This window comes from Apium graveolens, chromosome 3 (assembly GCF_009905375.1).
Source record: "Apium graveolens cultivar Ventura chromosome 3, ASM990537v1, whole genome shotgun sequence".
Lineage (NCBI taxonomy): Eukaryota > Viridiplantae > Streptophyta > Magnoliopsida > Apiales > Apiaceae > Apium > Apium graveolens.
The window spans coordinates 267,922,610-267,994,698 of record NC_133649.1 but is presented as its reverse complement, the minus strand read 5'-3'; the positions used below and the strand labels follow the sequence as shown (position 1 = coordinate 267,994,698).

Below are 72,089 nucleotides of genomic sequence, written 5' to 3'. Positions count from 1 at the left end.
TAGGAGATAGCTTTTAAAAGGCTAGCAAACTAACAGTACAAGTACTTGAAAAGGATAGTAGAAAAGCAAACAAATAATTTAAAATAACATAATAAACCCCGAAGGGTAATAAGTTCTGAATACGACTAAGTCAATATATAGAAAGCCACGATAGGCCAAATAAGAAAAACAAACTGCTCAAAGATCCTTAAAAAAGTCATCATCAATGTTTCCTTCATCAGCAGCAGTGGAAGAAGGAACTGGCGTAGGATCAACATCTCGAGGAGAAACAGCTACGGCCTCAGCAGAAGTAGTAAAAGTAGGAGAAAGAGGAATATCATCAAGAAGAGGCTCTTTCCCAGGAATAACAGGGACTGGATAGGCGGTGAGAGTCACCTCCAGAATCTTCTTCCCAATCTCCTCCACTATCTGCTCCCAACAGCTAGAAAAGGTCTCCGGGAAGTTAGCATCGTACTCAGCATTTAGGACATCCTGAAAGTCCTGAGATGCCTTATACTCAGCTATCACCTCAGCCCGGGCCCTCTGAGCATCCAGCTCCAGCTTACGAACTTTCTCCTTCTCATCCTCTAGCTCCTTCTCTACCTCACGGAAACGAGTAAAGTTGGCCTCGGAAGCCTTGAGGTACCTGTCCCTATCTCTCTCAGCAATAGTTAGGCTATTCCTCACATCCTTCAAATTGTGAAGGGCAGCCTGGAGATATGTATTCATCTACACGAGCATATCCAAATACCGTAAGTAAGTATGAAAGAATTAAAAAACAGTTAAAAAAGGAGACAAGGAAGAGGCTTATAGAAGCCACGACCTGAGCACCCAGACGCTCAATCTGTAGGTCATCAGAAGACTCTACAATTTCAGCCCTGTCACGAGGCGTAATCACACTCTCAGACCAAACAGCGACAGCCTCGGAACTCCCTACCACTGTGTCCCTCCTCTGAAGGCCCCAAGTGACGGTGAAAGGAGAGGTATCCTCATCAAGGCTAAGAGGCCTCTGGGATAAAAAGGTAGGGACGGCCTCCTGAACTGTGACTGAAGGGCCGTCACCAATCCTAACCCGCTTGTCGCGGTGGGTCTCAATAGCAGAGCCCTTGGCAGCACGGGCCTCCCGCTTCTTGAATATCGTGTCTAAAGCTACCCTAGCTGCAGAAAGATACAGGCATGTAAGAAGAAGGACAAATAAGGAATTAAGAAAATGGAACAAAAAGGGGAAAGAAATACCCTCGGGACCAAGGTCACTTAGACCTAAACCTTGCAAATTACCCTCTGAAAGGATGAGAGCGCAATGATGCAAGTTATCAGCAGTGATGGCCTTGATGGCCGCATCCTCATCTATCCCCAATTTTAGGTCTCTTAAAGACCCGTCTATACTTTTTGAGAAGTTGGGCCTGAAAAAATGGTCCCAACCCTCCTCGGAATCCAGAAACACATAAAACCACTCGCTCTTCCATGTTGGATACGAGTCAGGGTTGGTGCCAGAAATAAAGCAGGAGCGGGCCAAGGATCTATGAACTATTTTGACCCATCCTTGGTCCTCAGAAGCATTTACAAATTTGAATAAATAACGAAAGACACAAACATTAGGCTCAAAACCGTGTTTACGATATTGGGCCATATAACAGTGAATAAAATGCCAAGAATTGGGTGTGAGTTGGGTCGGACAGACTCGGGCCTCAGCCAAAAGGCGAAAAACAAAAGGATGGGGAGGAAGACGAAAACCAGCATAGAAGGTTTCCTTATAGACCCGAATGGCCCCAGGCTTTGGGTAGTAGGCCCTATCATTTGGGCTTGGAGCCTCGGCCCTATAAGGGTGAGAAATGCCAAAAAGGCGGGCTATGGTACCTACTTGTTCTGGACCAAATCTAGAAGGATAATTATATGCATCTAAGTGTAACATGTTAGGAAAGGCTTGCCCGAATTCGGTTAAAAGATCCCTAAGAGAAATAACTGAGGAATGTACAAGAGATTTTTTACCTCGGCTAGCCCTAGATGGACGGACAACAGCTTGGGGAACATGGGAGTGAGATGAATCAGAATCCGCCATGGATGAAGACAGAAACCCAGGAAGCTCTTAAAGGTAAGTGAAGAAGATGAAGATTCAAACGGAATCTTCAAAATAAGCCCAGAAAGCGGTGGTGTAGAAAGCCGGAAATCGCTTTGAGGTGGCGATTCTTGAGAGAATAATTGCAGAGTAGAAGTGAAGAAATTTTGTGAAAGTGAAGTGTGAAAAATGAACTCACACTCCACCCCTTATATAGAAGAGCTTAAGGATGCGCAAACGTGTATGGGCCTAAAGAAATGGGCCTAAAAAAGGCGGGAAGCCCATAAAATTTGAATTTTAAAAAGATTTATAATCAAAAATCAAAGTTCATTGAAAGAATCAAGGCTCGAAAAGCCTCAACCACGCCCAGAGTGCATGATTCCTAGGCGTGGTACCAAACCTGTCTCCTAGGCGTGGGTGCACAACGCCTAGGATCTATGAACAAATCGGCCTTCACCAACGTCCAGGGTGCATTGTTCCTAGCCGTTGTTAGAAGTGTGGCTCCTAGCGTGGATCAACAACGCCAGGAAGCATCGGCCTTCAACAACGCCCAGGGTGCATTGTTCCTAGCCGTTGTTAGAAGTGTGGCTCCTAGGCGTGGATCAACAACGCCCAGGAAGCATCAGCCTTCAACAACGCCCAGGGTGCATTGTTCCTAGCCGTTGTTAGAAGTGTGGCTCCTAGGCGTGGATCAACAACGCCCAGGAAGCATCAGCCTTCAACAACGCCCAGGGTGCATTATTCCTAGCCGTTGTTAGAAGTGTGGCTCCTAGGCGTGGATCAACAACGCCCAGGAAGCATCAGCCTCCAACAACGCCCAGGACGCAAGTTTCCTAGACGTTGTTAGGAAACTGTCTCCAAGGCGTGGATCAACAACGCCCAAGAAACATCAGCCTCCAACAACGCCCAGGACGCAAGTTTCCTAGACGTTGTTAGGAAACTGTCTCCTAGGCGTGGATCAACAACGCCTAGGATGTATTGAACAACAAAAGTTCTATTTTTCTGATTATTTGATTAATTAGAAAAATGGGTTAAAATAGGGAAAATTGCTAAAAAATTCCCAATAAATAGGGAAAATAAGCAAAAAAAATCCCGAAAAATCAGGAAAATTAAAAAATAATTTCCAAAAATTATTTTTGTTAAAGATTCTTGAAAAAATTAAGGATAAATCCTAGAAATTAAGGGAAAATCCAGAAAATTAAGGATAAATCCCATAAATTAAGGGACAAATCCAAAAAATTAAGGATAAATCCCAGAAATTAAGGGAAAAATCCATAAATTAGGGAAAAATTCCTGAAAATTCCTGAATAAAAGGAATAGAAATAAATCGTTGTAAATGTGTAGGTCGCTCCACACTTTACGCAAAAACGGTACCCTGAAAGGGAATGAACGAACTTAACTTTTGCGAAATCTTATACGGTTTCCCAAAAGTTGGGGGGCAAATGATAGGGATAAATAAATCCTGATTATGTAATTAAATATTACAGTAATTATACATGATTTGGGCTGCTAGGCTCAATAAGAAGATGTATGACATTCAGACCAAAAAGGTCAACACATTGATCAGGCCTGATGGACCAGATCAGGCCTGATGGAACAAAGAAGGCCCAAAAGCCCTGATTATTTATTAATTTCATAATTAATAAATAAGGGAGGAAAACAGCTATTAAGATAAGTTCTAGTGGGAATATAAATCCTTGTAGATTGGCCTCCAAGGAACCTAATGGGATAAGGAATCAGCTTCCTACTTCCTAGGACTCCTAAGTCTATCCTAATTCAGAGACTTGACCACCAAGTCTCCTATACTAAGTCCAATTCAACGACTCCCCCATCTATATAAGGGGCCTCACCCCACAAACTAGAACTACGTTTTTTGGCTTGATTCTCTAATTCACAGAGATACGTAGGCATCTCGTAAAGGCAGAGTTAAGCTACGAAGCACGAGAGCAGCCATTAAAGGCCTTGAGCTCCCGAATCTTAGTAATAAATACAGCAAATAATAACCTTAGTTTTTTATCCATAACAACTAGTTTAAATTCAAATCTTAAATTTGCACATATAAAAATTTAAAATAATATAATTTCATGATAAATTTATTAATACTTGTATATATTCATAATTTTTTAATAAAAGATATTTAAAAAACATGATGATGCCCGCAAAGGTTGGTTCGGTTGGTTAAAGATGGATAATTGTGACACCACCAAATTCGGGGTCAGGATTGGGTGTCACTACACAACTTTAAATAATAATAAAAACCTGTATATTAAAATAAATATACAGATAACCCCTCATTATTCATGATCGCTTACAGGTTATAGTATGAAACAAGAATCTAACCTTCTAAAATTTACATGGTCTAAATAGAATTTCATTACCTCATTACTACTTTCCTTGTATTAATCACTTTGACATCTCCAAATTTCTTCAGCTGGAATCTCACCACTTTTGCTGTCTATTAAAAACTATTCACTTTGTCCTCATTTGATACTGAAAGAAATAAGAGTGAGCCAAAAATGCCCAGCAAGTATCATAAATGGTTTCCAGTTATCAGATCAGAAAAACTCCTGGAAACGATTGTTGAATGATCTTAAAAACGTCTTTACATATTTAAATAGTTGAGCGAACAAAACATCGGCCTTCATTGGCCTGTAATCATAAATCACATTTTTCTATAAAAGAACAGTGATCGTTTCAATATTTCATCCTTTTGAAATTTGTAATTATGAACTATTCGGGAAGGAATGCCGTTAATGGTGATCAACAATAAATTAGACTGGACACTAGAAACCAACATATGCACTATACCCTGCTGATCAGTCTGGAGATAGTGCGGATCTATACCCAACTGCATAGATCCAACCAACATATGGGGTACCCAGGAAACTATGGCCTAAGGGTCCGGTCCATCTCCGGCCCATAGGATCCAGCTCATCATTGGTCCTCATAATAATCGTCCACCCCGTAGAGTATTTTGATGTCAAATTATTTTGATTTCAAAACATCCCAAATCAGGGTTCGCAAATAACGCGAACGAATGGTTATTTTCTCAAGAGAGCAATCGATAATATAGGAATAATAATGAAAATAACTGACATAATAAGAGTAATTGCAGCGAAATATAAAACAGTTAACTATTCTGAACTTAGAATAGGAGCGAATAAATATTTGCAGTATTTTAGGAGAAATGTTAGGAATACTTGACTCAATTGATAATCCTCTGATCTTTAACTAGCTGTCATATCACTCAGTCCTGTTGCATCTGTTGCATCTGTATTCCTCTTAACAGGCTACTTGTCCTTTCTTATCATTTACTCCCTTAGGGTTATCTTTATTCTAAATCCACTTGTTTCATTACTACACGCTATCAGGCTTTACTTCTACAATTTCTGTATGGCTTTGAATGCCTCGAACTATGTGCATCTATCATAAAAAATACTATTCAATGAACTGACAATATATATAATTGTTTAGTCTTTACATTTATTCTTATTATCTACCCATCTTACGCAAATAATGTTTAAAAGACACGCTGACTCACTATCCACATAACACGTACACATAGGGCATGTAATCATATAACACATAATCACGTAATTCATGTAGCACATAAGTTGAATCGACAAAAGATAGGTCTCGATAAGTTTAGAATTGAAATTGGGTCAAAAAGAGCATTTTATCGATCAATAACCGACTCAGAATGATTCATAAAACAAACACCCTTTTGATACAAAAGAATTTAGATCTCGAAAATATTTTTAATAGAAGCAGTATATTTTTCTGAGTCTAGAGGCGTTCATTTCACATTAAACGGACGAACGGTTGATTTATTATAAATTTTTAAACATTTTTCGGAATTAAAAATGGGTATCCGAATCATTTTATAATTAAATAATAGGGTTCGAATACCTAAATATAACTTTAAAATAATTTTATAATAATTATCGAGCCTTAAAAATAATTTTAAAATAATATTTTAAAGTTCAAAATTATTTTTCAGGATTTTAAAATCAATTTTAGATAATTAAATGTAATTATTGAATCAATTAAAATTCATTAATAACTAATTAAATTAATTAATCAATTAATATTTAGATTAATTGACTAATCAAATAATTAATTGCCAACTAAAATTAATTAATTAAATAATTTAGATTTAGTTTGGAATTACAAATAATAATTTTCAGAAATTAGATAATGAATTATTTTTGAATTTTAAAATAATAAAAATCAATTTTTGAAAATATTATAAAAAGAAAATGCCATTTCTGCAAATATCTAAACTCAATTCTGATTTTTGATATTTTTATAAACAGAAATCTAAATTTTATAAAGTTTGGAAACTACAGGGACTAAAACAGAAATCTCGCAAAAGTTCAGGGACTTTTTTGTAATCATGCCGTCATCCCCGACCTACGCCGGCGGTCGCCATTGCCGGCGACCCCGAGCTCGCCGGGAAACCTTATCTGAACCCAATAACGCACCAAACTGTGCAGAATCATAGAGCGTAATACCAGGGACTTATATCATAATTTAGAATCAACAAACAACGCATAGATTGATCAGAAAATCCGTCTGAAACTTCGATGGCGACGATCTCAAACCTTTTCCGGCGAAGTCGATTAAACTGTTATAGGAATCGTCTGTAAATTTCCAATATATCATTCGACTTGTTTTTCCTCGATCTACACAACCATGTAATCAATTTCATCTAATAACCCCTAACAAAAAAACGCCTAATTTTCAATTGAAATTATTCAAGAACATAAACCCTAATTTATAAATCCAGGAATCAAACATCATTTTCTACATGTTATTGAGCTCAGTTTTTGACATATAATATACCAAATTGACCAGAAAATTATTATCTACACGATGGAATCATCAAATCATATCAACAACATCAAGAACAAAAATTCATAATTTAATCTATAATTTATTCGAATTAAAATAATTAAATCAGAAAAATACCTTGATTTCTGGGTAAAAACTGATGATTGATTATGATTCTATATTTCGAGAGCTTCGTTTTGATATATCGCACGCTTGAATCGGAGTTCGGTAACGCCTTCGTTCGTGCGTTTGATTCTCAGGAACATATCGGTTTCTAGGGTTTTTCTCTGTAATTACTATATTTTTACTGGTTGTAAATGAATATACGAATAAAATGAAATAAGAAATATGTTATTTATATTTACGGAATATTGGTTTGTTCTGGATCGTTTTGGATCGTTAAATTAGTTGCTTAGCCGCTAAGTAACGGCAATAATGATCCGATTTGATATCAGTTTTCGATAATTATCCCAACCGGGCATTTTATAAAACACTTTATACGGAAATAATGTAATAATATCCCGTCTTTCGAGAATACGGGTTTTGTTGATTCACCGAAATGATTATCGTATCAAAAATTTTACGCCGGGCCGCGCACGGGTCAAACCGTAATCCGGATCGAAAAAGTCAAAACACGGAAAATGTCCGGAATTACCAGATTAGGTTAGGAAGGAGTTTTCGGAAGAGTTTCGGGTTGTAAAATATAAAAACGGTTGAAGTCGGACGATTCTTGGCTTTATAAAATAATTTTATAATTATTCAGAAAATAATTAATAATTCATAAATCATTATAAAATCATATAACACTCCAAAATTTACCAGAAAAATATCTTAATTATCTATATTTTATTCTGGACATATTAAAATTAATATACTCACATTTTATTATATACAAACATCCAAATATTATTATCAATCATCAGATAATTCACCAAAAATTCATATAATATTCACATAATAATCATATATTGATACAAATAATTACACGATATTTCCCGGATGTTACAATAATTATCCTCTTGGTCACATGTTCGAATGCCACGGGAGAAGAATTTATAATTATGCCTCTTGAACCAGAGTATGTCGCTAAAGTGCGGTTTATCTTGGTTCACATGGTTTGCAAGCTATTGCGTGAGCCCGTGAGGTTTACCCATTGCGCATCCGAAGGATAGCGGTTGCGGTTTCCTACGATAAAAAAACATGATGATACTTTTTGAACGATATAATTTTATTGATATTTATACGTGTTTTTATAAAAACAAATATATTATATTCTAATTAAAAATTAAATATTAGTTTGGATCAATAATATATGTAATATGATTAGTCTTTTATTAAATTCATTTTATCCTGAATCAATAGTTTATATTATTGTGTTTTAATCCGAGACTAATTATACCAACAAAATTCAACTATTTATTTTTAGTTTGACTTTAATTTTTTAAGCCTGATTCAATATGATAATTTTGTTTTAAACCGGACAAATAGTATATATGATTTTATTTTAGCTATTCAAAATATACGATTGATTAACTTTTGATAGTATAGATATAAATGTCTATATTATTTATATAATAATTAAATTGTTAGTTATAGTAAAGATTTTATAGAAGTTAATTAATTAAAAAGTAAATTAGTAGAATAAGTTGACTTCGGTATCAATTAGAATAATATAGACATAAATATGAATTAAAATATAAATTTGTAAAAAAAATTGACTTTAATATCAAATATAATAATACAGAAATTAATACTAATTTGAATTTAAATTAGTAAAAAAGTTAACTTTAATATCAATTAAAATTAGGATGACCAATCGACCAACCAAAATTTTAATATTTCGTCTAATATAATATAGTAAGTATAGATAAGAATATAATTAATTATATTTTAATATTTAATTTTATATAAGTATAAATTTTTAAAACAGATTAAGATACTTCGGATAGTACAAAAACAAACATAATTAAAAAATCTAATGACATACATAAGTTAATTAAGCGATAATATTCGGACTTAATAAAAAATGGCTAGAAAATAGAGTTACGGGAGTGAGGTCAGATAAAAAACAGGGAGGTCAGAGAATTGGGGTGTCGTTGTGTCGTGGAGCTAGGTGAAAAATGCTCTATTAGGAAATAATTAAATTGCCGATATTTGATATTTCAGATGAAAAATGATTTTTATAAGGGTTAATAAAAATTTTAAATTAGGAAGGGTGGTTCGGTAAAATTATCGTGTACCAAAAAATAGGTACTGTACCAAACTTTTAGTATTTCGTCTTTTATATAATAGTAAAATATGTTCATTTTCTGAAGAAATAAAGATACTGAAAGAAAGAGTTTTGGTGAGACTACGTAGTTGTATGAACAGTATACGTGATCACTCAACACTAGATCAACACTACAACAAATCAGGTGAATAGTACTACATCTACAGAAGAAATCAGGAAGAAACAAAGACATGGAAAATACAAAGAATCAAAAGATTAGAAAAAAGCTTGAAGTTTGTTTATAGATCAGTGAAAGAAGTTCATTAATATGTTCATGCCTAAGTGAAGAATAAAGGTAAAAGACTTGCAGGATTTCAGAAGTGTTGAAGATTCAGTGTAAAAGTGTCATCGGATGATTTCAGTGTATCAATATTGATTGAAGATAGACAGTGATCGAAGCATAGGAATATGAAAAATTGAAGACAGGGTATAGACAGGGGTTAAAGAAGATAGCTGCAGTCTTGAAGTTATACTCACTGAAAGGAGTTCATTTATATGTTCAAGCGTCAGTGAAGAATAGTATTGTTAGGACGAAAACACGTGCTAAATTTACACGCAAGTATACGCGTTCGTATGTAATATAGAATTCTTTCTAGTTCATTCCCACAAAGACTGGTTTAGGTTAACTTCAATCTATGTACTTATGCAACAATGATATGGCTATCGTTCAATGCTAAGACAAATAACAAATTGGATTTTGATTAGCTAAGAGATTATACTAACTAAAATTAACTAAGAGAATTATGGTTGAATTACTTATATGAGACAAACATGAGATTCTAACTTCATTACTACTTCATTCAATAGCCTTTTGTTCTTAACCTTAGCATGCAATGATGATGACAACTAATCAGATAATACGAAACTAGTAAACGCCAACTTTCGTTGTATGAATACCCTACTACCAGACATCCACAAAAGAGATAGAAGCTGAATAGACACCAAATAAATTGAAACCCTATATGTCTATAGAATTTGACAACATAAAGATTTAATGCGCAAGTTATTTATCTTGATTATATAGGGCAAGTAAGATGGTTAAAATTACCTACGAATCATGCATAATAAATACATGAACCTATGCTAGTATGGAAAGTTCTAAACCCTATATTCACTTTCGCTTCAATAGAGGTTAACACGCTATCTTATAAATTCGCGACGCTCATAAGACGAATAAGAACAACCAATACTAGGATATCATACAATCACCACACACTAAGATATCGAAATAATTAATTATTGAAATCCATAAGTAAATTCGCTAGAATTCCACGATATTGATTAGTTCATAACCGAACTCATCATCACCGTCGCGGGCGCGTGCTAACACAGCGCGGGCGCGCTAAGCTTCTGAAAAACATTCTGAGTTCTATTTTATTGGCTGGTTTTTTATGGCGATCAACAAGCAATCATCCGAGGCACCTTCCTAACACCAATTTAGCACCAAAACAATGTTAAATCTCCTCCTTCCTTCATCTATGCCTTGAAATTCAAAACACTACAAAAACACATCAAATACACAAACAACTTGAGTACAAAAGATGAATTCGAGCCTTTATAAAGCGTTTTAAGTGGACATAAATGTCACTTAACACACCCCCAAACTTGAATCGATGTTTGTCCTCAAGTATAAACAGACTCAAAGAACTACAAAATAAAAATGCATGAACGCAACTAACATGAATGCAACGATCCCCTCAGATTAACTAAACCAACCAATGAGAAAAATCTCAACAAATGCAATTATTCACACAAAGATCAATCAAATCCCATAATTAAACTTACAAGCCAGAAATGTGCGTGTGTGCAATTGCTTAACAGATATACTCTCACAACTAGATCAATAACCATAACTCACTACTTATCAAGGCAATCACAAGGTTATAAACAGAATAAACGATAGACTCAAAATGACTGACAACACTTCAATTTTTATTGGAGTTATACAAGGATTCATGATTTTATTGATAACACATAAACAACACAAATATGTTTATTTGATCGTGCAAGGAGTGAGGTCCACAAAAGACTTATTATAATAACTCAAATTTTTGAGACCTTGTAAAATGTTTAAATGAATAGTAACCCTGACGGACGGGAAAAACTTTTGAGCCCACACTATGTAGTGCATAAGAAAATGAGTTTCAGATTTGATATTACGACTATACGTACCAAATGAGTGTATGTAAACACTATTAGTTTTCGAAGAAAACAAATTTTGAAAAACGACTATATTTATGACTTATCGAGGATTACGGGAATCACAATATAATTACGAGATTAAAATCCTACGGATTTATATTCAAGTAGGATAAATAAAAATATAAGAAATAAATACGAAAGGAATTACTTCACAAACTAATTACTAGTAAGTATTACGGAGAACGTTTAAGTAACCGAGCGAACGCATAAATGATTAAATAAACGTAACGCACTAACTAAACCATGGTAAGGAAGTAACCATGGTTACTTCATCAAATAGTGAGCTAACCATAGGATGATCAAGCTAGCTAGAAAAATAGTGTGCTAAGGAAGCTAACCTTGTAGTTTAGCTTGTAACCTAGTAATCTATTAGGATTTGTCCCTAAGATATGCAACCAAGAATCAACCTAGAATGCTATACTAGGAGAATAAAATCAATTTAAAAGATATCACCTCATCTTCCTAGAAGCAACCTAGCAAAGCATCCAAGAGAAGCAACCAAGAGTAGTATAAATACCCCCCTTGGAAGCTCCATTCAGCCCTAACTGAAAAAAGGGGAGAAATCAAATTCAAATCTCCAAGTTCTAGCTCTTGTAAAATCACCCAATTAATTCTCAAGCCTCCTAGCAATTAAACTAAGGTAAGAAAATTATTTCATCTTTTTTTATCAAGTTTGATGGGTGAAATAAATTCAAGAAACTCACTAGTGAATAGTGTGAATAATAACCTCTCTTTGGTTTCTTGATTTCAATGGTGGTTTTAGGTTCCAAAAATTATACCAAGCACTTCCAAGCCTCCACCATCCTCAAGAACACATCTCAAGCTTTCAAGAAAGGTAAAAATATTTGGCCCAACTTTATTTAAGATTTATTTTTAAGATCCATTTAGTATGTGGTAGTAAACCTAGTATAATGAGTGTTATTGGTGAAATCTTGATGATTAAGTTAAATAAATTTAAGGTTGGTTGTTGTTGCCTCAATAACATGATGTTCTTGAGAGGAGTTTATGTGTTGATTATGATATGATGATTGTTGGTGGTTGTGTAAAGAGTTAGGGTGTAAACGAAACCCCGATCGTAAACGTAACTTCATTAAAACCAACAAATCGTAACTTTAAGTTTCTGCAGAAAGTTTCGAAATTTTAAACTGTATATTCTTGAAAAAATAACCTTTTTTTAGGATATACAATTTTATAAGGATCATTTAGGCGCTTGAATCACTTGATTCCGATTTACGGATCAAAAGTTATGGTCGTTTTACTAAAAGTAGTTTACGCGACAAAAACTGCTACGAATTATGAAATTTGAAAATATAAAGGATAGATTTAAAAGTATTCATAAATCATGAAATTTTTACAAAGAGTAACATGTTGAGTTTCCTAACTTCCATAAAAATTTCAAGTGAAAATAATAATTTCCCAATTTTATAAAAATATCGGAGCCGAGACCGCGCGAGTAGAAACCGTAAGAATCCATAAGCGAAGCCGACGGCGATAATAAGAATGAACCTAAGATACTTAGGAAAATGAAGCGACCATAATGTGAATATTACTTAAAGGAATAATAAGGGTAGTATAAGTTGAGAGGATGCATAACAAGTAGCGCATGTGTGCGAGTTGCCGTAAATTAGAACGGGACCTAACGAAATGAATTGTGTTATGGTTATAGATTTCCAAGCGGAACCTAGAACATCCTCCACCTCGAGATACCCAGGCAAGTTTACGAACCCAACTCCATTTTAACTGTTGTGTTGTGAAAGGATTGTTTTACTATCATTGCATAAATACCATGCTTGCCATGATACATAGTTGTTGAATTTCATATAATATAGCGATGTTGTACGATAAAGTATATATCGTGAAATGTTATTTCACTTTAAGCGTGACGTATTATATAAGAACGAGAATTGGTCGGGATTTAAGATAAAACCCGGGAATCATTCTGGTGATATTATAAGATGGTTATAAGTCCATAGTAGTACGTTTTAAAGGGACTCAACGTCCACTTACGAAACATTAAAACACCTCGAACTTGTATTAAAACGATTTCCCAATGATCATATTCCCTCAACTATATTTTATTGTTCGAATAATAAATATTATATACTTATTCCTTTATTATGGGAGTAGTATACTCCAACATTTATTTATTTCAAACTCGATTAATCATTATAGATTATTAATTATGGGGACACAAACTAGTTGAGGAATATTATTTTAAATATTCTTTTAGAGAGTAAACTCATTCTAGGTTTAATTATTTATCGATTATCATTTAATTAATTATTATTCTTAAAGGGTTTATTATTGATTTAAAAATCATAGATCCTGATTTCAGAATATCATTCGAATAATTTCAGATCGTCGGTGAATATTATCCCGACTTATTTAATATGTTGAATATAGTTTCAAGGAGAAACTTTTTCCCCTTATTAATTATCTGTTGACAACGGTCAACTCACATCCTTAGTACTTCCTCCGAAATTTTTGGAAGTACGTATATACATATATATACACTTATATCTTAGAGAGATAAGCTATTTCTATCAACAAGCAAAACGCTTGGGGAACTTCGATGTGGTTCGAGTTCTCGAGATTGATAGAATTCTTTTAAAGGACAAGGGAGGGGTAGACTCTGGTACTATGTGTGCTAGATGGACTGCCAAAGGTACCGCAGGCGAAGGTACTCAGTGTACTCAGGAACTTGTGAAGTATGTGTATACCCGAAAATGGGACACATAGCCCGAATGCGGCAAGGGTGATAACCTGGATATGAAGGTGTCGTCCTTCTACTAGTAGAAAAGGTTACTATTATCGTATTACGACTGATCATCGTATACGGTGGCTCTAACGAGTGTCCTAATTCTTCCAATTGGAATTGAGATGCAATAGCGTAACCCAAGCCTAGGTGCTGGGATTACTACTAAGGTATTCACAGGATATTAAAATCCCTTAAATAAATGTTTTCATAAGAAGGTGTGTATCACCAAGGAAAACTATTTTCGAATAAAACATAATTATCATATATGATGTTATCATACAGTCATTTTCATACTGTACATTATTATGCTGGGCATTATAGCTCACACTTGTTTTCTTAAATTGACACAACACAACAGTGAATCAAGATGCCTGCCATGAGAATCACAGCCAGGAAACGGGTAGGAAATGGCTAGTTGTTTCGTAGATTGTTTGGTGATGTACAACAGGTAGTCAGAATAAGCTGGATTAGTTTTCAGTTGTTTATAGTTCAGCTTATTTATAAGTATGATTTATGTAAGGTAAGAAACAAGAAACGTATATTTGGCCGGCGGACTAGCCTTACCTAAAGGTCACTCCCCGGTAAGATTAATTACTTTTGGGTTGTAATAAATATCACTTGATGGTTAACAATCACTCTAGTTATGATGGTTCATTTCCAAGACAATAACCTGTAAGTGTGTGTGTGTGTGTGTGTGTGTGATAAGTGTGGGGTCGTGAAGCGTGAGTATTTATATATTGTAGTGTGAGTTTAGATGGCGTGGCTTCCGAGACTCCTGAACCCGGGTTTTGGGGCGCCACACTTATGCAATAATACTCATGTAGCGAACGTTAGGTTAGCGGATCCCATACTATAAAAGCCTTAGGTCACTAGGCACAAAGTCCCTAAGAACTTAATAACTCGAGTATTAAAGAGCCCACTCGTGATCAATTATGCATCACACATATTATTTTTTCTTTTTTTTTCTTTTCCATTTTTTCCTCTTTTTTTTTCTTTTCAGCAATTTCTGAACGAGTGCGTTTCGCTCCATCTCGCTGAACCCTAGACTACTCATGTAAAATGAGCCGACTACTAGCCATTTGACACCTAGCCACAAAAACTAGCAATGGAGTCCAATTTTTTCTCCAATTTTAAAAATCCATGTTATTTTACCATTAAGAGAATATCATACATTCTAGACATAAACAAGTGATTAAACCTCAACAAACAACAAGACATGATCATGTCTAGCATACAAGCAACCTATAAGACTTACTGAAAAATTTTATTGTTTCTAGCATGCAAATCAACTCGTTAGGACTTAACATCCCTTTAAACGACATCACTACACTCGCATCAACATCACAAATTAATTGTAAAAGCAAACTTAACGGATCATGATAAAATGCATGCAACTATATGCAACATACTAACATGATAACAAATAACAAAATAAAAAAAACTATATGCAACATACTAACATGATAAATATGCAACTATATGAACTAATTAGCATGAATATGCAACTAAATGGACACACACAAACATATTCCTTAACTACCACCCCCAAACTTAAAATTTTCACTGTCCTCAGTGAAGGTAATAGTAAGGAATAAAGGCATACCTACTCGGAATCAGGATGGTCATCACCCTCTGCGAGTGGAGTGTCAGGAGGCGGGTAAACAGAATCCTCACCAAAAACTGGCCACTGAATATCAATTCATGTGGCTCTGAAAGCTGTACCCAACGCCTGGGTAAGGTCCTGTGCAAACCTACTATAGATGTCATCCATTGCATCCATCCGCCTCATCAAGCGCCTATACTGCACTGAACCCAAACCAGCATTGTCCTCTACATCCTGCTGCTGCTGCTGTGAAGAACCGGCCTCCCCCATCTGATGTCCCCATGCTGCTCTACGCACCTGGGAAGAACCACCGGCATATGTCTGATCGGCTGGATGGCCACCCGACAAGTGATCATAGGAGTAACCGAGCCCCTTCTCATCAGCTTCCCCATCGTACCACTCCTGCATCACTCCGATTGTCGAACTGTCAATAGGGGCACTAGGCAACTGCAGCTGCTCGTGTGCGGGCCAATGAACTCCAACCGCCACACACAGCTTTGTCACAATCGACGCATACGGAATAGAACCCGTAGTGCTCCCACGCAGAAACATCAAAATACCCTGATAAATAATGGAGCCAAGATCCACATAATCGCCCTGCAATATCCCCCACAATAACTTGGCACGATCCACAGTAACATCGTACACATGTGAAGAAGGCATGATGTTTGTACAAAATAAAAGAATTTCATACACGAGCGAACATGTTCGTGCAGGAGGCGGGAAAAGTGGCATACTCATTCGAGCCCTTCTAGAACTTCCAGTGAGTGTTTGGGACATACAACGTAGCAACAATCATGTCCAAGTCAAAATCCTCCCCGGTCTTAGTCACCCAATCCTCTTAATCCTGCTGTCTCTCGGGCTGGTGAATCACCTGATGAATAACATCCACAGTATAGTCCACCGTCAACCCCCGAACCATTGAGTACCCGCTCTTATCCGCCTTCGCGTAAAACTCGCGAACTACACTCATGGGCACAACAGTGGGTGCCTCACAAAAAGAGACCCAACCCATCTCCAGAATCATCTCCAAAAGCTTACCATCCCTTCCCGATGGTAGAAAACCCCTCTCCTTCTCTATGGGCTTCGATAGCAGCCTCGTATACTCCGCTTCAGCCTCCGGAGTAGCAAACCTAGGCCTCACACCCCCAACACTTGAAGAATCGGTGGTGCTGTTGCTAACTTGAGTCATTTGTCTCTTTGATGCCATTGGATTTGAATAAGTTAAGAAAAGAGAAGTGTTTAAGAGAGATTTAGGTTTGAGAATTGAAAATTATTGTGGAGAGGATTGTTTATAAGTGTATGTATATATAGAGATTGAGAATTAGTTTTGGAATAGAAGTGGGAATTGAATATGGAATTAGTAGGAGTAATGGGGTGATTGGAGAGTAAAATTCGGGTATAAAGGGAAAGATGGAAACTTGTGCTGAAATCTTTTTACGTTTTGAAATTTATGTCTTTTTTTCGGGTCCAGGGGGTCAGCGCGGCCGCCCCGCCTGGTAGCGCGGGCGCGCCGTATTTCTAGAATTCCAGCGCGGCCGCCCCGTATCCCAACGCGGGCGCGCGTAGTTACTGGAGTGTTCAGCGCGGCCGCCCCGCTTCCCAGCGCGGGGAAGTATATATGAATATATACTTCCCCGAATATCTTGTGTTCATTAATTTATCGTCCTAAATATTGTTCAACTCAAAAACATGGAACTACTAACCGAACACTAAATTATATATCCACTAAAGTTTTGAAAGAATTTTTTAATTTAGTGAGTATCGTATTCAACCCCCACTCCTTCTACGATACTTCAAGACCTAACAATTGGTATCGGAGCCTACTGATTGATGCAGAAGCTGTTTGAACTCCAATTAACAAGAGACCTTGTTAAATATATTTATTTTATTAATTTTAATAAAATAATATGAGAAATAAATTATTGTTATTATTATTATTAGTAGTAGTAGTAGTAGTAGTATAGTATAGTATATTTGAATTTTGATGAAATTTATTAAATGAAATAATAATATGTAAAATATTCTAAGTTACCCGAATCACACATCTTCTTTTCAATAAATTTAATAATATCTAATAAATAATAAAAGTATTAATTAAAATAGTTATTTAATTTTTAATAAAACTATATCAAACCAATCGTGAAAATTTTAATTATTATAATTTTGAAACTTTTTCAACTTAAATAAGATTAAAATTGCCCAACTTATAAATTTGTTATTTAAATAACATTTGAATAAAGTTACATTTAAAAATTCGTACCAAAATTTAGCAAAAAAAGTCGTAACAAAATATTATGTTATCAATTTCTTATTTCTGTGTCAAATTGATTGTACCGTATATTTAAATAATTAATTAAAAACATACAATATCTTTTAATGTAAAACACGTTGTACATATATTTTTTAAACCTAAATAACTTTTCCGGGGTAGCATTGTTTTACCTAAGTTTTTTTTAGATTATAAAATTATCTATTCAAAATTAAAATTAAATAAAATTATAATAAATTTTATTTCTCATTAATCTCATGCATGAAATTATAAATTTGTTATTGATTATATTTCTTATATAAGAAAAGCTAATAAATAAATATAATTTTTTTAAAAAAATAATTATAATTTATTCAAGAAATTTTAGTATTAATTCATCAAAAGATTTAACAAACATTTACTTCCACATCAAAATTATCCCATTAATATGGAGTTACTCAATGAAAAAAAAATCAATAAAATAAGCATACAAAATTCTTTTCATAAATATTATACTCACACCTTAGTAGCTACCAACACAAATAATAAAAACATCTCTTTTGTTATTTGAACTTTTTTGCCAAATTCAACAGATTTGGTGCAATGTTTCTTCAAATAGTTGGGCTAATTAACAAACTATGACTTGGTCTTAATGGTACCAACAACCGCATTTACATATTTGGGCATCATATTCTTTGGGCACCATATTATCTCAGTACACAGAAAGCAAGCCATATACTTTCTAGTAATAGTTGATCACACTTAATCATAGAAGAGGGCTCAATGCAATGTTGGATCATGATAGGCCTTGTGGGCGGAGATTACAAGGGTACAAAATGAAAACATGAAGTAAATCATTGAGTATAGTAGCAGATTAGTCTGGAACTCAGTCACAACAACATTTAACGCTCCATCAAACCTTAAGCAATTAAAGAGGAAATTATCTATGAAACCAATCAACTAAAGTTGGTAAAGAGGTCACTCAATATCAAGGGAATGCTTGCAAATATCATATACGGTATCGTTATCCAGCATCACAGAAACATTGGTGTGCTCCAAAAAGTGAGTGGGTCGAAAGAACGCTGTTATAAAACATGTTGCTTAGATAAGTAAACTGGTTTCACATAAACAAAGGGTGATACTTAGTAGAGCGATGGTGCCATGGAAATAACTGCATGTGACTAAAATATTAGCCTGAAGTAGTTACCGATATGATATAAAGACCATTAGCTTCGAATGATAGAACTACGCGTGCCAAATTTTGCGGATTCCATCACGGATACACTTGTCAATCTTACATTAAACCAACTCCCTATCGTTGTTTATCACATGCTATTCCCAACAACTTTTCATTACAAAAAAATAATTCAAATTAATACCAAAATGAGAAGACTAGCTAATAAAAGAGTAGTAATATTTGAAGTTTTAGAGTAGCAGTGAAGCTAGATATGTAAATAGGACCTTTAATAAATGAGAACCATTTATAAATGAAAGTCTCAAAAAATTACAGTGCTCTGGTGTTCAAGTATGCAAAAACCGGAACTTGATGGTGCTTATTTTCTATGTAGATTTTTTTTTATTAGTTTTCCATTTTTGCCGACCTGTTCAAACCAAACTATAAACAGATAAAATTCAGTGAGTCAACATTCGTCAAATTCATAGACCATAAATACTCACGCCTGTGTACTGAACTAAAGTCAACATTCGTTGCATCACGGTCTCTGCTTCTTCTTTCAACCATTTTTAGGTGTAAATTTTGAAGCCTGACCTATAGTTCACATAAATAAAGCACTTCTTTATATTTCCACGGTGTGAAATCAAGTGAATGATAAAAATATAAATAATTTACTATAAGCAAAATCAACCCATTAAGTTAACACTCACACCTTAAGATATTCAGTCCAGTTCAAATTCAACGTATAGTGCCTAGAAACAACATAAACATGAAATCTATTAATTAGTTTCTAAAAATAAATACAAAATGATCATCATAAATTGAGTTTAGAAAATCACGATAACGATCCACGACTTTCTTTGTGGCCTAAAAGAACTTGTTTTGTGGCCTAAAAGAACTTACCATACATGTTGTTAACATAAATAACACTAATTATATATATCTCCACATATGGTATGCTGCTAGCATCTCCTTGATCATATATATTTATGAGTTTATTGAGACATATTGGCGAACAAAAAAGGTGTTAAAATGATTTTCTACACAGATCAACATAACAATATAAAAAAGTGAAAAAATGAAAGAAGGAACATTAACATTGAAATATGTTCGATTTATACGAATCTGAGCAACTATGCACCTGCGATTTTAATTCTAATGAGTGGTTAAAATTCTGAAAGTACATTATGCGTCTACGTCATTTGCATTATCATCTGAACAGAAAACAAAAGACGTGATTTTAATTTTACTGGTAACTACAAAGTAAAAAATGATAAAAATTTAACCAAATTTTGTCTTAAATTGGATTTTACCAGAAATATATTGCTCTTACTCTGGAATGTGTTCAAGTGGTACCTCAGCAGCGTCGTTGAATGCTACAAATTCTTTTTATCAGATGTTGATAAATCGTCTTTCTTTGGGGTCCTTAGTGAATCATTGTTATCTGCAACTATTATTAGAGAATGTTCAATTTGGTTAAATTAGAGACATGTATTAATCAATTGATATTCACTAAGGTGGGGACATACCTTCTGCAGCTGGAAACCAAACTGAGTATCTATGAAAGAAAACATCACTATAAGGTTATAATACATGGAAAATATTGTGTGAATAAAGTTATAAAGTATGTTGGAGTGCGTGGCCTTTTGACAACAATTTTCTCGGGTTTTGGCATAGTAATCGTTACACGTCTCTTAACTTCATTTTGTTGGTTTGTGAAGGACTTTCCAACATCTGAGGATAAACTTGAGTTTTACTTCTGTTGAAATTAGATTTCTGATGAACTTGTAACCCCGTACCTGTGAACATATTCAAATGTCTTATTATCTCCCTGGAATAATCTGAATAAAAGTTTTTTGTCAATTTTATCAGATATTTGGGTTAAAAAATAATGGATGTCTTATTATTCTACTTGTTCTTCTTCTAAATACTACAAAATATTAAAAAATTAATATTCAGATGCTGGGATTTATTACACATTATTGACATACCGTTCAATGTGGATTAAGGAGATAATGGATTCTTTTGCATTTCTTTACGATCTTGTAATATAAAACATTAAAACATCACATCTATAATGCAAAACATAAGAGATTGAACTAATGTTCCGACCTTATACATCAAACATGTCTCTATCGAGTCAGAAAAAAATGGGCATATACACATGAAGTACAATTAAACAAAATCACTGACAATGACTTACCGAATTTGTCCATCAACCCGTTATATCAAGTCAAAAAACCCTTTTGTCTGAGTAAAAAAAAAGAGAAAATGCACGTCAGAGAGCAAAATGTTGCATAGAAGTAAAAAAAAAATGGGAAAAATAACTATTCCTGCGCACAACAGTTTAGTAAGAGACGATGACTTACCGGATTACTCCATGGACAACAGTTTCGAAGAGATAATTACTATTGCTGATCCGAACGCTGAAGTGCAAATCAGAGGCCAGGGATCAGAATAATGAGATGATCATGTTGATTTAGGAAAAAAATGTGATTTTGAAATTTAACTTTACGTGTCTGTGAGGAAGAACATGTTTCAGATTTGTCCAACTTGATTTACTTATCATAGTTGGATAGGGACCCTATCCAACCAACAAATCAGGACCATTGAAGTAAAAAACGAATGGCTAGGATCCGCTATTGCTGCTATGTTTCATTGCGAGGGCGCAATGAAACATTGCGGGAGTGGCCCACATACTCCATTCCCCTTTTTACCCTTTTCCTATGTTAATTCATTTATCAATGCTTTTTTAACTACATAAATATTAATTTAATAAGATATTATTCTTAATATTTCTGATTAAAAATATAATATTTAAAAATATTATAAAATATTTTATAATAATATTAAATATTATATTTAATATTTAATATTCAATATTTTAAAAGTATTGAAACATTAAAATGAAATTAATATATTTAAATATTTAATAATATATATTAAAATAATAAAGGAAAATATTTTTGATATTTAAATATTTTAATTATTCAATATTTTTAATAATAAATGAAAATATTTGAATATTTGAAAATATTAATAATGTTAAACATTAATAATGTCAAATAAACACAAATATTATACCTCCGCAATATTTCATTGCGTCCCCGCAATGTTTCATTGCGGTAGTCGTTTTACCTTACACACAGACACAGAAACTCAGGCACAGATACTCGCATATACACGCAGAAACTCAAAAACAGACACTCAAACACGACCATCAGCGACATTGAAGCGATTTGAGACAATTTCAATCACAACCACTTCACTGATCTTCTTGTTCATCAGGTATACAAACGATTTATAGCTATGCACACACTTATACACAGGATTACACCAACACACACACGATTATACAATGAGTTTGAGTTTGAGTGCGATTTTATTCGATTACTATTCGATTTTTTATGTGAATGTGATATTTGTTCGAAATTATGTTGATTATGTGATAATTAGGGTTCGAATTAGGGGTAAATTAGTTAATAATTAGGTTAAATTAGGTTTCGAATTAGGGGTAATTTAGATGGGTTTTGTGTGTATTTTGTAGTTTTTTTGATTTTAAGCTAATTTTTTATTAATGCCAATGAAGTGTTTGATGAAAGTCCTCTGAGAATTAGTTTGTTTTTTACATTAGTAAGTAGCTGAAGAGTATCATTCTTAAGCTTGAGATTTTTTACATCAGTTGTCTAAACTGTTAAAGTGTGAAGTACAATATTTTAAGATCATTGCTTGAATTCAAGTACAATTTATCTAACAGTAAACTTTGTTTTTTGTTGCATTCTGGATAGAGTTTTTATGTCCACAAATTGTGATAATGCAACTCTACAAGATGGCATTCCACTCATTAGAATGTCATTTATTTATAAGAACATAGTAAGAATTCTTAAACTTGTCATTACCTATATCTTCTGCAGTTGTTGAGACATCAGATTGATACAAAAATATTGTGAATATCTTATTCTAGTATTCTTTGCCATTCCTCACTAATTTCTTTCTTCATGTATATCTAATAAGAGAATCTTTAAAACAAATGTATAACCAGTATTTTAACCAAGAATTGTGGAATCATGCTACATTATCTAATCTTATATCTACTACTCAAGTCATAAGAGTCCATATAAATAATATTATCATTCAGAAGGTGTGGGATTGGTGTTGTTAGTGACAGCATTGAAATTTCTACTCAAGATTCTCAATGCTGGTTCCATGGCTAAAGAAAGAGCCACAGTTTTAGTCCAACTAAAATCAGAATTTTGACATATCGAAAACTGGAGTTTCAAAACACAGAAGTAGCTGAAGAGTATCATTCTTAAGCTGAAAGAATGTTTGTTTTCTTTTTCGTAATTACTGTTTGTTTGGAGTTGTACTGATGTGCTTTTTGGTTTAAAATATTGCATATACTATGGACATGGAGTGTGGACCTCTTGATCGATCCTTGCTGACTATGCAGGACCGCCATATTAGCAGTCTGATCTGGGAGGGTGGGGACAGGAATACCGTAGATGTTAGACAGCTAACAGCGAGGATGGGTGAGTGGCATATACTTCCAAATCAGCAGGCTCTGTTGGATGCATATGGTTTTGGGGCGTTCGGCAACCCCCGAGTGGTTCGGCAGAATGACATCAGACTCATTACGGCCTTGATTGAGAGGTGGAGGCCAGAGACTAACACATTCCATCTGCCGTGTGGGGAGATGACTATTACTTTGGAGGATGTTTATATGATTCTGGGATGACCGGTCACTGGCCGTCCTCTCACCCAGGGCGAGCTTGAGCACCCGAAGGCGTGGTTCATGAAGAACTGTGAGGATCCGTCTATGTCAGAGCAGGAGCGCAGGGAGTTCTATAAGGATGGGCTGCATTTTAACCAGCTGAGGAACCGGTACGGGGCGAGAGCTGATACCAGAGATATGGATGCTGCTCAGATTGAGGTGCAGTGCAGAGTGCATACACGAGCCTATATGTTATTTATTATTGGAGGCGTGCTTTTCCCTACATCTTCGCGGGACGTGGTGCATCCCCGGTATATGCAGCTGCTGATGGAGGAGTCGGAGATTCGTGATTATGCATGGGGTGCAGCTGTTTTGGCACACTTGTACAGATCACTGACTTTGTCGGCTGATAGGTCTGTTCGCACCTTTAACGGGTATAGTCTGCTATTGATGTTATGGGCTTACGAGAGATTGGCACCCGGGAGGCCGGAGATTGCGCCTTAGCAGGAGATTCGGTGGTCGAGGACGTGCGCGTGGGCCGAGCCAGTGAAGGTTAGTAGAGTAAACCCCACCACCATACACATAACTACCGGGGTGATTTGGACAGTTTACAGCTACACTAGGTGACATGGCAGCCGTATGCCAGACTTTACGAGAGAGAGGCTGATCCTGATGATGTTGATGCTACTCATTTCCCGGTGTGCCGTCATATGGCTCTTGGTCGTATCCCGCTGGTAGCATTTGAGATCATTGAGTACCAGTATTCTGATAGGGTACTGAGACAGTTTGGGATGTGCCAGCATATATCGGATGATCCGTTTGACCACGCTGTTCTGAGGTTGGAGAGACAGTCTTCTTTTCAGGGGCCTCACCGTCTTGCTATGCATCAGCAGTATGTTGCCGAGTGGGAGAGTTATGTGGCTACGGGTGGGCCGGAGATTGTTGAGGGCGGGTTTGTATCTTTCGCCGAGTATATGCAGTGGTATAGACGGGTAAGTAAGATGAGGATCGCTCGTTGTGTACCCCCTGAGGGCGATATCATACAGCCCCGTGACTGGTACCCTCAGCAGATGATGGGTGATGCGGTATGGTATTCTTCACTTGTTTCTAATTGTAGTCTTTACCTATTTTCCTACAACTATTTAGGTTATTTTCCCGTGAATTATCGTTAATTCCCTACAACTACTTGTAAAATGGATTAAAAATGAAAATAAGGACTTATATAGGTTAATTTCCCGTGACTTATCGTTAATTCCCTACAACTACTTGTAAAATGGATTAAAAATGAAAATAAGGACTTATTTAGGTTATTTTCCGGTGAATTATCATTAATTCCCTACAACTACTTGTAAAATGGATTAAAAATGAAAATAAGGACTTATTTAGGTTATTTTCCCGTGAATTATCGTTAATTCCCTACAACTACTTGTAAAATGGATTAAAAATGAAAATAAGAACTTATTTAGGTTAATTTCCCGTGAATTATCGTTAATTCCCTACAACTACTTGTAAAATGGATTAAAAATGAAAATAAGGACTTATTTAGGTTATTTTCTCGTGAATTATCGTTAATTCCCTACAACTACTTGTAAAATGGATTAAAAATGAAAATAAGGACTTATTTAGGTTATTTTCCTGTGAATTATCATTAATTCCCTACAACTACTTGTAAAATGGATTAAAAATGAAAATAAGGACTTATTTAGGTTATTTTCCCGTGAATTATCGTTAATTCCCTACAACTACTTGTAAAATGGATTAAAAATGAAAATAAGGACTTATTTAGGTTAATTTCCCGTGAATTATCGTTAATTCCCTACAACTACTTGTAAAATGGATTAAAAATGAAAATAAGGACTTATTTAGGTTATTTTCCCGTGAATTATCGTTAATTCCCTACAACTACTTGTAAAATGGATTAAAAATGAAAATAAGGACTTATTTAGGTTATTTTCCTGTGAATTATCATTAATTCCCTACAACTACTTGTAAAATGGATTATCATTATTTATTTGTAGTTAGAGAGTGCTATGAAGATGACATACATAATCCACATGCGCGGCCCTCCTAGCTGGTTCTATGATGTCATTCCCGATTTTCTCGCACATTATGATCGGGTAATGACTGAGTGGAAGGGTCTTGGATACAGTAGGCCCGCTTTCATCAGACCGAAAGATATTCAGCAGCCTCTTGTTGAGCGTCAACCTCCTGCTGGAGATGCACGTGAGGTAGACATTCATGATACAGCTCCTAGTAGCTCGCAACAGACAGCGCCCCCTATCTCTTAGAAGCGTCCTCGTGAGGTACTAATAACTATCATTCACGAACTTGTGATCTTTTTAATTTCGTCTATTGAATATGTAAATGACCTGTGTGTCTTTAATTTACATTAATGGCAGGATGAGACTGGTGGTCCTGAGGAGGATACCGCAGTACTTGTCCCCCCTAAACGTCCACGTGAGGTATAAATTTCTAACAAAAGCTTTCATTTCATGCATCGTAGAACTTCGATTAATATGTCTGTGTCGGCTGTAATTGCAGGAGGTTCAGTCTACTGGTGATATTCCAGCCACCCATGCTCCTACACATGTATCTATTCCCCCTTAGGTACAAATATTTTATAAATATTGTCCTCCTGTGCACTTACATATTTACAGCTTCCTGTGTTGAATAATGTTTATGTATTGGCTTGTAATTGCTGGTTGAGGTTCAGTCTACTGGTGATGTTCCACCCGCCACTGCTCCTACACCTGTATCCATTGCCTCTCAGGTACAAATCTTTGACAAATATTGTCCTCCTATGCACTTACACATTTTTAGCTTCGAGTGTTGAATATGTTTATGTATCGGCTTCAAATTGCAGGTTGAGGTTCAATCTCCTGCTGATGTTCCACCCACCACTGCTCCGACACCTGTATCCATTCCCCCTCAGGTACAAATATTTAACAAATATTGTCATTCTATGCACCTAAAATATTTTAGCTTCGTGTGTTGAATATGTTTATGTATCGGCTTCCAATTGTAGGTTGATTATACTACTTCAAAACCATTCCACAGATCTATGACATTTCAACCTATTCCACTAAAGATATTATTTGTTCCCTACTATGTCAACTAAATGGGATTAAAATGGATTAATTCCCTACAACTAGTTATAAATGGATTAAACTAAGTGTTAAATGTGTACTTAATTTATGGATTGCAGATGCCTATTACTCCAGAATCTTTAGAGGCCTCTTCCTCCCTTGTCACTCCATATGTACATTTGGGCATAGGCGAGTCTTCTGTTCCTAGTGAGCTACGGGACATGTTTGATGTAATAACTCTTAACTCTTTTTTAAAGTAAATGGCCTTAGATTAACTAGTTCCAAATATGCTAATTGTGTTTTTATTTATTTTGTAGATGGACTCAATTGAAGATTTGGCGGAGGATGCGGCGAAACGAGGTGGTCCTGAGCGGCGTGGTGATATGACAAGGCCACTAAAAAATCGGAAAGTGAGGTGGTTGTATCAGCATTTCTGGAGTTTAGAGGTTGATTACATTTGGCGTGATCATAGTGAGCGGGGCATTACTTATCCTCTTACACATAGCGAAGTAACAACTTTGCGACCAGAGTTTTGGGTGGAGGATGATGTTCTCAATGCCTATGGTGAGCTCTTGAGACTTAGAGAGGATAAACTCTGGGAAAAATGGGAAAAAATTCCCAGAACTGAAAGTTTCAAGCCCAGGCGGTATTTCATTGCTCCTAGCTTTTTCATGGCGATGGCACTTGAGTTTTGTCCTAACTTGAAGGTACTCTATTAAACAAATAGCAATGCTCCAACCTGCTTTTCTATAAACAGATATCAATTATGCTGTATAAATGTTAACCTATTTTTTGACTTGTAATTGTAGGCTTCTCCGAGTACCCTAAAAGGTGATGCCAAGAAGTCAATGGAGAGGTTCTTTAGAGATTATGCTAACAAGGGGGGTAGCTTGCCTCTTCAGTTTTGTGACTTTGCATTTTTCCCCACGTGTGATAGCTCTCATTGGTTCTTGTTTGTTGTTAATCTCAACAAAATGAGAGTGTTAAACATTGATCCTCTTAGGGACGACAAAGACACAACAGGGAACATCGCTCACCCCTTCCAGTATTACATTATGGTAAATATATCATTCTTTAATTCCCTACCAGTAGTTTTATATAGATTAATAATTAAATAATGACTTGTTAGGTTCATTTCCCGTGAAATATCATTATGGTAACTATATCATTCTTTAATTCCCTACCAGTAGTTTTAAATAGATTAATAATTAAATAATGACTTGTTAGGTTCATTTCCCGTGAAATATCATTCTTTAATTCCCTACCAGTAGTTTTAAATAGATTAATAATTAAATAATGACTTGTTAGGTTCATTTCCCGTGAAATATCATTCTTTAATTCCCTACCAGTAGTTTTAAATAGATTAATAATTAAATAATGACTTGTTAGGTTCATTTCCCGTGAAATATCATTCTTTAATTCCCTACCAGTAGTTTTAAATAGATTAATAATTAAATAATGACTTGTTAGGTTCATTTCCTGTGAAATATCATTCTTTAATTCCCTACCAGTAGTTTTAAATAGATTAATAATTAAATAATGACTTGTTAGGTTCATTTCCCGTTATTTGCAGGAAAAGTTGATCCCATATATGCTCAATTATTTGCATCCATCTCGATTTCCATTGAAATATACCCGGGTTCATGGTCTTGATGCTCGACCCAAGCAAGATGGTGGCAATGATTGTGGTGTGTATGTATCCAAGTACATGGACGCTATGCTCAACGGGATCTCCTTGCCATCAGCTGTGTGGAACCCTAAAGTTGATGTACAGACTTTTCGCTATCGGATGGCGTACGAGTTATCAAAAGGGGTTGCTAGACACATTTCTGAGTGGGGCATTCGACAAAGAGAGGCGGGACACTAGTTTGTTATTTGATTAGTGACTTGTAGTTACTTTAGTTAGTTGTACATATTTTGCCCGGTTGTATTTTATTTAGATTGGTTGTATTTATTTTGGTTGGTTAGATGTATTTATTTTAGTTGATTTGTTTGTAGTTGGCATATCAAAGCCATTTTTTTTTAAGTTTGTTTTGGTTTGGTTTGGTTTGGTTTGTTTATAGTTGGCATGTCAAGGCCATTCATTTTTAAGTTTAGTTTGGTTTGGTTTATTTTTTTTATAGTTGGCATGTCAAGGCCATTCATTTTTAAGTTTAGTTTGGTTTGGTTTGTTTGTAGTTGGCATGTCAAGGCCATTCATTTTTAAGTTTAGTTTGGTTTGGTTTGAAATTTTACAGGTTTTTGGCTGACTTAAAAATAAATAGGTCATGCCGGTTTTTTTATTTTACAGGTAAAGTTTAACTTAAAAACAAAGAGGTCATGCCGAATTTGTTATTATGTACTTTGAAATATTAATGAATTTTAATTAAATATTTTTAATGTTGTTAATGTTAGTACTTGTTGCCATTATTAATAATCCCAAAAAAAGAAGTGACTCCAAAAAAAAATTTTTAAAAAAAGTTATTTTTGAAGATTTTTTTTTCCAAAATTGGGCAGAAAGTTTTCTGTAAACAGAAAAAGTTTTATATAAAAAATAAATCATTTGCAAGTGCAGTGACCAATATGCAAAATTCGGCAAAGCCCAGTTTAGGCCCGCAATGTTTCATTGCGGATGCCGCAATGTTTCATTGCGGATGCAGCATTGTTTCATTGCGGGGGATAATCTGGGTTTTGCATAAATTTGCAGATTGGTCATTGCACTTGCAAATGATTTATTTTTTATATAATACTTATTCTGTTTTACAGAAAACTTTCTGCCCAATTTTGGAAAAAAAAATCTTCAAAAATAACTTTTTTTCAAAAAATTTTTTGGAGTCACTTCTTTTTTTGGGATTATTAATAATGGTAACAAGTACTAACATTAACAACATTGAAAATATTTAATTAAAATTCATTAATATTTTAAAGTACATGATAAGAAATTACAATCAATTTTTTCCTTTTTTTCCTAATAATCTCGAGGGACAATTTCTTCTATCATGGCCTTCTTCCCTCGCCCCACAAAAACTGCACTTTCGAAATTGTTTATTTGAACTTGACGTCTCGATACCACTTTTGAATCTACCCGCTTTTGGACGTCCTTTTGTTTGTGACCTTGGGGGATCTAATAACGGATCATCTTCTTCATCACTTTCATAGTCCTCATTTATTTTTTTCTCTCTCTTTTCTCCCGGAAAAGACTTAATCACATACTCCTTTTCTCTCTTGATCACGCTCATCAAGTAATTGTACCGCGGAATGGAGCAACTACCAACAACGGACAAACCTTGGAAAGCTTTACACAATCCACTATATCTTGCCGTTTGAGATTCTACAACATTACCAAGCATCCGAGGCGTACACGGTAGAGGTCCCACAACTTTGTTTCCGTTGATTGTCCACCTCATTGTTACAAGATCTGGTGGTATCATCGTCTTTTGTTTCTTGTTAAGGTAACGGATCATGTGTCTACAAATCATCCTAGAATGTTCAAATTTTTTACATGTACAAGAATAACTCCCGTCGATGGAAACCTTCAAGAAAAAATTCCTTCTATTAATCTCCGGCAAGGTGGACTTTTCTACCAAATACATCTTTGAAAGATAATCTCCACAACCTTTCATGCTTTTCACAACAAAAGATTGACTTTTTTGAAGCTCTTTTTGAAATCGCTTAAACATCTGTTTTGTGTATATCTTGGAGGCATGTATCTCCATTGACGAGTTAGAGAATAGTCTCATTTCCTTGTACTCGGTGTCAAAATCGGCTTGAACCTCCCGTAAATATTGTGAGTCCAAAGCTTTTTGTGAATTCTCAATGAATTCTTTCAAACCGGTCGACGCTTTCATATACTCATCAAAAAATTAATTCATAGACTCGCTCCTTGAGGTGGTAGTCATACCGGCGGCAAAATGTTGTTTCGTGAAAGCAAAAACCCATTGCCGTCTAATTGCATACATATCATTTAGCCAATTGTGATTTTCAAGATCATATTTCTCTTTCAAGTCCTCCCACCTACCTTCAAATTCCGTTGGTGACAATGACTTGTAGATACATGCATTAAAATCCGTCTTGAACTCCGAGTATTGAGTATACAAAGTAGATAGTTTATCGGGAAACTTGCTACTAATATGCCACGTACAATATGTATGGTTGGTGTTAGGCATAACCTCAGAAATGACATTACTTAAAGCGATGTCTTGATCCGTAATAATGGTAATAGGTGGCTTGTTATCGACCGCTTCCAACCAAGTCTTCAAAACCCATCTATAAGTAGTCTCTTTCTCGTCCCTTATAAGTGCAAATCCAAACAAAATATTTTGGTAGTGGTGATTCACTCCCGTAATTGGAATAAAAGGCATGTCATACCTATTAGTCCGATATGTCGAGTCGAAAGTCACCACATCTCCAAAATTCTTGTACGCGTTAAGCGAACGAGGATCAACCCACACCAAACCCCTAACCCAATTCTCCTCATCCACATCCACTCGGTAGAAAAAATTGCCATCACTTTGTTTTTGCAAGTCTCGTAACAAAACCAATCCACACTCCGCATCACCGGAATCAAAAATCCGTCTTCGAATGTCACGTATTATATTTCGTACGTCTTGAGCGGAAAAACCAATTTTTCCAATACCACCACACGTCTCACTAAGTAAATTCATCACTTTCGGGGTCTCGATACCCGATTTGTTGAATAACTCAATCAAAGATCGGGTAAACGGATCTATGTTGCGTGATCTTTGCATGAAATTTACCTTATCCGATGTAACCATAGCATGATTGTGCTCTAGGTTGACCTTGGTTACTTCCCATTTGTTTGAGCTTACTTTGTGAGCAACACACATATGAGCACGACAACAAGTTCGAGGAATAACATCTCGAGGTCGTTTCCCTTTAGCCCTATCTTCAACTTCCAAGGGTTTTGGGCCCAATCTTCCACCCTTTCGACATATATACAAACGTGACGATATACCACCATTTCTTGAATGCTTATGACTACTTCGAATAATTATCTCGAACCCTATACTTCGATCATAACCTCGATAAAAACTTTCCGCTTCATCCAACGAATCAAACATCATACCAACACAAGGAACTACATCATTCATATTTCCAATAAAAATTTCATCATTAATTTTATCATCATCATCGCCATTAAAAGAATCATTACTATCATCGGAATCACCGTGAACATCGTGATTCTTCCAACCGAAACCAACATCATCATCACTATGCGTTTTTCGCTTCCCCGGATCATTAACTTTATCTTCAATACTATCAACATCTATTACTTCATCATCATTAAAGATTTTACGATAAACCCTCTTTTTTGTGTGGGGGTTAACATAATTAAAATTGTTATGATCACTAGATGAACTTGAATAATCAAATAAATAAGAAGCCATGGATATTGAATGCTAACCTTTTTTTTCAGAAGAATAAATTTGAGCAGAATGTTAAGAAGCAGTAAAAACAGCAATGTTTCAAAAATACAGACATTTTAAGGTAGGTGTGTGCATTAAATGCACGGCCGCAATGTTTCATTGCGATGGCCGCAATGAAACATTGCGGCACTGTACAAACCCCCAAGCCAACAACTGTAAATATTTGCAGTTTAAAAAAAACTTTACAACGTACCCCAGCAATGTTTCATTGCGGGGGGAAGTGTCCGCCGCAATGAAACATTGCGGTTGGGTTGTTTATTTTTGTTATTTTCTTTAAAATTAGAAAATTAATCAAAAATAATTATAAAAAATAGTTTCTAGACTTATTATATTTCATTTAATATGTTAAATGTTATTTTGAAAATATAAATATTTATAAGAGTAACTTAATAATAATATCAACGTCGGATCAATTATCTCATGCAATTATCTAAACAAAGAATTAGATATTGAGAGATTATTAGTGGACATGAGAAATTAGAAGCATGCGTGTCCTTTTCTATTTCGAAAGAATCCAGGTAAAGTGTCCATTTTTATATTTTTTATAGATAATGAAAATTCGATAAATTTTCATTTTTTTAGTTTTTCACATTTTCAAATTTTAGCATTATATTTGTTTATTAAAATTTAAACTTGATAAAATAAATTGGACAAGTACAAGAAAAATAAAACATTAAATAATTTATTTCATTCAAACATAAATGGAGTACATTCAAATATTTTTTCAAAAAAAATACATAATAACATTTTATGTCGACGAGAATGATCAAACTTTAACGGTGTTGGAAGAACCGCCTTTATCACCCTTATCGTCGTCTTTCTTTTTCTTCGACTTTTCCGCCTTCGCTTTAGCTTCATTTTCTTTTTTTTCTTGCGCTCAAGCGCCATTTGAATACGGCGGAGAGCTATTGCCATGTCTTCGTCTCCTTCGGGCTCATCATAAGCCACACCATCGATAATTACCTTATTATTGTCATAATCACAGTAGAAAACCATTTTTCGGAAATTAGAGAAGATAATGTTGAAGAGAAAATGTAGAATAAAAATAGAGAAGAGAATGTTGAAAAAAAATGAGACGAGGCAGGACTATTTATAGGTGAAAATCTGAATTTTAAAATTCACAAGCTTCTGCCGCAATGAAACATTGCGGCGTGTCGGTCAAGCTTTTACTCTATTGACCAGTCAATTCAACTGCCGCAATGTTTCATTGCGGCAATTTCAATAGTCAAATGAAATGTTTTCAGCAAATTTTTTTTGTGCCAAATTTAATTTTGTGAATTTTAAAATTCTTATTAATATTGGCACAAAAATAAGTTTTGCACAAAAAATAAGTTTGACTGTTGATAAATTTTTTAAACTAAAATAACTCAATTCACTAAAAAGTATAAAATTAATAATATTATTTTTTAAACTAAAATTATTCATACGATAATTTAAAGAAAATGTACCGAAAAAATTAAATTGATAAATTTATTATTAAAATTGATAATATTTTAATATATTACTACTACTTATATTTAGTGTTAACATATTTTAAAAAATTAATTACTGTTGAACATTAATATTATTTTTATACTTATATAAATAAGTTAAATATTAGAATAAGTTAAAGAGAGGGGCAGTTTGGACAAAAATGAAATATTGCGGCCCAACAATGAAACATTGCAGAATGCGCAATGTTTCCTGTGCATGGAAACATCCCGCAATATTTCATTACGGAAGGCAAGACCCGCATTGAAACATTATTTTTCCCGCAATGTTTCATTGCTGTGGGTTGGCTGGCTGTCCCCCAACCCACGTTGACTCCTGATTATTTCCCCTATGTTAAAGTATTAAACTACTGCAAAAATATGATATCAAAAATAAACATCAAAGTCTATTAGAACATAAAACAAATAATTAGAGCGCAACTAACTAACTTGATGTAATCATGTAGCAACAGCAGCAACATATAAGAAAAATAAAAAATTTGAAAAATAATCAATCGGGGATAAGGGCATGATTGCAGTGATTTCGATGTTTGTGTGTTATTTGAAATTCAAAATCGGGTGATGCAATGTGAAAATTAGGTAGTTATTGAGAGAAAATTTCCTAAATTGATTTGGTATAATAAAAAATCTATCTTAATAATATGTTTGATTTTTTTAATAATAATAATTAATTTTTTAATAATTTTAAATATCATTTAAGATGTGAATAGTCCATGGATCTATTCAAATTTGTATAGGAATTAGTATGTTTAGAAATATGGGTTGACTCACTCGTTAAATTTGAAAAATATGAATCACAATATTTACAAAAACTAGTTTATAGCCCGTGCTTTGCACACGGGTATTTCAAAAATTATTTAATAAAATAAATAAATAAATTTATAATTAAAATTGAAGAATATAATTCTGAAAGATTAAGCTATTTATATAATAAGTGTATTGCATGTACATATTATGATAAATTTATTTAAGAACTAATTTCGTTACATAAGTTATTTTTATATTATATATTTTATGAGATTATTTCTATAAATAGATCTTTAAAATTTAAAGTTTACTTCAATTTTGTATTTAAAACTTACCATAATTAACACAATTCATATTTATAATTGTATTGCAAAATTTCTATAATTAAAACGGGTCATAATAAATATATGGATCTTTTATAAACTTAATATGGATAACAAACCTAAAAATGGATAGTTCATTAGGTCAAATTAAAGTTAAAATTTATATCTTAGGAAAGGGTTATCCAACAATTTATAATATATAGATATAGATATCATCATTAGTACAAATTTTTGTGAACGTATAATAGATGCATTAAAATCAAATCATGGTTCAAATACCGTCGGCCTAATATAAACGGGAATAAGAATGTGACATTAGGGTTGACAACTCTTTAGCAGGAGTATTGCTTGCCATTTTGTTAATCACAATTCACAAGTCACACGAACACACACATATCCTGCACTGCACTCTTTGTAACCGCAATGCACATGAGACGATTGTGGTCAACCACCGCATTGGAGCCATCAATAAACGAGACAATAACAAAGCTAAAGCATTTGTTTAATGAAAAATTGAACCACCAGGCTCTCATATTTTACAGAGACCAACTCCATGGAAACACCACTGTCTCACCATCCTTCATTCTCCCTTCTGTCATCAAAGCATGTTCTCTGTCTCACACCACCCACCACATATTTGGGTTTCAGCTTCAGTGTTATGTTTTCAAATCAGGCTTCGATTCAGACCCTGTTGTAACTAACTCCCTCATTTCAATGCATGCTAAGTTCTTGGACACTAAATGTGCAGCTACATTGTTCGATCATATGCCTTATAAAGATTCTGTCTCGTGGAACGCCATGATTAATTGTTTTATTCAGAATGGTTGTGGTTTGCAGGCTCTTGATATGTTTGCCAAAATGTATGCACTTGGTTTTGTGCCGAAATCAGAGCTCATTGCTAGTCTTCTTTCGGTGTGTGTTCGAATTGGATGTGTTGACATTGGACGACTGATTCATGCTATTGTTGTTCTTGATGAAAGGATTGAAGAGACTGTTTTTTTGTCTACAGCTTTGGTGGACTTGTATTGGAGGTGTCGAAAACCTATGATGGCCTTTTACATTTTTGATATGATGGAAGTGAGAAATGAGGTTTCTTGGACTGCCATGATCTCGGGATGTGCTACCCATCACAATTATGAGACAGCACTTAATTGCTTTATTTCCATGCAGGATGAAGGAGTGAAGCCAAACAGAGTTACTTTGATTGCAATTTTACCAGCTTCTACTACCACTGGTGGGAAACAGATTCACGGTTATGCTTTTCGTCATGGGTATAACTCGGATATCCATTTCTTGTCAGCTCTTATACACATGTACTGTAAGAGTGGCGAAACACTGGATGATGCTAAACTAACATTTGAGTTATCAAATAATAAGGATGTTGTGTTGTGGAGTTCGATTATTGCAGGGTGTTCACAAAATGAAGATAGTGCACAAGATTCGATAAGATATTTCAATCGAATGCAGAAAGAGGAAATTGCTGCCAACTATGTAACTATGTTAGGCTTGATATCTGCTTGTACCAACCTATCATCAATTAGTCATGGACGAGTAATTCATGGGTATGTGCTGAAATGTGGTCTGGTTTCTGAGTTATCCATTGGAAACTGCCTTGTAAACATGTACTCAAAATGTGGCAGTCTCACAGATTCACACCAGAGCTTTAAAGAATTATCTACAAGAGATTGTATCTCATGGGGTGCAATCATCAACGCCTACGCTCTTCATGGGTGTGGCAAAGAAGCTCTGAATCTCTTATATGAGATGCAAATGAGTGGCATCGAAGCTGATTCTATCACCTACCTTGCTGTTTTATCTGCTTGCAACCACGCTGGTCTTGTAGAAGAGGGACACACAGTCTTCAATAAAGCAGTAAAAGTTGATAACCAATCACTTAGTGCAAAACATTATGCTTGCCATATTGATCTTCTTGGAAGGGCAGGGAAGCTTGAAGATGCTTGTGATGTGATAAAGGCAATGCCGATGAAACCGAGTATAAGAATTTGGAGCTCTTTGGTGTCAGCTTGCAAGCTTCACGGAAAACTGGGGGTTGCTGAAGTGTTGGCTCATCAACTCTTGTTGGAGGAACCTAAAAATGCTGCTCTGCATACGTTGTTGAGTATGGTTTGTGCTGAATCAGGTAACTGGCCTGCTGTAGAAGAAGTAAGGAATAATATGAGAGTGAGAGGATTAAGAAAGAGTTGCGGATTCAGTAGAATTGAGGTGGAGAATGAGCTAATATACTCTGATTTGTTAAGATAGTAAGAAACTACAAGTACTTTGCAGATACTCTTACAAAATGTTATGGATGCTGTATAAAGTTTCCCTTCTCTTATAAAATGATTACAGCAAGATTATAGGCAAGCGGGAATCAAATGCCATAGACTTTTTGATATACATCTCTAAATATTTATAACATTATGGTGCATTAATTTTAAAATATATATGTATATTATTTCATGCGTGTATGATAAATTGTTGTAATGATTTATTTAATATTGATCATTTTTCTGGTACAGATATGTATTATATCTCGAATAATTATGATTTTGACATTGTATATCTATTTACTAATATGACTTAGTATGAAAAATTAATAAATATATTAAAAGAGGACGGTTAGATAGTTTAAGAAGTCCTTTTTTGACTGAAACACCCCATGTTATACCTTCTTTAGTTAAGAATTTATTATTTATGGTCTAAATTCTCTATCGTCCCGGGTTCTCGATTAGAAAAAAAAATTTAGAACATATTTATCAGAAAAAAAATAATGAGTAAATTAAAATGTAATACAGTAGTATAAAGAATTATATAAAATAAATTAGTGTGGGTTGTGCTTACACCCGCCAGGTAAACTGCAGGGGATGACAACATCAACATATATATAGTATACAGTTACTACCACATTCTTTTATCTTACCTTTCTTTCTTTCTTTCAGATAAGGCAACCAAGGAGCCTTATACAATATATATACACATATACATACTACACACTACATATATACAAACAATCTTAGTTTGGTACTTCTTGACTGCATTACTTCCATTTCCGATTACCCAACACTAAGTTGTACCCACTTCACACACATAACCTATACATACACACATATATCTTCACTACCCAAGTTGTTGTATTTCTCTTTTTCACTCCCTTGTTACCTTACATATTTGCATTTGTTTTCATATTGATTGTTGTATACTAACACCTTAAAGTTAGGTCTTTTATTGAAAGAGGAAAGGCTTTTATTGTTGTTTCTAATGGTTTCTTATGTATCTTGATTACAATTCTTGCTTGCTTTACTAGTAGTTGTTTATGAGGGTGAAAAATGTGGGCTTCTTTAACTCATGTTCTTAATGACCACTTCACTAATCTTATGTCCTAAATTTATCTTTTTTAATCAAACTACTACCAACTTGCATTTGAGTACTAGTTGTAATACAAGGATTGTGTGTCAATGGGGTTGTAAAAGGAGGCGTCGAGGGCGGATTGGTGGTGGGTTCATTCCTAATGCAAAGAAAGGAGGAGGGAATTCTAGGAAGAAAAGTTGGTGGAAGAAATTCTTTTTTGATGATGATGGTAATTGGCTTGGCCTCAAAGACGAGGATATGATTGTTGAGGAAGAATATGTTGTTGATGATGATGATGAGTTGTCGGAAACTGAAAAATTTGAAGCTTGGAGAAGGCGAGCTGAGGCCATTGTAGAATTGAGGGAAGCTCAAGAAGATATGAGAAATGAAGAGAACAGGAAGTGGGAAGATTGGATTGTTGAAGACCCGCATAGTTCGACTTGGGTTCAAGAACCTAGGAGTGACGGAGTGGGGCAATCGAATGAAGATTTTGAGGAAGATCTAGCTGACTTGATTCCAGGAAAAGGGTTTACCAAATCTTTGAGCAATTTTGTTCTTGGGAAAGAAGATGATGACCTGCTCTACGAAGACCGTGTTTTCCAGTACGCCTCTACTAATTCCGTGAGTCCACCTGCCTTTACAAGTAGGAATGATTTGATTTAAATCTGTATGCAACAATTATTTTATTAGCATGCTTCCATTAACTGGTATTCTCTAATAAATTAGTTGTTTCCGTTTTAGGGTCATCTGCGTCTCTATATGTTGTGTTTGGTGGGGAGAATGGAATGAATATAATTAATGAGAAATAATAGAAGCTGGATGGATGATTTGAGAAGTAATGAGTGTGTGCACATTTGTCCTGATATAAATTATGAAGATAATGAGTAGGGCAAGGAATGGAGCATTATATCACAAAATGGGGTGTTTGAACTATAGTTTAGGGTGTTAGGAATGAAATGGAGGGAAGAATGAAAAATGTAAATACTCATACATATTATAGTTCAAATTTCATTCTATTCCCTCCATTTGCATTCACCCCAACCAAACACGACGTTCGTATTTGTGGCTTTATGTACTCTCGTGTACAACCATTTAAACATTAAGCGTCAAGTGTGTGAATTTATTCTCTTAAAATTGCAACTAATATCTGCTGCGCTATTTCATTCTTTCCTTTCAGTGTGTCACTATTTTCTTTATTAAAATAAAACAATCTGGGTCCTCCTTTGGAATCATACAGTAAATAATATGTGATATTATACCACGCTAGTATCTAAAAGACTTTCTCACAGCAATCATTTCCGGGCCTCTAAGTTTTCCTGGAAGTCCTTGGCATCATACATCGTAGACTACACCGAAACAAATGCATTACGCCAGAGAATTATCATGCAGCATGTTCTAAACAACTTTTTTGAGTTCTTCCTTTTGTATATGTTCCTTTTATACAGCACTCTGTTCTTATATCTACCATTTCAATATCTTCATAGATAATTTATTTATTTCCCTAAGAAACTATATTTTTATTTTGCAGGCAAGATTCTTGGCAGTTTTGATAATTGTACCAACAGCTATGGATATTTTGGTTCATGATTATGTTCTATTGCCTTTTTTGGATAGGTAACTTGTAGTGTAGAAAGAATGGTTTAGTTGAACAGATCCCTTACAACATGCATATACCAGAAGCAAGTAACTTTTATAAAACATATAGTTGTTTATAGTTTGAAACATATTTCTGACGAGGTTCTTTATTCATGTGAAGAATATTGTTTTAAAATAACTACTAATTATGCACAATCATGGTAGGAAGTAGTTCGACTGTAGAATGCAGAAAATATTGCAAAAGGGGAATAAAAAAAGAAACATGATCTGTGAACATGTTTCTCCGAGGATTTGTTTTTTAAAGTTTAGAACTTTCCAAGTGTTTAAGTCACAAAGATACACTATAATTGTTGTATGCTTATATTAGGAGCAACCATAGTAAATGAAGGTTATCACACACACTTTATATTTCTTTTTCTTTTTACTCCTTTTAAACTGAAAACCAACTAATCGGTGCCGAGAGTACTTCAAAATGCCACTAATATCTTTAAATAATTTATATCTTTGAATGTCAATAAAATTGTAATGCTTCAAATTTTAGAGCATTTATCTACAAAATTTAGCGATGCATAAGAAGATGTAAGAATATTTTCTAGACTTAATTTTGCTATTGTTTAAACCAATAAGTTCTGTAATAATCATTAGAAGTCTGATTAAAACGTCGATCCACTAACCTTTAGAACTTCAACAGGTATGTGAAGACTGTTCCACTTGCAGCTCAGATCCTCGATGTTAGGAAGCATCAGAAACTTGAAATGATAAAGGAATTAAAACTTGAGAAAGCAAAATTCAAATTAGAGGTAGAAATTGGTAAATCTCCACCTCTTTCTGATGATGAGATGTGGCTCGAGTTGCGGCATAAAGCGTAAGTGCTTGTTATAACTCCTTCGTTACATCTCTCATCTCTCTCTCTCTCTCTCACTCTCCTCTCTCGCCCCCCCCCCCCCTCTCTTCTCTCGCTCCTCTCCCTCTCCCTCCTCAAATGTATGTAACAGGGGAGCTGGGAAGAAGTCAGAGAAATGGGAATAGTGGAATGAAATAACTAAGATAAGGGGCTTGAAGATAAATTTGGAACATTCTAATTTTTTTACTGTCCATGTGATTATATTTCTACTTCAGTCCACCAACAAATCCTTGTCACAGCTTATCTCTGATCCCTGTATTAAATGTTTTAGGAATGTTTAGAATTAAACTTTGAGGCATGTACTAAATCATTCATAGACTGCCCTGATTCCTGATTATTTCCTTAAATGGTTTTGCCGTTTTTCCAATTGCAATTATTATACCAATTAGAAGGGTGAATTTAAAGCTATCTCACGATATGCTGGTGTCTATTTAGAAGTTTAAAATGTTTGTAGAAGTAAGCCATTTGAAAGAGTGAATAATTCGGGTGGACAATGGCTAACAAAGATAATTACAAATGTCAGTTTAGAGGGATTTACTTAATTTCTTACCGCAATGATATTCGTCTACATAAAACCGACAAGCTTACTCTCGATTATTGGTAGACTGTGGGGCCTGGGAGTTTTTTCTTAAAAAAAAATTCTGACTACTAGTTTCTTATTGATTTAAAAGCATCTTTATCCTGCTTATATAATTTTTCTTTTGAGTGCAATTTCTAATATATTGAGTCTCTTTAAAGTTTGGGTGTCAAGTAATAAGAAAGTATGTAGGTGCTGAAATGTGGCTTTAATCTTGATATCGAATGTGAGTTACAGGATGGTGTTTAAATAGTACATAGAATACAACTACTTCCTACTATCTAGAGAAATAGATAACTACATGCATAGTATTTGTTTGTTTGTTACAGTGTACATCCTAACTTAGATAAGATTTACTAACTACTGCATAAGATTTATCCTTATCATCCCCCCTCAAGATCGGCGTCATGTCAATGACTGAGAGCTTGTGGAAATGTCGTTGAAACGCAGCTTTTGAAAGAGGTTTCGTCAAAGTATCAGCAACTTGCTCAGATGATAAGATATAAGTGACAGTGACTAACTCTTTTTTGCACCTGATCTCTAACAAAGTGAAAATCAACAGCAATGTGCTTCATTCGACTATGAAACACAGGATTGTGACAAAGATAAGTTGCACTAAGGTTGTCGCAATATATCACAGGCTTTGAAACCAAAGAAATGCGTAGCTCGTGCAACAAATTAGAAATCCAGTTGGTTTCAGCTAAAGCACCAGCAACAGCACGATACTCCGCCTATGTAGAAGAGTGTGCCACAGTTCGTTGTTTTCTCGAGGACCAACTGATTGGGGTGACACCATAATACACCACAGAGCCAGAAGTAGAGGTACGATCCAAGACGTCTCCAGCCCAGTAAGCGTCAGAATAGACATGCAATTGAGAGATCGAGGACCTGAGGATTTGTAACCCGTACATGCTAGTAGCTTTGAGATAACGAAGCAAGCGCTTGACAGCTTGCCAATGAGAATGTTGTGGACAGTGCATAAACTGTGACACCTTGTTCACAACATAAGCCAAGTCTGGCCTTGTAAATGCAAGGTACCGTAACTTACCAATCAAACGTCGATAATCGGTGATATGCAGAGACGGTTCATTGGGATTAATTGTCAGCGTCAAAGAGTCGCTCATAGGAGTAATAGCATCGTTACATTCATGCATATTGGTTTCACGGAGCAAGTCATTGATGTATTTGGTTTGAGACAATACAAAATCATCTGGACGAGATAAAACTTCAACTCCAAGGAAATAATTAATAGGGCCCAGATCCTTCAGTGAAAACCTTGAGGATAGATCATGAATGCATTTCTGAATGACGGAAATATGACTCCCTATAATAATAATATCATCGACATAGACAAGGATATATAGCGTAACATTTCCTTTATGGATAATAAAGAGAGAAGAGTCAGACTGAGACATCCAAAATCCCAATTGTAGTCAATATGACTTGAATTCCGTGTACCGTGTTCGGGATGCCTGTCGAAGGCCATAAATAGCTTTCTGCAATTTGCAAACATGTGTTGGATATTTACTGTTTATAAAACCAGGTGGTTGCCGCATGAATACTTCGTCTTCAAAAGTACCTTGTAAAAATGCGTTGATAACATCTAACTGGTTCACAGCCCATCTATGCTCAACTGCAAGTGTCAGTACAAGTCTAACAGTGGTTGGCTTTATCACGGAACTAAAAGTAGATGTAAAATCGAGTCCTGGGCGTCGTGTAAATCCCTTGGCCACAAGTCTGGCTTTATACCGATCAATAGAGCCATCTGCCTTGTATTTGATTTTATAGATCCATTTACAATCCACAACATTTTGAGCAGCTTCCAGAGGTACCAAAGTCCAAGTATTATTCAGCATCAATGCGTCATATTCAACTTGCATAGCACTACGCCAACGAGGATCTTTTTGTGCTTGTTTATATGTAGATGGTGTGAAAGGGATGTGAAAGTCAGCAACAAAACCATAGAACTTATTTGGTTTGTAAATATGATTCTGGGACCCTGTAACCATTCTGGACGATTCTGGTGGATGCGATAAGTCCTGACTAGTTGATTCAGATTCCACATTAGAAGGTGATGTTGGAGGTTGATTTTCCCTCGTCGATTGTGTGGTACCTAAAATAGGATACTGTAAAGGTGATTGTGAGCTACCTGGAGAAGCAGAAGATGCAGTGGAAAGCAGCAGTGACTCGGTGGCCGGTATTGGAGGTAAGACTACTGGTATAGGAGGTGGAATATTTGATATAGCAGGATATGAAGGCAACGGTGGTGATGTGTATGACATGTCACTTACAGGAACCCAATCTATGTTTGTGGGAGGAGACTTGTATCAACTGAAGATGTTTGTGTACGGAAATGTGTTTTCATGAAAAAGAACATCCCGTGAGATGTATACTTTCGAGGTGGCCGGATGCCCGGATCAAAACATAGATGAGCATAATATTGTGTTGAAAAACCAAGATACACACATGGTGTTGAGCGAGGTTTTAATTTGGAATTGACATATGGTTTGAGCCACGGATAACACAAACACCCAAATATACGAATGTTGTTATAATTAGGTGGTGTTTGAAACAAAGATTGATACGGAGACATATTACCATTTGTTTGTGTTGGGCAACCTGTTAATGAGATATACAGCTTGGCGACAAGCAAATGACCAAAACACTGAAGGAAGATGGGCCTGATGTAATATAGTGCGAGTGGTTTCGATGATATGACGGTGTTTCCGTTCAGCAAAAGCGGCCCGTTGAGGTGTGTAAGGTGGAGATTTAAGATGTTCAATGCCTTGAGATGCTAAATATGATTTAAGGCTGTCAAACTCCCCCCCTCCATCGGTATACAAGGACTTAATTTTATGATTGAAGTATCTTTCCACTAATGCTTGAAATTCTGGAAAAAATGGATTTAACATCACTTTTGTTTTTTAAAGTATATAACCAAGAATATTTGGTGTAATTATCGACAAAAACAACATAATACCGATTCTTATCAAGGGAGAGTATTGGTGATGGCCCCCATACATCACTATAGAGGATATGTAATGGATGAGTACTTTGAAGTGATGTAGGAAAAAATGACAAACGGTGACTTTTATTGCTTGAAGAAGAATTACAAAAATCGAACTTTGTTGTGGAACAATATGGCAATGACAAATTATTAAGAACTAATTTGAAAGACCTAAAATTAGGATGACCTAATCGACGATGCCACATATGAAGAGAAGGTTGGCTAGTAATCATATTTTCCTGCATAGTAGAGATATGGGATGAAGAGGGCCACGCATAGAGTCCTGCTTTATTCCGGCCGCATACCAGAGGTGCTCCCGTAGCTAGATCCTTGACAAAGAATTTTTCAGGAAAAAATTCAATGAATGTTAGATTATCTTGACAAAACTTGGAGACTGAAATAAGATTATGTTTGATAGCAGGTGCACACAGAGTTTCAGATAATTGAAAATTGTAATTATGAGTCTGTAAATTAGTTGTACCAGTATGAGCAATAGGAATAGTTTTACCATCTCCCATGCTGATTTTTTCTAGACCATCATATTTTTTAACTTCAGAAAAGTTGTGTGCATCAGCAGTGACGTGATGCGAGGCACCTCAGTCGACAATCCATGGTGCAGTAGGTGGCTGTAGAGAGCTCACATAATTAGCTTTAGCTTCAATGTGATTGTGTGGCTTAGACCTGCAAACTTTGGCTGTATGACCAGGTTTATCGCATAGCTGACACCTTGTGCGATTGTTATAACGACCAGAGTCTGCATTGTGCTGGAAATTTGCACGCCATTGAGGAACAGAGTTGGATGCAGAGTTAGATGCAAATGATGCTTTCCATTGTTCAGAAGAGTAATTCTGGCGTTGTTGAGATTGATTAGGACTCCAGGGTCCGGGGTGATGCATATTTGGCTGAAATTCTTTGTGTGCAACCGCAGCTGTTATTGTGGCCTGGCAGGTCTGCTTGTTTTCATCATGTTTGAGCATTAATTCTTGATCAATAAGGTGATCAAACAGGTCTTAAAAAGTTATAGGAGTCTCTCGTGCACGTATGGCAGCATGAAATATTGTTGTAATCCTTACCGAGTCCACCCAATATTTTTACGACCAACTATGCATTAGAAACAGGTGAACCAGCCGTGGCAAGTTCATCTGCAACTGATCAGACTTCACGTAAGTATTCTGCAATTGACTTGTCATCTTTGGTAATACGCTTTAAATGGTCCCGAAGGGTAAAATTTCTAGTTTGAGACTTGTTGGCAAATGCCCAATGAAGAGAGTCCCAAGCGTGTTTGGAGGTTGGAGCTGTTGCAACCATGGAAGCAAGGGTTGGATCAACAGAGGCTAGAATAGCATTTTGAATCAATTTATCCTGACGAAACCAGATTTTATACTCTGGATTTGGAATAGTTTTGTTGTTCTCGGTAACTGTTTGTGAGGGAGTCTGAACCGAGCCATCTAAATAACTATATAAATCGTGTCCATGCAATAGCATCTTCAGCTGGGCCTTCCAAGTGGTGAATGTAGAGCTTCCTGTGAGTTTGAGAGGCAACTGTGATGTTGGATTGAACTGCACCAATGTTCCGGTGACTGTAATGGTGCTAGATTCAGGAGTTGTAACAATAGCCATGAGTTAAAATGAGGAAAGTAAGTGGAAAAAGGAAAATAAGTGACTTAGGAATGATGTAGGATCGTGATGGCTGATTAGAGCAATAAGAGCTCTGATACCATAAGAAAGTATGTAGGTGCTGAATTGTGGCTTTAATCTTGATATCGAATGTGAGTTACAGGATGGTGTTTAAATAGTACATAGAATACAACTACTTCCTACTATCTAGAGAAATAGATAACTACATGTATACTATCTGTTTGTTTGTTACAGTGTACATCCTAACTTAGATAAGATTTACTAACTAATGCATAAGATTTATCCTTATCAAGTAACAAACCAGATCTAACTATGCTTAATTTACTGAAGCTAATGTCAGATGCTTTCTTTGCTTGTCCAGCTTAGAACTGCAAGAGGATTGGAGGCTAGAGAACCGTAAAGCCTTTGCTAATATATGGTCAGATATGGTGTTCGGGGTCTCATTATTCATTCTATTATACTTGAATCAAAGTAAAGTAAGTTATCATATAATAGTTTTGTTTTTTACTTTTTTTATGTTTATCACATGGATCTTCTTATTAAAGTCTTCTTTTTTGTTTTAAATTTATTCACGGGAAACAAATATTTTTCCACCTGGCCAATGGATATCTATATTTCTAGTTGATGCCACTGATAGGAACTAAAATTGGCAGTTGCTTATATATGCCTGTTAGAATGATTGCATTCCATAAAACTTCCATGAACAGAAAGTCAATAAGATGCTTCAACCTTTGAAGTCCTTCTTTCATCCAGTCTTTAACTCTCTATTTTAATTATGCTTTTTTTTTCTTTAAATTTCTAATTGATCCATATCATGTTAAATTTACATCATGTAGTGGCATTGACCGAATGGTTGTTGATATCTTGCTTTATATTTACAAAAGATTCTTTTTTTCCTTTATAGATATATATGTAAATGCTATGAGTTTTCACAAGGAAGCATGTGGAACTTTTATTTTGCTATACTGAACTTGTTTTACCATCTCTTCTGTTATTTGCCACTGTTGCAGGTAGCTTTATTGAAATTCACAGGGTATAAGATAATAAACAATATTTCAGATACTGGCAAGGCATTTCTGATTATACTTGTTACTGATATATTTTTAGGGTAAACATTTCTCCCTGCCTCAAGATGTATTTACTTAAATTACATACCAAATTGAGTTCACTTTTAAGGTTTACGGGTTATAACGATGTACACATATGTAGACTTGGCTTCACATTGTTACAATGGCAGAAATATACCATCTTCATTATCATTGAATAAAAGTCAAATTGGTATAAAATTCCTCATTTCTGCCCTTTTCAAACATTAGTAGTGGAGTGCTTCCAGTTAGAAGATTAAAATTATGCTCTTGTCATCTTCCTGGTTAATGATTTACTCCCTCCGTCCCATCCATTTCTTTGCACTTTCCTTTTTTGGATGTCCTTCTCAATTCATTACATTTAAAAAGATTCCAAAACTAGTAAGATTTGATAATATTAAAATTAACTACATCCACTATACTCACTCTATACATTAATGTTGATTGGTCCCGCCACTTTACCCACTTTTCTTAATTTTCACCACTAATTTGCACTTTTCTTAACCTCCGTGCCCAACCCCAATATGAAGAATTGGGTGGGACGAAGGGAGTATAATATAGTGTATTAAACTTACAATGTAGCTTTAAAAATTAAAATCTGAAATTTGATGCTAATGCAAGATTGATGTAGGTGTAGATTTTTTTTAAAAAAATGTTTAAGAACTACATTGGGATTTCTCTCATTTCTCTAGGTTTCATAAAATGGGGGACATTAAGGAACTGGGGAATGGGAAAGGGTACAATAAGACGTAGATCTGGAGGGGTAGGCACCCAAAAACTTGATTAACAAAATGTAACGTACCTATTTCAATGTTTAATATCACCATAGGTAAGTGCTTTACTATCATATGTACATTCTATTTATTAAAGATATTTTGAGCTTTGTAAGTACCAGTGACTCGATAAATTGGCGTTCGGATCGGTGGCGGCCAAGGAAAAATGTTGAGGGGAAGCCAAAATGCATTTATAATTTTTAATCACATAGGGAAGCTAAGTTGTACTTGTAATTTGATAGAAAATATTATACTTGTAATATTGTACTTTGTAAGTACAATGCTTATGTTAATATTGATATATACATATAATTGATATTTCTGCATGTAGTTTTTTTTATACAACAAATTGAGGGTATGCCGCCTATGAACCTCAGTACTCCATAGGTCTGCCCCTGGTTCTCTAATCGTCTTCAGATTGAAAATAAGTCATGTAATGTGTTTCGGAGTGAGTGTTCTGGAACTGAAAACACAAGGTGTGAAGTGAATTCTGGTAAAATGGTGAAGGTCTTTATTAATGAGAGTTCAAATTAAGATGAAGCTAAGGTCTTACTTGCACAATTAATAATCTCAACCTTGTACAACTAAAAAAATAAGGAATATTTTTTTCAGATAATTAACAGGAGGCAATATGGTGTCATCTTAGAAATTTGATTATGTCAATCGTTTTCCAGCTATATCAAACTATATGTATATTCTCTAAGCATCTTGTGGAAACTATGCCAATATCAACTACTAATGGTAAAGTATAATGCTTGAAAACATGCAGGTATCATTCTGAATCGGGTTGGCAGACATTGTTAGAGATAATAGTTGAGCATTATGGTTTTGATGTTGATCAGGCTGCTATAACCATATTTGTCTGCCTGATACCCGTTATACTGGATGCATGTGTAAAGCTTTGGGTATGTTGGCACTTCCAAACTTTTGAAGTCATATCCCATAAGACTAGTTTTTTATATCTGTTTCTTTTAAGTGATCTGACAAAATTAATTATGCTCAGTAAGTGATAACAAACAGTGGAGCAATTTTGGGAAAAAAGAAAACGAATTCCCTGGAGCAATATCAAAGACAATTAGATAAAAGCACCCCAATTTATGAATGGGTAACCAATTTATAGATTAAAAGCCTTTTTGAGAGTGCTTCCTTACGAACCTCTGAATTCTAGTAATTCAGGACACTAAAAACAACACGTCAAAGTAATTTTTTTATCAGTGATATTATTGGTTGTTATATTACCCATCTTGAGATGTCTGTAGTTACTAGTTAGTGAACTGGTTCTGACAGTAGTGACAAATAATAGTAATAAAGTTCTGTGTTATTAGTACTAGAACCTCTTTTACTCATATGTCGATACCTCAATGATTTGGTACTGCCTTATTGTGTCATCTAATCAAATAATTGATAGAAGAGAAATAAAGTCAGTTGGAGGTAAAGAAAAATTTATATTGATAAGCCGGAAGCAATCCTCAACATATGTCAAGCGCGAGAACTAGGCTATATTTGTATAACATTATTCTAACAAGAACTCTCATGCTTTACTAGATCCTGTTTATTTAGTTATTATGTAAATGCCCTTGTATGCATATAAATTTTCTGTAAGCTGATAAGTGATCTTGCTTTTGTGGTCAGATGTTCAAATTCCTACCAAGATTGTCCCCTAGGGTGGCAAATATATTCCGTGAAATGACGCGGCACTAGCAATATCATCTTTAGTTTGGGATGTCTTGATGTGCAGAAAATATGATGAGGGTCTAAGTGGTATATATGTCTGGAATTAGGAGTTGCCATGTTGGGTTGTGGTGTCTCAGATTTTGAGGATAGTTTGTGTTGCTGTTGGAAATAGGAATAATCATTTATTTTTTGGGTTAGAAATAAGGATAAAGATGTGAGCTTACAAGTTGACGATTTAAAAGAGTTGAGCCAAACTAGCTCATACAAACATAATAAGAAACTTTCGTTGTTTATTGTAAACCGTTTGATTACTTTGTTTTAGTCGACCGTGAGGCATCTATAGTTTAAGCCATAAGTGAATGTGTGTGCCTGTAATGACTGGAGTAGAGAGTAATAATGATAATTTTAATCATAATATATGTCAATCTCGAATGATATATAAGATGAGGTTGTCATTTCTTTTGCAATGGGACCTTTGATAGCTATTCTCTTGTCTCTGCAGAACTCGTATAACAATGGTCCTCGCCATTTTTTGATTCACAAAGTTAATTTGGACGTTTTGTAGAGTTGTGAGTTTGAACCTGTAATAGGAAAACTGATAATTTAACAATTACAATAGGTAGATGTATATATAATTATATAGGATACAAGGCGGAATGAGCAATCCTTTGATTGACATAGTACAAAGAGTATATATGATATGGGTTGTGCAGGACCCCCAATTGTACAAAGATTAATCCAAGAAATTAAAAAGAGCAAAGAACAAAGATGCTGTAATCCTAATTGAAATGTTGAATAGATTAAAAGAATCCGGGAGTGCAATTAGATTTTGGGGTAGTGAGGAAAGAGGCGAACGGGGAGGCCATTAGCTGGAACTGGAATAGGATTTACAACAATCTTTTCGTCAGCAATTAATTTCTCCCACCTGAATCTCTTCACCAGGTTGTGAATAAACACCAGTATCTCCAGTCGTGCATACTCTTTTCCCGGACACATTCTCGGTCCTCCTCCGAATGGAACGAATGTGTATGGCGCCGGCCCTCTTCCTTCAAATCTCGATGGATCGAATCTTTCAGGCTGTGAGAAGATTTCTGGATTTTTATGCGTTGAGTGAGCATTCCAGTAAAGCTGCAGGATAGGATAGGATAGGATAGGATGTTCTTACTATTACTATTACTATTTATTATTATTTGATATTTTTCTTTCTAAAAAAATTTAATTAAAAATTAATACGTATATACCACCTTCCATCCCTTTGGGATTGCGAAACCATTGTAGGTGAAATCAGTCAAGGCTTGTCTAAAAGCTCCTTGTAGAGGAGGCACAAGTCTAAGAACTTCGCACGCTACACACCAAGAGTACTTCATCTTCTGTACATCGTCCCAGTTCAATAACTCTCCTTGTCCTTTCTGTTTCGCTATCTCCATTTGTTCTGTTAAAATATATTTTTTTTATTGGATAAATCGGATAAAAAGAAATTACATATATGACCGCAGTGACTCAATCAATCAATAATTTTTTAGTGCATCAAGTACCTTGGTAGACTCCCTGATAAACGTGAGGTAGGTCAACAAGATACTTAACAATGAAGGCGCAGGCAGAGCTAGAAGTGTCATGCCCCCCTACCAGCAACCCTAATATCTTGTCAGCTATATCCAACTCATTCATGTATTTACCATTCTCGTCTGCTGCACTCAACATGTGCCCCAATATATCTTCTTCACACTCCTTTCTCCCACTGCTGCAATCTATCTTCCTTAGCTTTATTATCCTAATCACCTCTTTCCTTAAGTGTTTTGAAGCCTTAATAGCTCTCCTAAATGGTGTCCCCGGTGCGTCAATAGGGACTGACATCACCCCTGTTGCCAGCACATCCAAGTGCTCTTCCAATCCCGCCACTATCCCAGGATCCTCCACACTCATGAAGATTCGACAAGCTACCCAGAAGGTTAGCTTTTTCGTGAGGGGAAACACATGGACCACTTGCTTGTTTTCCCACCCCGAGACAAAGTGTTTTCCAGTGATGTGGTCCATAATCCCCACGTACTGCCTTAATGCCTCTGGCTTCAAAAAGTTTGGTAGCATTTTCCGCATCTTGATGGCTTCTTCATTTGAAGAGGTTTCTAACTTGGAAAAAGGGAATAGCTTATCCACAGAAGACGGCCACCAGGTTTGAACTAGCTTGTTCTCGTTTGAAAACAAGAACTTGTTTGACTCAGAGCCGCACATTACCACAGTAGCTTCTCCCAACAGAAATGTCTTAAAGACGGTGGATGAATATTTTGACATCCGACTAAAAATGAACGTCTCTGGCTCCCCTTTCCACCCGTTGGACAAAAACTCCAGACTCTCCCCTATGACAGGCCATCCCCATCTCCCGGGAGGCCATGGCGCTCCCTTGTTTTTATTCTCTCCTCTGTAGCAGCAGCAGTAGTAGTAGAATAAGAAGATGATGATGATGATGATGGAGAAAAAAGAGATGCAGAAAGAGGTTGTCTCCATATATGAAGAGAACAAGCCTAAAAAACTAGGGGCTGCGTGTGTATATACCACGCATAAATCGCTGTTAACAAGCAATCAAGTAATTACGTGCCTTCCATCGTCTACGGATGAACTTGGCGGGGAAAAATGCTGTTTGCATGAGTAAGTTTGTTGGGAAGGTGTACAAATAAGGAACCACATGCTTTTTATATAGTTTCACTCTTCTGCTTAATTCATATCTAGTTTTTATGCATCTTAAGTTGCGCATATACGTGGTTTACAGGGAATAACTACTTAACGAAAAACAAACTTAACTACTTTTTTTCTTTTGTTATAGTTCCCCTGACTGTCTTATTTACAAAAACAATGTATAATAAATAATTTTTAATAATTATGTCATCCTTTTATATTTAAATGGTCTCTGATTTCTTCCCATCACGGCTAGTGTTCTAAAAATCCCCTATTAATCTTTAAAAATATTTGGCCGATCTATTTTTTCAAATTTGATTAATATTTATAAATTATTTTTAAAATATATATTTCATAATAAACAAGATAAATATATTAAATATTAATAAATTATTTAAATATATCCGATTTTTGTTCTGATTAATCCCTCCGATTAATCTTCGATTTGCCGATTAATCTCTAATCGATACCTAAACCAATTTGTACTGATTTTTGATTTTTACGATCACTGTAACAAACAATTTTTTTTAAAAAATATGATACATTATAACACTTATGCATATATTATTACATTAGTACACTTCAACACATTATAACACGAGGTTGTTGAAGACGTTAGCATCTGCAACAAACTTTTTAGGCTTTTAAGTTGAAAAATAAAGAATTGTGTTTAAATTTGAGGTCCAAAAGACTCTTATAAACTTTTTAAAAACTTAAGAGTCTCTTCTTTCTCCTCATTTCTAAGAACCTCTAGGTAACTCTTAACTAATATTTTATAGTAAATCAGTAAGATATACTCTATCTTTTTCCACTTTATTTTATACTTTAATGATTTCATGTTACTTTTAATAATATAAAATTGAATGAGGAGTGGATATAAAAAATATTATTGAAGATAAAAGTACACTAAATTGCTAAGAGCTAATAATTCATATTATATTAAATAGTGATCTTAAGAGAGCGTTGAAGATGCTCTTGGTGAGAAGGGAAAGAGAGAGAAATGACAAATGAAGATGACTTAAATTTCCTATTTTGTGAAATTGGCGCTTGAAAGTAAATAAGAAAATGAAATAATGTTAGGAATATGTGTATTAGTTTGATGATAAGTTCAGCAAAACACTTAAGTAGAAATCTAGTGTTTGTAGCCTCAACGGATAAGACCATCTTGGCTATCCGTTGAAGGAGTAGCCTTACTTAGCAATAAGTTTGGTATTGTAGCACATCTCACTCTCTGATTTCAAGCTGTAATTCTTAGATGTTGTTAGGAGATAATCAGTCATGTTGACTACTAATGGATGTACAAGTAGGAGGGCTAATTGTAAATATTTCATGCCTTGTAATTTTGTATAAGTGAAGAAGTGTCAACTGATATTGAAGACCTTCAACGGATAAGAAACTAAGTTTCAACGGATGTCTCTAAAGTTTCAACTGCTAGAGCATCAACGGATAAAGCCATCAACGGATGAAAGCTTCAACGGATGCACTGCTAGAGCATCAACGGATAAAGCCATCAACGGATGAAAACTTCAACGGATGCTCAGTCTCATAGCAGTTGATGGTGACAGTTAACAAAGCTGACAGAGGCACATGGATTGACAGAGATGTGGTAGCCTATTTCAGGAACAGCAGAAAAAGCAGCCGTTTTTAGTCTGGTTCAAAATGGAAAGTCAACAGATAATTCCATATTACACTGGATAAAAATGGAACAGAAATAAGTGGAGAACTATTGTCTTATTGTACTTTATCTTTGTCTTCACTTGTAAACTTGATGTTATATAAACCAAGTAGTAGCTAGTAATAAAAGATGAATTTTCCCTGAGCTGTTTAGAAATATCAAGAGAGAAAATCATCTAGTTTGTACTAGGAAGCATCTGTGATTTAATTTTGAATCACAAATTTTCTGAAATAACACATCTCTGGTGGAACAACAAATCCACCAGAAAAGTTTTTAAGTTCTTTGTGTTCATTTCATTTGTGTTTAAATATATATCTGTCTGCATCAACTTCAAGCAATTCACACACATTTGATCACTCAAACACTTAGTCTTACAAATTGCTCAAAACTTGAAAAAGTTTTGAGATTTACATTCAACCCCCCTTCTGTAAATCTCATTGTTAGTCCACTGGGAATAACAAATAATGACAAAAATAACATTTTTTCGGGACTAAGGGCACATTTGTTAACAAGGGGATGGATAATCACTTTTTTTTTATCTTAAGCATATCAAAAATCCCTAACGAAGTCACTGTAGAAAATGTAGCATGTGTCATTCAGAAAAAACTGATTAGGGCTTGTGTAGCACTAAGGTATCATTTTTTTATAAAATTTATTGAATATTATGTAATTGATTTTTCTTTTATCATATAATATTGTTAAAAATACAAAAATCTTTTGTCAACAACAATATTATTAATTAAAATAGTATGCTTTCATAGAAAATATCAAAAATAATATAATTAACATGTAATTATTATTATTAATATCTATTTTGCATAAAAATAAAATATTCGCAAAGGGAAGGTTCACGGGTTTTTATAAAGAAATTTAAAATATGAACAATAACATTAATTGAAATCATAAAAAATAATTATAAAAAATTTAAAATGATTAAAATTTTAAAAAATTGTAAAAAATATTAATGTTTTAAGTATTTTGCTATTTTACAATTTTCTGATTTTTTTTCAAACATAGAGTGTCAACGAAATTAACCAAAGATGCAATTAGTTGCATCGAGTTTTTTGGTTACATTATTTGCTTCGAGTTATAGAAAAATATATTTTTGCAAAAATATAATGCAACCGAAATAAATTAGATATGTAAGTAGTTTAATGTATAAATTATGTGGAGTTATAACAATTAATTGAATATTAAAAACTTTAAAATTTTATCATTCAGATGATTTTATGTTTTATTTAACAAATGACATTATTCATCCTTATTCAGATTTTTCACTCATTCATAAATTTTAACCGTTCACAGAATATTGTTCAGATTTAACATCAGATTTAACAAATGAGACCTAAATGACAAGAATACCTATTTTCAATATTTTGGCCATTTTTACCAATCAAATACCCATTCCCAAATTGGGTATCTCAAAACAAAAAAATTCATATTTTTTTATGTAAAAATACATTTTTAAAAAAAATCAATAAAAAAAGTTGAAATACTCAATCTGGGAATGGTTATTCGGGTCAATCTGTCTCACAAAGCATATTTCAATTTATTTTTTAAAAAAAAGTTGGTTGAAATACCCCGTCTGAGAATGGGTATTCGAATATATACTCAATCTAAGAAAGCTTATTTCATCAGTATTTTTGGCCACATTTCTCAAATTTGGTATTTTGGTCACCAATTTCAAAAAATGTGGTAATTTTAATTTTAGGGCATCAAAAAGCAAATACAATACTGTGGTGGAAGATAATACAAGGTTGTCGCATACGGAGTCTAAATACGATCAGCATTATCTAAAAGTGTCAAGAACAACACCTTGCCTGGAACAACACCTTGCCTGGAACTACTTAACAAAGTTTCACTTATGATCAGTATACTTAATCCGCAGGCATGCACTTAGGTCTGATTTGTTATTCCTTTAATTGGCTAATTCGGTTTACAAACAGGGGAAAAAAAGGAATCATCATTCAAAAAACGGAAATCATCACTCAAAGAAGCTTGTAAGCAGAGCTTGTCATTTTTAACGTCATTATACTTGGCATCAAGTTTCTGTAGCACTTATCTCAAGCGCATTTTCCTTGAAACAAAAAAAAGCTGTCAGAATTCACTAATTATGATATTATAGGTTTAGAAATCATTATAAACAGATTAGGAATATGCATTACCAAAAGTCCCATAATTATCACGTCCCAACTTGCAAGATGGCCATTAACCATTTTACTCAAAGCTGATGGTTTTAGGAATTTGGAGTGACCCTTAATTCCAAGTCTTACCAGACCTAAATCTATAATGCATTGATCCGACATAAAAAAAAAAGATAGACCACTGGAGTGCTATGACCTTGTGAACCTCTTCCACTGGTCTATGGAGGGCCAAGAGAACTCAGTCATGATATTCTTTGGATATTAATGCGTTGAAAATCAGAAACGCCACTAATAACTATTGAAATCTAAGGGATAATAGCTATACCCCAAAGATTTCCAAATATTAAAATTTTTAAAACAGTAGAAAGGGCTGTTAAGTTTGTATCATTGGATAGGTGACTGAATCTTGAGTCAAAGTAAACTCAGGTTTATGTCCAACTCTTAAAAACAACAGTATATTGTAGTCTGTACACGTTGGGCAGAAAAAGTTGGAAAATGGAAAGATTGAGACTTGTTTTAGTCATGTTCTTGACGCAATTTTCTAAAATTAATTGTTGGAGGTTGATCATTGATACGAGGACTTAAATTTTCATATTTGGATATATAAGTCATTTTTTTAGTGTAATTCATATAAAAATCGAGGTGAAGTTAGTAACTTGAAATGGGTTATGTGGGTTTGTCCCACATTAATAAGGTAATTAATAAGGTAAAGTATAGAACCATGTGCAAGAATAGTTTACAACTACTAAGACATGTGGGTGTGCATGGTGCTATTGTGTGCCTCGCATGCGCACACCCGCGACCCGCGACCCGCGCGCCGCAGCCGCCTCGCCTCGCCTCGGGTCGAAGGGAGATTTGGGCGAATGTCTTGCGTAGGCGAGAAATTTTATTGCTTGTTTAATTAAAATATTTACTGACTTATTAGATTGTTTTCAGAAATTATAAACTCTGATTTGCTGGAATACTGATCAAGATTTGTCGAGTCTGTCAGATCCTGACTCTGGTTAGGATTTGCCGAAGCTGATAAATCATGATTTCTGGTCAGGATTTGCCGAGGCAAATACTGATGGGCTGAATCAGGATTTGATGGGGTAAATACTGATGGGCTGACTGTTACGTTTCTTTCTGTTAAATACATCTTAAGTCAAAATATTAATTTTAATTAATGAATATCTTCAATTACGTTTCATTTTGTATTATATACAAAACTAAACGTTTGGAAGAAATATACAGATATCAAAGACTTGTGAAACCCTAACTGCAACTCTCTCTTTTTCTCTCCTCCATAACATACATGATTATAACATAGGTTTTCTGGGAGAACTGAGGTAAGGGTCGTTGTTGAGCATTACGTGACTGAGGATGCATTGCTCTGTGTTGTATCCTGGAAGTGATATTGCTGGCAACCCAACACAGCGTAAGTGGGGCAATAATCTCTTCAAGAACAGTCTGGTCTTCTCGAAGGCTAGGCGCCTCTGTTCATAGTTTTTTCAGATTACAGATTTGATAAAACTTCTGTTAGAGCTAAGTGTTCTATTCTCTCTTTTTCAATTCAATTACTGATCTTATCTCTTATCTTGCCCCAGCGTAAGTGGGGCAATAATCTCTTCAAGAACAGTCTGGTGTTCTCGAAGGCTAGGCGCCTCTGTTCATAGTTCTTTCAGATTACAGATTTGATAAAACTTCTGTTAGAGCTAAGTGTTCTATTCTCTCTTTTTCAATTCAATTACTGATCTTATCTTGTTGTTTTAACTTCGTATTTTGTTTCATTCTTTGGTTTAATTGCGTGTTCTTGCTTAATCTCGATTATATAACTGTCACATTGTTACGCGTAGTATTAAATAATTACCCAACAATCTTGAAGAGATTTTCTGTGTTATATTGTTTTTAGCAAGATGGTTAAGGAAACTGCTGATGTTCCTAAGTCTGTTGAGACTGTATCTAGTTCTGGTGGTACTGCTACCATTGATTGGACTACGTAGCGTTTTCCCCAACCTATTGATTTATCGGGTATGCCTGATAAATTCAGTGGTGGAGCTTCTTTTTTCTCAAATGAAGCTCTGGTTAACGGTTAAGGGTCTATGATCAGTGATACAGTATGATCCTCCTGTGTTGGATCAAGAGAAGGTTGAATCTTTTAAGGCTTATGCTTTATGGGCTGAGAAGGATGGAAAATTTATGACTGAACAGGTTCATGAGTTTGAGATGTTGGTTCATGCTTTGGGTGAGTCTGGTATGGTCTTTCCTGAGAAGTTTCGGGTTATGTCGGTGATTGAAAAGCTCCCTAAGTCTTGGGAGGAGTTTGCTCTCTCCCTAAAAAGACATAAAGGAGAGATCATTTGGACTACCTTGATGTTGGACATCTCAGTGCACGAGCAGCACAATCCAAACAAGGACATGTGATGCCTGCTGACCATGAGCTCGAAGGTGAATGTAGTGACTGTAGGACAGAAAAGAAGGATAATCACTAAGAAGGCTAATACTAAACTTGACAAGAACAAGGCTAAAAACCAAAGGCAAACAAACCATGTTGGTCTTATGGACAACTTAGTAAGAAAGCTAAGAAAGCTGGAGTGGTAGCTCAAACAAATACTGTACTTGGACTTTGAACCACGATGGGCCTGTATCTAACATGGTCGTTGGTGAGGTTGTTGCCTCCGGAACCGATGACGGGTATGTTACTTACAACCTTGTACTACTTTCCACTTATCTGTCACATGAGTGGTTGATCAATACTGGAGATAATGTGCATATTTGTGCTGATATTAATTTGCTTTTATCTTATCAACAGAGTCATGGAGTGACGGTGACGATGTGGAATGCTAGTGCTGCAAAAGTGCTTGGAATAGGAAACGTAGACCTGAAGTTTGCTTCTGGGCGGATTCTATCTCTCACTCGAGTGCATCATGTTCCCTCTATTCGTAGAAATATAATAAGTGGAAGTTGTCTAGTTAAAAACAACTTTGAAGTGTAATAAAGTAGTTATTACTAATACTGGTACATTTTTTAGCAAGGGTTACTTGTCTGATAGTTGGTTTTTGATAAATGTTGAACTTGTTTTGGGTGATTTTATTAATGATAGTGTTGCACCTTCTGTTAATTGTATTGAATCATCTGATTTGTGGCACTTATGACTTGGTCATTTAAATTTTGGTGCTTTAAAAGATATGATGAATTTAGAGTTAATTCCAAAGCATGCCATTGTTAAGAAATCTAAGTGTCAAGTGTGTGTAACTGCTAAACAAACAAGGAAACCTTTTCATAAATGTTGTTAGGAATTCAGACTTGTTAGATTTAGTTCACTCGGACATATGTGAATTTGGTGGTGTGTTGACTAAGGATCATTCTACATATTTCATTACTTTTATAGATGATTATAGTAGATATTGTTATGTTTATTTGCTTAAACATATGGATGAAGCACTAGATAAATCCATTATGTTTTAAAATGAAGCTGAAATACAAACTGGCAAAGTACTTAACGTTTGAGGTCTGATAGAGGTGATAAGTATACGAGTACCTTGTTTAATGAATTTTGTGCAAACAATGGTATAGTTCATGAGGTTACTCCACCTATAAACACCTGAGTCTAATGGGGTGGCAGAGCGAAAGAACAGAACTTTTAAAGATATGATTAACCGTATGTTGATTAATTTTGGGTTGCCTAAGTACATGTGAGGAGAGACTCTAAATACGGCTTGCCATATTCTGAATAGAGTCCCTCTGAAACATATGGACAAGACACCTTATGAATTATGGAGAAAGCGTAAGACAAATTTGAGTTATATTCGTGTGTGGGGATGCCTTGCTAAGATGCTTGTCCCTGAACACAAGAGAAAGAAACTAGGTCTGAAAACTGTTAATTTTATCTTCTGGGCTATTTTGAAACCGCTACAGCTATGAGATTTTTAGTTTTAAAATCTGACATAAATGGGATTGTAGCGAATATGATAGTTGAGTTTCGTGATACAACTTTCTTTGAGGAGGTGTTCCCTATGAAGACTGGTATATCTTTGGGTAATTCTGAGGATGATCCCCATCACACATCGAGTTCTATTCCTGATCATGTGGAAAAGATAACAAATATGGGGCGGATTCTGGTAGTAGCTCTACTCCTAACAAAGTAGAGGAATTTAGAAGGAGTAAGCGTGCAAAGGTAGTCAAGGACTATGGAAGTGATTTTATCACTTACAATGTCGAGGATGAGCCTTTAAATTTCCGTCAAATCATGGATTCTTCAGAATCAAAGGCATTGGAAAGGCGACGTGAGGAGTGAAATTGACTCAATTGTTTCTAACTGGAACATGGGAGTTAGTTGATCTCCCTCCTGGGTGTTCTATTATTGGATATAAATGGATCTTCAAGAGAAAGCTAAACCCTGATGGCTCAATAGATAAGTACAAGGCTAGACTAGTTGCTAAGGGCTTTAGGCAAAGGGAAGATATTGACTATTTTGATACATACTCTCCTGTTGACCAAATGACAACAATCGGAATGGTTATTGCATTGGCTTCCGTACATGGTCTTATCATCCATCAAATGGATCTAAAGACAGCTTTTCTTAAGACAGCTTCTTCATGGTGACCTTGAAGAAGAGATTTATATGGAATCAACCTGAGAGATTTGTTGCTTCTGGTAATGAGAGAAAAGTATGTAGACTAGTCAAGTCCATCCATGGCCTTAAACAAGCACCTATAGACTAGCATAAAAAGTTTGATGAAACTGTTTTAGACTTCGAGTTTTTAGTTAATGAAAGTGACATGTGTGTCTACTATAAGGCAGTGTTGTGAAAAGCACATTAAGCGGCCGAGCGGAAGCGGGGGTATAAGCGCTTCGATTAATGCATAATCGGGTTTTTAAACGTTTAGTATATTTTAGGCGGTCAAAAGTGGTCAAAGCCCGCTTAAGCGGTTTTTTCAGCTATTAAGCAGTTATTTAAAAATATTAAAAAAAGCAAAAAATACTCACAAAAAACGAAATAGGCTTTAACTTATTGACTTTCTAATTCTATTTTTTAGTTCAGAGGCGTGGGAATTGCAAAAGAGGAAAAGAGGCACTAAGGCTTGTCTCCAGGTTAAGTTTGAATCTTTTCGATCTGTATAGCATATTAGCACTAGCAGTTCTTCATTCTCCAGGTTTGTCTCGAATCTTTCTTTATTCAGTTCTTCATTCTTCAATTTCTTTATTCATATAGCATAAAGTATATGTATAGCAATATATTTTAATTTATTAATTTAGACAACTGAACTGAATGATAGTATAGTTTGATTTATAATCGTTTTGAAGTACTTTATACTTTATAGAATCATTGATTATGCTATAGATAGTTGGATACTGAGATGCTCGAATAAATGATACTGAGATAGTTTCAATTAATTTGTAGGAATGGAAACAGGGGGTTCTTCAGCTGCTTCGAATTCAGAGACAATAAGTTCATTAGAGTTAGAGGTTGTTAAGCGAAAATCAGATGATGTTGGGTGGGATTATGGTGAATTAACATTGCCAAACAACTACGATAAAATCAAATGCAAGTTATGTGACAAAGCATTTAGTGGAGGAATATATCGTCTAAAATAACATATAGCTGGTCTTAGAGGTAATGTGAAGGCGTGTCCGAAGTCTACTCCGTTGGATAAATCTAAATGCTTACAAGCCTTGGAGGGATAAAAACAACGAAGACAGGACAAGAAAGAACGTATCGAAGAAGTTAGGGATGATGTTGCAATCAGTAAAGACAGTGATGATGTTGTTGAACTTGACAGTGGAGGCTTTAAACCGATACGGTCACTTGGACCAATAGATCAATTTGCACGGGCGATAGATCCGGATGCATCTTTAAGAAAGACAAGACGGCAAAATATTAATGACGCGCTCTTCAAAAATAGAACCAACGAAGTGCATACTTGGCTATATGGGTGTATGGAGCAGGGATTCCTTTCAATGCAATTAACAATGATGACTTTCATCGATTTTGTGAAGCGGTTGGACAATTTGGTCCAGGATATATCCCACCAAGCCAACACCAATTACGGGAACCACTGCTTAAAAAAGAAGTAGAAAGGACTAAAACAATCTCTGAAAGAACAAGAGGATGAATGGAAAAAATCTGGATGCTTGGTCCGATCGGAAAAGGAGTATTATGAATTTGTGTGTAAATTGTAAGCTAGGCACAAGCTTCCTCTCTTCCATTGAATGTTCAAATGAGGCTCATACGTCCAAGTTTATATATGATTATGTGGATAAGTACATTCAAGAAGTTGGACCAAACAATGTCATCCAAGTGGTGACGGACAATGCATCAAATAATATGGCTGCAGCGAAGCTACTAAGAGATAAAAGGCCACATATATTCTAGACATCATGTGCTACACATACACTCAATCTTATGCTTGAAGCTATAGGTAATTCTGCAGCTTTTTTATCCAGTTTTATGCATATTTTTCCATATTTTTCTCAGTTTATTTCTGCATTTTTTGTGCATTTTTTTATCCATCTTTCAAACTGTATGTGATTCAATTATTTTACATAAACTGTATGTGTCAATTTATGGTCAATCTGTGTCAATTTATGGTTCTTCTGCACTTGATAAAATATTTAGACTTGAAAGTAAATTAAGTAAATGAACTGATAGTATAGAACTTCCGGAACAGCATGAAACTGAGCACATTTTGAAATGCCAGCAAAGCATCATTTTTGTCTTTCTTATTTCAGGTAAAACTCCAAAATTTAAGTTTGTGATTGATAAAGCAAAGGCTTTGACCATCTTTATCTATGCGCATCATAAAACCTTGGCTTTGATGAGAAAGTATACAAATAAAAGAGATATTGTGAGGCCAGGAGTTACACGGTTTGCAAGTTCTTTTCTTACAATGCAGAGTATATTGGAGAAACAAGAAAAACTGAAGTTTATGTTTCTCTCAGAAGAATGGGGTCAGTGCAAGTTCGCAACTAGTGCAAAAGGTGTGGCCTCTTATGCGACCATTGTTAATCAATCATTTTGGACTAATCTTGCAATGTGTTTCAAAAAGATCCGGCATGTATGGCGACTGTTTTGACATGTATTGAAGCATTCTTTCTTGGTGATTTTCATGTCCAGCACTTGGTTTCTAATATTGAGTTGCTGAAATATAAAGGAATGGAAGGAATGTTTGGAAAAAAAATAGCCAAAATGGGCAGAATGGCTAATAATGATACTTTTGACGTTGGTAAGTAAATATCTAGTTGCTGCCTGTGAATTTCCAAATTTGTATCTCATTCACTCTTTGACTGTATTTTATTTTTTCTGTTTTAGTTGGATGGTGGTCCAATTATGGTGCCGAAACTCCAAATTTAAAAATGATGGACATGAAGATACTTTCATTAACCTCAAGTTCTTCGGGGTGTGAAAGAAATTGGAGTACATTTGAGGGAGTAAGTTGGTTGATATAGCAAAACTAATTGTTGTAGAGTTATCTAAAAATTACAACTTATAACTATAAGTATTTAATTATTGTGTCCCTTATATTTTTTCCACAAATTCATACCAAAAAGAGGAATAGATTGGATGCTGTGAGAATGAGCCATCTTGTATATGTTCAGTTCAATTCAAAACTTTTCAACAAGAAGAAGAAAATGAAAGAAAAATATGATGTATTACTTGCTAATGATGCTAGTATGGCTCAAGGCTGGATAGTTGACGGGGGTGATAATGATGAAGAACATTCCTTGGATTCAGACATCACAATTAAGGAGCTTGGTGATGCAACTAGGAGGACTGTTCGGGAACTTGATGAGGAAGACTTTCAATCAGATGAAGTGAATAACAATGAAAATCTTATGTTTGATTTCGATGATGCTGATCAACAAGGCTGGTGAAACAAAGCAGTGCTTCTTAAAAAAACTTGTAATTTGATAATTCTAAATGTTCATCTTTCTCTTTCCTAAGTTGATTATGACTTTGTTAATAAGCAAGTTATTGTGCTAATAAGTAGATATTATCTCTTTTAAAAAAAATATTTTATATTTAATTTAATTATATATATATAAATATTAAAAAATATATATATATATATATATAAAATCCGATTAGTTATCCGCTTTTTAAACCGCTTAAGCGTCCGTTTTAGCGCTTAAGCGTTAGAAGGTGATGTCGCCGCTTAGGTCCGACTTGCGCTTTTCACAACACTGCTAGAAGGTTAGAGGTAATGATTATGTGATTGTGTACTTGTATGTAGATGATATTTTTGTTATTTGCAACCAATATAGAGATTATTAACGAGACAAAGACTTTCTTGAAGAAGCACTTTGAAATAAAGGATATGGGCTGAGGCTAGTTTGATTTTTGGGATCAAGTTGACTCAGTCAACTGATGGAATAACATTGTCACAATCTCATTATATAGAGAAATCTATACTTGAGAAGTACGTTTATTCAAATTATAGGATCGTTAGTACACCATATAATTCAAAAGTTGTCATAGTCAAGAATAGTTCAGGAGTTCCTGTGTCTCAATTAAGGTATTCTCAGATTATTGGGAGTTTGCAATATCTTGCTAATGGGACTAGACCAGATATTTCTTATTTTGTGTTTAAGTTAGCTAGATATACAAGTTGTCCAAACAAGACTCATTGGGAGGCAATGGATAGAGTTCTTAAATATCTCAAGGGAACTATTTCCCTTGGCTTGTATTACCGGAGATTTCCGGGGTACTCGAAGGGTAGAGTGATGCAAGTTGGATAGCTAAGAAATCCAGTTCCAATGGAGTGACTGAATATGTGTTTATCCTTGTGGGTGGAACAGTGTCCTGGAAGACTTCTAGACAGACTTTGATCACTCGGTCTACTTTTGAGGCTGAGCTGTGTGCACTTGATGCCACGGGGACGGAGGCTGAATGGCTGCATGGGCTTATGTCTATGTTACTTGTAGTAAACAAACCGCTTCCTGCCATTTCTGTTCATTGTGATAATCGTACAACTATCGACAAGATCAGAAGTGTGAAATATAATGTTAAGACAAAAAGACACATCCAAGTTAGACTGAAGTCTATAAGGGGTCTTGTGTCTGATAGGGTTATTGTTATAGAGTTTATAGGAACTCAAGATAATATAGCTGATCCGCTGACTAAAGGGCTTGAGCATGCTGTAGTCCTTAAGTCGAAGTTGGAGATGGGACTGGTAACCCATCATAATTCATCAACAGCGGGAACCCAATACACTTGAGAGGAGATCCCTCGAAGTGTATTCAATGTGGTAATAACAAGTTGTAAGGATGAATTGGTAGTACCTCTACCATATACATTTAGATACTTATGTATCTAAGTCTATCCCCGGAAACCTTAAGAGGTACTTGAACTGCTAGTCAGCAAGAGTTTTAATAAATTCTGATGGACCAAATACTGTGTCAGGATTTATAAACTCTGAATGGGGTCAAGTTGTAAGACGAGATGTTGGCAGTACACCTTTAGAGATGCCCAGCTAAGCGAATGCAATTGTGAGGTCGCAATTAGAGGAAAAGGTTATTCCTTGAAGCATTCGACGAACAAGATCGAGACACGACCATAACGTCTCAAAGTCGTAGATCCGCACCATACCCTTTTGACTTACACGAAACGGATAGAGATTCAAGGTGAAACATTCCATCTATATCCGGTAGCCATCGAAGTAGGGGACTTAGGAGGGTTCAAACTCGGAAGGGTACCGACTCTGAAAAGCAAGTCATGATAAAATCTGTATGGATTTGTGCGGGATTATTAGAAAATGGAAAATTTGAGGCTTGTTTTAGACATGTTCTTGATGCAATTTCCTAAAACTAATTATTGGAGGTTGATCTTTGATATAAGGACTTTCATGTTTGGATCTAAGTCATTTTTTTAGTGTAATCCATATAAAAATTGAGATGAAGTTAGTAGGTTGAAATGGGTTGTGTGGGTTTGTCCCACATTGATAAGGTAAAGAGGGGTTGTGTGCTTTAAATAGTAACATGTGCAAGAGTAGTTTACAACTACTAAAACATGTGGGTGTGCATGGTGTTATTGTGTGCCTCGCGTGCATACACACACGCGCGCCGCCGCCTGGATCAGGATTTGCTGGGTTAAATACTGATGGGCTGACCGTGTACGTTTCTGATTCTGAGATATATTCTATTAAATGTATATTAAGTCAGAATATTTATTTTAATTAATAAATATCTCCAGTTACATTTAATTTTGTATTATTTACAAAACTAAACGTTTGGAAGAAATATACAGATATCACAGACTTGTGAAACCCTGGCGGAACTGAGGTACGGGTCGCTGTTGAGCATTACGTGATTGTGGACGCATTATTCTGTGTTGTTGTATCTTGAAAGTGATATTGATGCAACCCAACACAGCGTAAGTGGGGCAATAATCTCTTCAAGAACAGTCTGGTCTTCTCGAAGGCTAGGCGTCTCAGCTGTTCATAATTCTTTCAGATTACAGATTTGATAAAGCTTCTGTTAAAGTTAAGTAATCTATTATCTCTTTGTCAATTCAGTTACTGATCATATCTTATTGTTTTGCCTTCGTGTTTATTTTGGTAGATAAATGGTGCACGTAAGATTTGACAGATTAACACAAGTAAATATTGTAATTATGATAATAGTGGCTTTACCCCAGATTTGGTGCAGCTTCATCACTAGCTGCGTGACAGATCTTCTTTCTGCAGAATTAGAGAAACCTATATTTACAGCTTCTTGAATTGCAAATAGAAATTCTCTCCTTGCTTTTGCTGAGAGAGCAAGGTAATTTGGTCCATGAAGAGCACTCAAGTCCACAACCTGAAGCACAAGCATTTATTCAGACCAAATATAATTAATGAGTTACAACTTACAAAAGAACAAGAGCGATAACATGTTAGCTGGTCATAATAAAAATCATTTTCATAACCTGTTGCAACCAAGGAATCATCGAATTAATAAATCTTTGCTCCAAGAAGTATGTTGCTAAAGTTCTAAGTACATCATTCGCCGTCTTTTCTGATAATTCTTCCAGTACAGGACCAGTTTTTTCAAGAAGTTCAATAAGAACAAGATCATCACCGGATCGGAGAGCTTCTGTGTATGCAGCGTCAAGGTCACCTTTCGAAAGATGACCTATTACAAGTGTCCATGGGCTATCTTTAGCTTCTGATGAATAATATCTAGCATTAGAAGTAACGGCAGAACCAAGATTTTTTGTTTGATTGCCACCGACTCCATGCCTAGAGCTTTTATGAATGCCTTCCGCAACAGAATTTCTACTTTCTGTCCATATGGAAACTCCTTGTTCAGCAGAACTTCTTAATTTGCTTCTGCTAGATGTTTTCTCCTCACAGAACTCGTTACCCCTTTTGGGAAATGGGGGCTGTCTATTACATATTTCAACTGACGGCCTAGGAGTGCATACAGAAAGCCTAGGAGAAGCAAGAGTGGTGCTTCTCTTCGAAAGTTTGAAAGTAGATTGCTCAAAGCATCTCCCACCATTTAGTTGTGACATTTTACCAACTACATCTTCCAGAACTGATACCTTCATATGTATCAGGGACAAGCTTTCTGCGGTGTTGATGGTAAACATCTGAAATATCAATGTACTAAAATGCCATGAGAGAAGAACTCAATCTTAAATCAGGTAGAGATAAGAGGTAGTTTTACATTTCTGTGCCATTCTTATTTTTATTAATTTTGAGGGATAAGCATTAAAAGATTCAAGTCTAGGAAAATATGTCAAACAAAAGATAAGGCAAATATCAGTTGAGATCTGGGCTAGTTTATCTTGAGAAAAGAACAAGTGACACATCATCTTTACAAATGAAAAGGCATAAACCAAAAAAATGTAGCTTACTACTTTAGAAGCCTAACTGAGAGCATGTAAGACGCACTACATCCATCATAAATTAGTTTACGCACAAGGTGAAAAAGTTCAGATATCGGTCGAGATTGGAAACTTACATATCTAAGCAAATATACAACTTCTAACACAGAGACCTTATATCTAATCTTATCATGACATGATATGTAATCTGTTTGCAATTGAAGGTTAGGCAAAAATTGCATCTGTATAAGTAGAGAAGAAAATATAGTTCTATTCTGATCACATGAAAATATCAAGGGAGTGGAAAATTTACCTTTAACATATCTAACAATTCTGATTGTTTGTTTTCAATCTCCAACAGATGTTTCCGTACCATTATCATATCATTTGCTGTTTGCAAGCAACAGGTGCCTATGGTTTGCGAGCTTGACATGGTTACTATTGAGTCCAGACTTCCCCGATTTTGTGTTTTTACAAAACAAGTTTGTTGATCTGCACTGACTTCTTCATTTGAGAAATGCTTACCTATTCCTGTTTCCATTACTACTGGCTCCCTCAGAAGACTATTATGAAAATTTGGTACCAGCTTAGTTTTAAACTTGTCAGTGACAACAATAGACACTGATGAAGTTTCTTGTTTGTCATCCACCGGCACATACTCAAACCCGTTATATTGGGAACTAGAAATATCATTGCTAGCCATTTCAAATGTCTTAGTGACGGAACTTCCTTCAGATTCTTCATTGCGAGTATCTGCTAAATTAGAAATATGATTTTTAGGAACTGCAATTTCTACTTGCCAAGTTGAAATTTCCTTGGTCTTTTGCGCAACTTTTCGTGAAGAGAGAGGACTCCTTTTCTTAACAGAATCACATCCACCTTTTGTAGAAGTTACAGCCTTTGACGTAGACTCCCCGGTACTACTAATATCTCCATAGCCACCTCCAGAAAAAGTTTCTGTGAATACATTTTCACCATATGATAATGACGGAGTTAACAACAATTCGTAGATAAAGGGAGTTTTGAGCATATATCTGTATATTTTTCATAACAAAAAAGTAATCTTCACCCTATGTAATAAGTTGCAAAGAAGTAATACAAATATATATTGTAGTTGTTCGCTCCATTTACAAGTAGTCCGCAGTAGAAATACTAGCATATCCAAAATAAAAAACATGCAATAGATATGAGTATGATTTTATAAGTGGCCAATATGCAAAAAAATTAAGAACATGACTAGTAAAACTCATCAAGTTTGCGACGTAAGAACATGACTAGTAAAACTCATCAAGTTTGCGACGTAAGACTACTTGAAGAGATCTCCCTAATTGTTTAACTGTCCAATCTATTCAATGTCTGGAGAGATCTCCTTAATAATTCTGAAACTTGTGAGTTATATCATGAAATTTCGTTAATGTTTGATGCCCTGGTATTGGAATGCATATATATGAAATGTGTACACTTATTTTAAGCAATGATATGACAGTAGAATTATTGATGAAGGCGATGTATTAACAAACAAATTAGGCAAAAACTGATTATTTTCTCATGTAAACAATAACAGATGTGATTAGCATAGGTAATAGGACAAGCCCCTTGGTTTTTAATTATGCTTATTTTGACAAATTTACAGGGTATTAATCTCCACAGTCCACACCTTTTAAAGATGATCCTGTATCTGAACATGCAGGTGTATCAGAACCTACTAAACTTCTCCAGAGATGCAAGGCATGAAGCACTGTATCCCTAACTGGTTTGACCTGCATAAGGTAATAAATAGAGTGTAGTAGCTCCAACTTGGCGAGTGCAGCACATTTCATATTTGCATGTACATTTAAATACCAAAAACTGACCTTGTCAAAGCGACATGATTCAAGAGAGCAAATACAAGATGCCCTGAGAGAACTAAAATCAGATCCTCCACTTGAAGCTATTTCTCCTAAGGCTGCAGAGGCCGCTTTACGTGTAACCCAATCACTGCTCTTGAGAGCTTCTTGAATGCTAGTCATTGCGGCATATAAAGAGTTTGGTGTTGATGCACCCCCTGCCTGAAATAATTAATGGAAGACTTCAAGCTTTACATGTTGCATCAAGCATATATATAAACATATCAGTAATGATTGGCTCATTCTTATTTCCCGTTAACTGTTCAATTGTAAGTTAAAAGTCGAACTGCGGGAGTACTATCACATTAATCCTACTTGTAAAAAATAAAACATGAGAAATACGTGGAAATTACGATTTAGTTCCATATATACGTAAGTTTTGAGTAACTAAGTGATTGCTATCTTGCAACTAGTATTTTATATATCTTTCCTAGTTCACATGAGAAGGAGGATATACATAGGTAGTAGCTAGCATTAATATATGATTGAACTTAAATGTAATATGGAAATGAGGATAAAAAGTAGGAAGGTGAGTAGTGAGACGTAATTGGAAGAAACGAACCTGAATAATAGTTGAATTCAACTGAATAACAGCTGGTTTAGCCAAGAAGTGGGGATTCTTAAGAAACTTAACAGTCCTAATCAACATTCGATGCAAAATAGTGATAGGAGGATAAGAAGTGTTATGAATAACCCGAGCCAAACACAACGCAGAACCAGACTGCAGCTGCTTATTCTGTTCCCCCAAAATTTCAAAAAGAGGCTTAACAAGAGCAACAAACACTCCCTCAGCATCACAGCTCTCAATTCCTCCCAATTTAACAGCCAAAACACCCATAGTCTCCACACACGCATCTCTCACAACCGAATCAGGATCCTTGAGACGCTTCACAACGCCAACCACAATTTTGCCTAAATGCGAACTAACCTGAACCTCATGAAAACTAGCTAAAACGCCTATAAGCCTAATACATTCCCTACGAACAGCGGTCTTATGAGCACAATCAACGTCTAAAATGCAATACAAAAAAGGAGTCACCTCATCAGGCGAAAGATGCTGAATAGTTTTCTCAAGCTCATCGATTCCAATTTGGAAAGTATCGCGATCTGCGAGCTTATTTAAAGCAACAACTACGCGATGCTTGAGCTCAAAAATCATTTGTTGTGGATTACTAGTACCAGTCCTGCAAATTGCTCTACTTTTCAAATGTGACTTCATCATTAGGTTTATGTTTACTAGTCACTAATCAACCCTTCCATCAACAAATAGCATTCCTGTATTTTAAACAAACACATAACACCATTAAAATTAACTTCAAATATGACCTATAATTGTTATAACTTATAACCATGTATGTGTGTGTTTGTGAGAAAGCAATAGAATAACAAGCTTTGTTTGTGGTGAGTTGAAAATACAAGCAGGTTAAGAGTAAAACGGGAACGAATCTCGTAACTACGCAAAAAGGAAAAGTTGAAGCGCTCATCTATACAATCGTAACCGTTAAATTTACTTGAGTCAGTATAGAAAATTATATTTCTCAGTATTTGAATTTTTCATTAAATTACTAATTATTATTTATTTATTTTTGGACCAGTACGGTTAAAGTAGTAGCAGTATTTATTTCAAAATGTAAGGCTCTTTTAGTTTTCGCGCTTACACCCTTGAATTCTAGTGGACCTCACCCGTTTTATGCCTTCTAAGTTCAGATGGCCCACCCAGTTCCGAGGAATAAGGGATCACGAGATAAGACTGACCCTGTTTGGTCAATTTTTGTTCTCTTTATTTTCTGTTTTCGTTCATTTTTTTGGACAAAAATATATAGATTCCATAAGTTGAATTCAAAAAAATAAAAGACGGGAGGGAAGTATCCGGAGCATGTATAACGCGGATCTTAAAAATTGTGATTATTCTTGTATTACGAAATTTAAAAAAAAAAAATTAAAATTGACAGTGTGCTAGTATTGTAAATGAAAAAATAAATTTTCGTGAAACTAGACTCGATTCATTTCTTACGGGAATCTGAAATTGAACATGAAAATGTGATTGGTAAATAACAGAGCTTGAGCCGAGTTTTACACCTACTCGATTCAAACTTCGTCCATTTTGCTTCGGATCGGCTCGAACTCATAAAATTCGGTTTAGTTAGCTTAACTCAGTATAAAATATTATTTACTATAACCGTAAAAAAATCAACAAGAAACTTAAATTACAATTTATTTTAATTATGGGTGATGGTCAAATTATACTATTTTTTTATATTTGGTGTACAAATGTATTTCTGAAATTTTTGGCCAAAATTACCGGTGTAATACACATTTGAAACATGGATTTCAGGGATGGCAATTGGGTCGGTCAAAACGGTTTAGTAAAAATCAAATTTTAACCCGATTTTCTTTACCAAACCCGAACTCAGAA

General features: G+C 35.1%; 6 protein-coding genes and 1 pseudogene across 12 annotated transcripts; 3 read left to right on the top strand and 4 right to left on the bottom strand.

Moving 5' to 3' along the window:
• Nucleotides 1-29,661: 29,661 nt before the first annotated feature.
• On the bottom strand, nucleotides 29,662-30,749 carry LOC141715003 (protein FAR1-RELATED SEQUENCE 5-like). The gene is made up of 2 exons (XM_074518491.1): nucleotides 30,188-30,749; nucleotides 29,662-29,675 (listed from the first exon to the last, which is right to left on the bottom strand). The coding sequence occupies exons 1-2, from the start codon at nucleotides 30,747-30,749 to the stop codon at nucleotides 29,662-29,664; spliced, it is 576 nt and encodes a 191-aa protein (XP_074374592.1).
• A 15-nt stretch (nucleotides 30,750-30,764) lies between these two features.
• Nucleotides 30,765-32,309, bottom strand: LOC141715002 (protein FAR1-RELATED SEQUENCE 5-like). Its single transcript, XM_074518490.1, has one exon. It carries the CDS (start codon nucleotides 32,307-32,309, stop codon nucleotides 30,765-30,767), a length of 1,545 nt encoding a protein of 514 aa, XP_074374591.1.
• Nucleotides 32,310-35,186: 2,877 nt separating this feature from the next.
• Nucleotides 35,187-37,360, top strand: LOC141711054 (pentatricopeptide repeat-containing protein At4g31070, mitochondrial). The gene has a single exon (XM_074513504.1). It carries the CDS (start codon nucleotides 35,332-35,334, stop codon nucleotides 37,168-37,170), a length of 1,839 nt encoding a protein of 612 aa, XP_074369605.1. The 5' UTR covers nucleotides 35,187-35,331; the 3' UTR covers nucleotides 37,171-37,360.
• Nucleotides 37,361-37,823: 463 nt separating this feature from the next.
• On the top strand, nucleotides 37,824-49,927 carry LOC141713301 (protein DAY-LENGTH-DEPENDENT DELAYED-GREENING 1, chloroplastic). Its single transcript, XM_074516652.1, has 7 exons — nucleotides 37,824-38,877; nucleotides 39,785-39,870; nucleotides 40,544-40,717; nucleotides 46,340-46,454; nucleotides 46,989-47,086; nucleotides 48,606-48,741; nucleotides 49,469-49,927. Exons 1-7 carry the CDS (start codon nucleotides 38,254-38,256, stop codon nucleotides 49,535-49,537), a joined length of 1,302 nt encoding a protein of 433 aa, XP_074372753.1. The 5' UTR covers nucleotides 37,824-38,253; the 3' UTR covers nucleotides 49,538-49,927.
• A 203-nt stretch (nucleotides 49,928-50,130) lies between these two features.
• LOC141713300 (beta-amyrin 28-monooxygenase-like) lies at nucleotides 50,131-52,175 on the bottom strand. 3 transcript variants are annotated; one of them, XM_074516651.1, is made up of 3 exons: nucleotides 51,046-52,175; nucleotides 50,755-50,942; nucleotides 50,131-50,601 (listed from the first exon to the last, which is right to left on the bottom strand). In XM_074516651.1, exons 1-3 carry the CDS (start codon nucleotides 52,010-52,012, stop codon nucleotides 50,446-50,448), a joined length of 1,311 nt encoding a protein of 436 aa, XP_074372752.1. In that variant the 5' UTR covers nucleotides 52,013-52,175; the 3' UTR covers nucleotides 50,131-50,445. The 3 variants fall into 3 exon arrangements, with proteins under 3 accessions (XP_074372752.1, XP_074372749.1, XP_074372751.1); XM_074516648.1 differs by having other exon boundaries at nucleotides 50,131-50,638; nucleotides 50,752-50,942; nucleotides 51,046-52,169; XM_074516650.1 differs by having other exon boundaries at nucleotides 50,131-50,638; nucleotides 51,046-52,166.
• A 3,380-nt stretch (nucleotides 52,176-55,555) lies between these two features.
• LOC141713298 (TORTIFOLIA1-like protein 2) lies at nucleotides 55,556-71,214 on the bottom strand. Of its 5 annotated transcripts, none has more exons than XM_074516644.1 (7): nucleotides 71,128-71,214; nucleotides 70,236-70,948; nucleotides 69,445-69,835; nucleotides 68,101-68,744; nucleotides 66,885-67,550; nucleotides 66,610-66,775; nucleotides 66,258-66,411 (listed from the first exon to the last, which is right to left on the bottom strand). In XM_074516644.1, exons 2-7 carry the CDS (start codon nucleotides 70,893-70,895, stop codon nucleotides 66,299-66,301), a joined length of 2,640 nt encoding a protein of 879 aa, XP_074372745.1. In that variant the 5' UTR covers nucleotides 70,896-70,948; nucleotides 71,128-71,214; the 3' UTR covers nucleotides 66,258-66,298. The 5 variants fall into 5 exon arrangements, with proteins under 5 accessions (XP_074372747.1, XP_074372745.1, XP_074372748.1 ...); XM_074516647.1 differs by lacking the exon at nucleotides 71,128-71,214 and having other exon boundaries at nucleotides 68,101-68,540; nucleotides 68,667-68,744; nucleotides 70,236-71,119; XM_074516645.1 differs by lacking the exon at nucleotides 71,128-71,214 and having other exon boundaries at nucleotides 66,259-66,411; nucleotides 69,445-69,547; nucleotides 69,641-69,835; nucleotides 70,236-71,119.
• On the top strand, nucleotides 58,632-63,853 carry LOC141711204 (uncharacterized; annotated as a pseudogene).
• Nucleotides 71,215-72,089: the final 875 nt, after the last annotated feature.

Bases quoted from the DNA above. Each gene is read 5' to 3' on its own strand.
- LOC141715003 (XM_074518491.1), bottom strand. From the start codon at position 30,749: ATGAAAGCGTCGACCGGTTTGAAAGAATTCATTGAGAATTCACAAAAA.
- LOC141715002 (XM_074518490.1), bottom strand. From the start codon at position 32,309: ATGGCTTCTTATTTATTTGATTATTCAAGTTCATCTAGTGATCATAAC.
- LOC141711054 (XM_074513504.1), top strand. From the start codon at position 35,332: ATGCACATGAGACGATTGTGGTCAACCACCGCATTGGAGCCATCAATA.
- LOC141713301 (XM_074516652.1), top strand. From the start codon at position 38,254: ATGTTCTTAATGACCACTTCACTAATCTTATGTCCTAAATTTATCTTT. The intron at 38,878-39,784 runs GTGAGTCCACCT...TTTATTTTGCAG, and splicing joins AGTACGCCTCTACTAATTCC to GCAAGATTCTTGGCAGTTTT. The intron at 48,742-49,468 runs GTATGTTGGCAC...TTTTGTGGTCAG, and splicing joins ATGCATGTGTAAAGCTTTGG to ATGTTCAAATTCCTACCAAG.
- LOC141713300 (XM_074516648.1), bottom strand. From the start codon at position 52,012: ATGGAGACAACCTCTTTCTGCATCTCTTTTTTCTCCATCATCATCATC. The intron at 50,943-51,045 runs GTACTTGATGCA...ATATTTTAACAG, and splicing joins TTATCAGGGAGTCTACCAAG to AACAAATGGAGATAGCGAAA. The intron at 50,639-50,751 runs GTATATACGTAT...CCTATCCTGCAG, and splicing joins TCCCAAAGGGATGGAAGGTG to CTTTACTGGAATGCTCACTC.
- LOC141713298 (XM_074516644.1), bottom strand. From the start codon at position 70,895: ATGATGAAGTCACATTTGAAAAGTAGAGCAATTTGCAGGACTGGTACT. The intron at 69,836-70,235 runs GTTCGTTTCTTC...TAATTATTTCAG, and splicing joins TGAATTCAACTATTATTCAG to GCAGGGGGTGCATCAACACC. The intron at 67,551-68,100 runs GTAAATTTTCCA...TTGATATTTCAG, and splicing joins AATTGTTAGATATGTTAAAG to ATGTTTACCATCAACACCGC.